The 72,089-nt window shown below is 34.1% G+C and overlaps 1 pseudogene across 1 annotated transcript; it reads left to right on the top strand.

The window, feature by feature from the left end:
- Positions 1–27,772: 27,772 nt before the first annotated feature.
- LOC308649349 (chromobox protein homolog 1-like) lies at positions 27,773–70,663 on the top strand (annotated as a pseudogene). The gene is made up of 2 exons: positions 27,773–27,923; positions 70,103–70,663. The product of its transcript is annotated as a chromobox protein homolog 1-like (transcript).
- The last annotated feature ends 1,426 nt before the right edge of the window (positions 70,664–72,089 follow it).

Genomic DNA, 72,089 nt, shown 5'->3' with positions numbered 1-72,089 from the left:
ACAAAGTAACTTAACAAAACAAAACACAATATGGTTGCCTGTCTATTTTTTGTTTTGTTTTGTTTTCATTGTTTCAACAACTGGCCTTTTGAAGAAAACATGCCAACAACAACAACAGCAAGGCTTGCCTATATAGACTTTATGGCCACAATAAACATCTTCCTCTGGTTTGATGCCATTTTAGAGTAGTCTTTACTGCAAAATTTGTTACCTAAGCTGCAAGCACCATGAAAATTGATTTTTCTTTTCCCCTTTGTCAAACAAACAAAAACATTGGTTTTCTTTATTCATTCTGAAAAACTCTTGAAAGCCAGCTACCACTCAACTTGTCTTCCTTAGTTTAATAGCAAAGCCCTATTGTCATTCAGTTTACAAAGTATTTTCTTGTTTCACATCTACCTAGTGTAATTAACCAAGTAGGTATTATTATTTTCAGTGTTCAAATAAAGACTTAACCAATAATTTCAGACTAAATTCAATGAATTCCTCTTGCCTATTCCCCAAACACACAGACACACACAAACACACACACACACACACACACACACAGTAATATGTGGCTTGACACCATCCATCAAAGTACAAATAAAATTCTAAGACTTTCCACTACACAAACCTGTTCAGAGAGCTCTTCATGGTTTAAACAATCTCTAGAAGGGTGGAAATCCTGTTAGAAGAAAGATAGCAGTCATTTTACCTTTTATCTTACTTTATTTGTTACTATGATCTATGTCATCTTCTAAGATTGCAGGTCCATGATGGTTCTGTGACTTGTACAACACTGAATGTGAGCTATTCTCTCCAGGTTTTTTCTGTGCTACAAGAACACCACTTAGTACTTGGTCAAAATGGCAGTTTGGGAGAAAATACCTAGCATTCTAAGCATTTGTACTAAACAATTATGAGACTGATTTATATTTTTGATGTTTTTAAATATACTGAGATGATTTTTTTTCTATCTCTGAAAAATAAAGAGTGCTGTCAATAAGCTTACTGTGCATTATGGAATTTTCCAGACAACTCAGATGAGATATGAATGTAGACATTGTTGTTTCCTTTATATATGATCTTAGGAGAAGATCTTATTTAGCTATTGAAAACTCTGGATACCTAAGAATGTTTCTTAGGTATCATTTTTCTCTCTCTTCTTTTAATAATAAAAAATGTCACATTACCAAAGCAATCTATTATATTCAGTTTGAAGAAGACCATGCATCAGGCAGATACATGGCAATCAGGAATAAGCCGAGAGCTTAGCGTTATTCTCTGTGGGAAAAGAGAGCTGAGTCCAGAAGGTCAGAGAGTCACACTATTTTGATACAGGGAATGGGGTTGATCTCAGATAGGGGGCAATAAAACAATGTGATGAAAAGCTTAGGTTTCAAAGTTAGATATGCCAGTTTTAATTTCCAAAATAAGCAATTTACAATCTGGGTGAGCATATGTGGATTTTTTAACTTCTGTAAGTGTCTGTGGCTGCACACACAGGTACATACACACATACACACACACATAACATTTTGAATGGACCATATAGTCACACAATTTAAAACTCAAAACGATATAAAAAGGTATAAAATTTAAAAAATTGCCATTACCAATACCCTCAATTGTGTCTTTTCATTTCATAAATCATATCCATTTCTGTAATATTTTGGACTTCCTAGAGTCAATTAAAGTGCAAATGCTTATTATTATTATTTTTTCTATCTTATACTAAAGTTAACAAGTCAATTGTGTAGATGTCAAAATTTCAAATTTTATTTACTTGGTCTTAGGAAATGTGACAGATTGTATCTTATTTTCAAAATGGACAGGTTTGTGACTAAGGTGGAAGTTATATTATAGACTTTAGAGGCTAGTCCATAAAAAGAGTTGTGATTTTCCTCTGGTTCTTGTGAGATGCTGCTCTTTAACTCAATTACCATGGTGAGGAAGTCCACACAATTGAGATAGAGGAGTCATAGTCTATGAACCACATTTCTATCTAGTATCCAGCTGACAGGGAGCACCCACTTGTCAGAGGTTTGAATAAGTTAAATTGAAAGTGCTACTTTAGCACCTAGTTGAGTGACTTCAATTGTTATGTGACCTGTCTTTGCAGAGACATGCCCAAACTGCAGATTTATTTAAAAAAAAAACAACATTGTTTCAAGTTATTCAGTTTTGATATAAGTTGTTAAAATGCTATTAAGTTGCAGTAGATTTATGGTTTATTTTGCCATTTTTCTATTGATAGAGACAAGTTATTTCTAAGAATTTGCTATTACAAACAATATGGCATACTTTATATAACTTTAATCCAAGCATACTTTATATAATATATGGGTGTATATATTTATAGGATAAAACTCCAGGAGCAGGATTTACGGCCAATAGATGAATGCCATTTTAAATATTTCAATGGATATTGCCGATTGTCTTCTTTAAAGAAGGTTTTTAAAAGGTTACAAAGTAAAATTTAGAAGTAGAATTGATTTATTGTGAGTGCTCTGATATTAAATGATATAATACACAGTGTAGCAGAAAAAACAGGGCCTTGATCAGTGAACACTCAGTATTGCTAGACAAAATGATTCACAACAAACTACCATTTAAATCATTTATTTTTTTAAAACTTGAATATTTGATGAGAAGACTTTGTTACTTAGAGTTTCACTTTATTTAATAATGGTAAAACTGAAAATGTTTTGAGGCATGTTTATTATATGTAATTTTAATCCTTTACATTATCTCTCTTCTACAAAAAAATATTATTTTCCAAAAAGAATTTGTCCTTTTGAAAAATTAACTTTCATTTTTAATGAATTGATCTTGTTTTCATGTATAGTAGTTTTAGTAAACTACTGTAATAGTGATGATTCTCCAAGGAGACAAAATCAATGTCCCAGGGAACTCCCATAAGGCTCAACTCTCAGAAATTCTACCATCTCCTAATAACACCACCAGGGGGACTAAGCCTTTAATACATGGGCCTTTAAGTGACATTTAACATCCAAAGCATAGCAATATACATCCAAAAGAATTGATGTCAGGATCTCAAAGTGATAGTTACACCCTTCTCCATATTCTTTGTAACATTATTCACAATAGTTGAGATATGGAAATGAAAAATAGAAAAAAGTAAAAGTAGTATATACATAAATGGAATATTATTCAACCTTACAAAGAGAGAAAACTACACCACCTGTGACAATGGAGATGAACCTAGAGGGTAGTGCGCTAAGTGAAGAAAATCAATCACAGAAGGGCAAACATTGCACAAGTTATCTAAAATATCAAACTCAGAAGCAGAGAATAGAATGGTGGCTACCAGGGACTGGGAAGAGGGATAAGTTGGGAACTTTTGTTCAATGGATGTAAAGTTTCATTTTTCAAGATGAAAAAGTTGTAGATATTTTCTGTACAACATAGATAACAATGTAGAATGGCTTATTTTAAACATATTTAAACAGTGTAATATAATTTATTTTAAAATATAGGACAAGAGATCTTACGTGTTTTTACCACAAACAAAACCACAGAAAGTCTGATTTTTGGAATTGAGGCTTACGTTTAGTACCTAAATAGTGGTGATGGTATTACAGATGTGTGCATGTCCAAACTCATCAAAATGCACACATTGAAGGGCTGGGGTGATGATAGCTCTGTGGTATAGTTCTTGCCTAGCACATATGAGGCCCTGGGTTAGATCCTCAGCACCACATACAAATGAATAAATAGAATAAAGGTATTAAAAAATCCTTCCTTTTAAAAAAAATGCACATATTGAATAGGTATAATTTTTGTACATCAATTATACTTCAACAAAACTTAAAGAAGCAAAGCAAACACATACATATAGACTTTGGTGAAAAAAAGGGTTCGGAGTTTCATAGCACGAATATATCATAGTTTAACACCTAAACTATTGGTGGATATTAGGTTGTTTCTATTTTTTCAGAATAATTATTTATGCTACAATGAATATCTTAAAATAAATGTTTGTGCTAACATAACAGAATTGCTGAAACTCTAATTCTAAAGATTGGGGCTGTGGTTGAAGGGTACATTTATTCTTTTATTTTATTTTTAGTGAATAACAAATTTAAATATGCTATATTTACAGAAGACAATAGAGATGCAACTCAGGTTTTAACCCAATTAATATATTTAGCAACATTTAAAGATTATTTTGTAAAATAGAGATGATTGCCTTGTTTTGATAAAGAAAATATAATATCATTTTCATGGAAATCTAGAAATATCTTAGAATTAATTTACTTAAAATGAGATTTATTTGAGGTTAATTAACAAGACTAGGTCTGAAAACAAAAAAATTGTAAACATGCAAATATTCACATATTTGACAACATTTAAGGGAATTTTTTCTTAGTTATTTTAGTTTTAGCCATATTTTTGATACTGCTTATATGAAAAATTTTTGTGGTAAGTTTATTCAGAATATTATAACAAACACTAATGTTTAAAGAAAGGCAATTAGGTGTATCCAAATACCAAGTAAATTATTTAACAATTTCAAACAAAAGAAAGGAAAACATTCTTATAATTTTCCAAAAGAGAACTTTCAGGAAATGTAGCCTACATAATATGGTACTTGAGTTAACAGAAAGTTTATAGTTTCACTCATTTAACTGGATGAAATAACAAGAATGTAAATTAAAAAAAATAATCAAACATTTCCAAGCTTTATTGGACTAGAGATTTTTCTTCATCAATTCAACATCAAGTAGTAAGATTCAAAATCATTACAAGAGAATTATCTATAAATCAGAAAGGAAAAATTGTTTTGGTATGTTCTAGACTCTCAGTTAGATACTTCCTACTATATCATATTTAATTTCTAGATTTGTATAAAGTAGCCAGTACTAACCTCCATTTTTAGATAAGAAAGAGAACCTCAAAGAAATTAGTTTATTTCCCAAAAGATATAGAATTTGTTAGTGGCAACATACTGGAAGCAAACCATTGGGATATTAATTCTCTTTTTAAAAGATAAATTTGAGGGGCTAGGGTTGTGGTTCAGTGGTAGCGCGCTTGCCAAGAATGCATGAGGCACTGGGTTCAATTCTCAGCACCACATACAAATAAATAAAATAAAGGTCCATCAACACTTTAAAATATTTTTAAAAATGATTTTTATTGATATAAAATATTTGTACTTATTTATAGAGCACTTTTTATAATTCAACATATGTATACTTTTGTCTTTTTTTTTTTTTTTTTGGTAACAGGAATTGAATTCAGTGCCCTTAAGCACTGAACTACATTCCCAGCTCTTTTTATTTTTTTACTTTTACAACAGGGTCTCGCTAGTTGCTTAGAGTTTTGTAAGCTATACCTCTAATGTTTTACATTTAAAGTCTTAATATTTGCTGATATGCCAATCTTTCTTCAGGGTTGGGTTTTGACAATGATACTGTATCAATATATTGATTTTAAAAAGAAAATAATTGTGTACAATGTGTCAAAATGCATTCTATTGTCATGTATAACTAATTAGAGCATATTTAAAAAAAAGAAAAAAATAAAAAAGGAAGTAAATTTTTCATGTCACAAGAATAGCTACCTAATCACGATATCAAAATGCCAAATTAATAATTATAAAATCAGTTAGAAATGATGTTGAGGTATATTTTATCTAGGTCAATAAAAGAAAAAGGAATTATGTTTGTTGTATAGTATATGTGTCCAACAGCAGTAAAATAACCCTGGAAAAATCTTATTTTAATACTCTAAAAGTTTATCACCATGACTATTATTATATCATGCCAATCAAAATATGTATATTGTTGGTTTCCTTCATATTGGTTATATTTAGAAATGTATTTTTTGAGGGTTCACCTCCAATTTTCTTTTATAAAAACTCAAGTATATTTAGAAGTTAACCTAATAACCATACTCGAATTTAACGAATTTAACAATTTAAGATTTTGGATCCTGTTTCATCTATTTCAATATTTTAACAAAATAGGTTAAAGCAAATTTTCATGTCATTTTATCAAATGCTTTGTTAGATTCAAGAGAAATCCTGAAGATAAGTTGTTTGGAGAAGTGATCAGAGCAGATTTCACAATGGATAAGAAAATCAGTTTAGAATGTTTCTAAGTAATATTTTTCTGATCCATTTACAATCATCTTCTATAGATAAGGTCTATACTAGTCAAGATGAAAACAAACAGCCCCCAAATCTCTGCAGACCAGAATTTTTTTTTCTTTTTAGTAGTTAATGAGGTGTTGGCATCAGACAGACTGTGCAATTACAAAGAGAAAGTGTAAAAAACACATAAGTGTGAGAGATGAATGCAGCAGAGGTTTTAATAGTTGAATGTAGAACAGCCTCACACCAAATTTTAATATTGAGATGGTATCTGGATGCAGAAAGCACCAAAGCACTTGCAACAAGAACCAAAGGTGTTATAAGAAAAGGAGCATGCTATCATGAGAAATGGACCAAAAGCAAAACCACAACTCTGACATAAATCCCTGTGGTGAGAGAAAAGATGGCAGCTAATTGAATGTAAAATATATCTTTTAGTATTGTGATAGATGATTTAGACCTATTCAGGCAATTAATTTTTTTTAAACCTCACTCTGGCACTCCTATGGATGTATCTGAACTCTGGATAAATTCAAAAACCAATCCACTTATTGTGCCACAATATTACAATTGGTGTCCTGGAGAAAGCTCTTACATAAATGATTCCTGATGAGATGATGCTTGGCTTAGGACTGTGGGTCTGCTAGTACCTCTTGCTTCAGAGTAGAGACAAAGGGGGAAGTTAAGTGGTACCACAGGAGGATCAATTCCAAACTTTTTCCCCTTCAGGAATTCTGTTCTGTAGTGGGTTTTTTTTTTTTTTTGTTTGTTTCCCCACCTCAAATTTCATCTATTGAGATTCTAATCCCCTGTGGGATTTATTTGCAGGTACAGTCTTTGGGAGATGATTAGGTCTTAAGGATGGAGCCCTTGAAAATGGAACTACTGCCCTTATAAGAAATGCCAGAGAACCCCTTTCTTCCCATGCCCTTATGAAAGAGATGACAGAGAACTCCTTTTTTTCTATTCTAACATATGAGGACACAGGTTGGAGACAGCTGTCTGTGAACCAGAAAACAAGTATTCCCCAGACACAAATCTGCCATTGCCTTGATTTTGGACTTCTCAAACTCCAGATCTGTGAAAAGTATTTTTTTTTTAATTTAAACCACCAAGTCTATGATATTTTGTCATAGAAATGTGTGATGTTAATATAGGTTGTTGGTTTGATTGAATCAAGAGATGCCTAGGAAATGCCCAGGGAGACTTATGCATGTGTCTATGAGGGTGTTTCCAGAGACCATAGGCATATGGGACACGTAACTCTGAAAAAGGGGAGACCTGTGTGAATGTGAGCAGCACAAACCAATAGGTTGAGGCCCAGATGGAACAAAAGCAAAAAAAGAGGAAGCCAAGGTAGATGCAAGCTCCACTCTTCCTGAATGTGTGTGTGTCTAATGCTGTTGCCATCACCTATGGACCTTGGACTCCAGTTTCTTCAGTCTTCCAACATAAACTCTCACCAGTGTTTCTCCAGGAAGTTTCGAGGCCTTCAGTCTCAGACTGGGATTACATAATTAGTTCCTCTTGTTCTGAGTCTCTGGCTTCTTGGGCCCAGCAGATACTGGTTCCTCTGGCTCTTCATTGTGTAGACAGCCATGTGGGACAGTCCAACTCCTGATCATGTAAGTCAATCTAATAAATCCCCTTGTAGCATCAAGCATATGTATATTTGTTAGTTTTCATCTTTTAGAGAATGCTGACTATTACACAGCCAGAACATAATAAAACACTTATCAAAGAAAAGAAAAGAAAAAAAAATGCAAACTTTTCCTGCCCTGTCAGTGAGCAGGTAAATATAAATGGCCATTAGTTTAGACATTTGCAGGTTCTCTTTGGTTGGAAAAAAGACAATTGTATCAATCTAGCAATCGTGAGGATTTAATGAGTTAAAAGAAGAGTGTCTGATTTCTGGTCAGCACTCAATATTTATATTGAAGAACTATCACTATAATTATTATTATCAGAGATGGGAAATATTAATGCAGACACTGTAACTCATTAAAGTATGAATATTCACTGTTATATGACAGGCATTATGCTATATGATTAAACTGCAGATATAAAAGATAAAGTTGCCACCCTTAAGTCAAATTTGGGGAGATAAATTAGGTTAACAAATAACTAAAATGATATATAATAAATATAAAAATACAAGTGCTAGGGTTTGTGAAAACAATGATGGAGACGGGGACTAATACACATATAGGAAAAAAAAATGAGTGGAAACTATGATCAGATCAGCTGCTTGAAAAGGTTTATTTTGTTTTTACTTTTTTTCCTGACAGTGAGAATGAATTGTTTAAGGCTATCTTGTCCTGGATTATTACAGGATTCTTTAAAATTAAAATTTATCTTCCCGATTTTAGTCAGAGTTGATTGAAAAGAATGGCAGAAATTATATGATTATATACCTATAGATTGTAGTGGCATTTTGAGATGACCTGACTGATAATAAGGATCCCGTAACTTCACACAGTCTTAAGTGTATTTTATTTTTCCTTTTGTTAAGAAAGTAGGGAAGCTTCCTTTCTGCTTTGCTTCTGTTTCAGCACAGTCCTGGCAGAGAGGACATTACACCTTCACCCCAAATGGTCAAAATGTTCAGGTGACTTGTACATATCTGTTTTCAGTTCTATTTTCTCTGCTTCATTTATCCTGATGATGAGTTCTGAGTTTCAGTTATGTCATTCTTTGTCTCTTTTCTGGTTAACTATAGCTATTTTCAGGCAAAATGTGTACAATAATTAAACCTACCATTTGTTCCATATGTACCAGCACAGGCTGTGATAAATGTTTTATGTACATTGGTGAATTTAATCCTCATGTTAATGCAATGATGTATATAAATGTGTAGCATTATTTTTCATTGAATTACCTTCAACATCTTTGTCAAAAATCAATTGCCCACCATAATAAGTTGCACTTTCATCCTACTGGGATAGCTATAAAAAGACCAATAAGTTTTGGTGAAGATGTGGAGAAATTTTTCTGTTTAGGAATGTAAAATAGTCTCATTTCTTTGGAAAACGGTTTGACAATTCCTCCAAAATTAAATGCAGATTTACCATATGATGCAGCAACTTCATGATTAAATATATACTCAGGAGAAATGAAAACAAATTTGATGTCAGCATCACAGACTTGTAAATGTATGTTCATAGCAGCATTATTTATAAATGGCCAAAAAGTGTAAACCATAGGTCTATCAGGTGCTCAAAGGACAAATATAATGTGATATATCCAAAGGTAGAATATTAATTTGGTACTATAAAGTTCTGATATATGTCACATAATGGATGAGCCTTGAAAACATTTTGTTAAGTGAAATAAGTCAGTCACAAAAGACAACATACTACAACTTCTCATTTATGTGAAAGGCACAAAATAAGAAAATCTATAGAGACAGAACAAATTAGTGGTTTCTTAATGTTCAGAGGGTTGGGGAGAAGTGGAGATTTTTTATTTAAAAGTACATACTTTTTTAAAAGGACAATAAAATGCCAGATGCCTGTGGTGGCATATGCCTATATATCCAGTGTCAGGGAGAGTGAGGCAGGAGGATTGCAGGTTCAAAGACAGCCTTAGCAATTTAGTGAGGCCCTAAACAATTTATTGAGAACCTGTCTCAAATAATTTTCAAAAAGGGCTGGGATTATTACTCACTGGTTAAGTGCCCTTGGGTTCAATCCTTGGCACCAAAACAAAAAAACAAAACCTAAAATTAATTGTAGTTATGGTTCCATTTTCTGTATATTTACTAAAAGCCATTGATTTATATATTCCAAATAATTGAATTTCATGTTGTGTGAATTACATCTCAATAAAATGTTATGTAAAAATAATGATCATATTGATGTGGATCTATCCCTGGCATTTTTATTCTGTCATATTGATCAATTTCTCTATCTTGATATCATTATTAAATTATTTTGTTTTCTTCAGCTTTAAACTATGTCTTGAAATCAGATAATGGAGTCCTCTCATTTTTTTCAAAATTGATTTTATTCTAGATACTTGGAGTTTCCATATAATTGCTATAACCAGTTTGAAAATTTTTACAAAAATATCCTTTAAGAGTTTGGAATGAGATTGGATTGAATTTATAGGTCAACAGGGGGATAACTGACAATTTAAAATTATAAATCTTCATATATAAGATAGATTTATTAATTATTTGTATTTCTGTTGATTTCTTCTAATAGTATTTTATAGATTCAGCATATAATTTATTTACATATTTTGTTGAATTTTTATCTGAGTATTTTATTTTAAATGGAAATTTAAAAATGTTTCAGATTTCATTGGCAGTGTACATAAAGCTAATTGAATTTTGTATATTGGTCTTATTCCCTGCAACTTCAATAAATCACTTATTAGTTATAGGAGTGAGAATAAAGAACACTAATTTTCTAACTCTGTTACTGTATTTTCTCTTCTTGCCTTATTATATTATCTAGGAATTCCAGTATAATATTGAATAGGGATATGCAGGAGGACATTCTTGCCTTGCTCCAAACTTAAGGGGAACAAATTATTCTTTCACTATTATAGGTGGATACCAATAACATTTTTTTTCTGCTGAAAATTTTCATCATGATTGGACATTAAATTTTTCCAAAAACCTTTGCTGCATCAATTGACCTAATTGCCTTTTTAGATTATTAATACAGAAGTTTAGATTGTTAGTTTTTAAATATTATACCAGTATATCCTTGGAATACATCCCTCTTGGGTTGTGACATATTATTATTTTTATATATTGTTGGATTTTACATGCTAATCTTATTGAGAATTTTTGAGTCTATATTCTTAAGGGAAGTTTGTCTATAGTATCCATGTCTTATAATATCCTTGTCTCATTTTGGTGTCCGGGTAATACAGATCTCATCTGATGAGTTTGGAAATGTCAACACTTATTTGGTGATTTTCTGGACAAGCACTGGAATTCAAGTGACCTTGCTTCATGATGGTAAAATAAGGATTGAGACACTGTGGAGATTGTCCTGTAACCCTTACCTTATTCATTGTATTACACACTTTACATGTGAATAGTGTCCTCACTTTCCTTTCATATATTTTATGCAAAATAAAAAAGAACTGTGGCCTATTATTTCAGTTGTGTTATCTGGAGATAGTGGAAGGGTAATAAGGGCAAGAACAAGAGCTAGAGCAAAAGGAAATAACATAAGAAAGAAAAAAAAAAGGAGAAAAGAATAAAAGAGATCAAGAGTTAGATCTCTGTGAATGGTCTTACATCCTTAGAAACAAGCATACTAGGGTATTGCTGGAGGAGGTGAATCATTGGGGGCATGCTTTGGGGGTTTATATTGTGTCTGTGGTGAGGGGAGTGTCCCCCTACCCCACCTTCCTGGTGTCCATGTCCTGAGCCACTTTTCTCCACCACAGTCTTTTGCCATGATATTCTGCCTCACATCAAGCCCCAAGGAATGGAGTTGTCCATTTATGGATTGAGACCTCTGAAACCAGAAACCCCCAAATAAACTTTTCTTCCTCTAATTGTTTTTGTTGCGTCTTTTGTCACAGCATCAAAAAAGCTGACTAAAACATGCCATCACACTCATCTTCAAATATTCTTCAATATAAATCATTGACCAATTGTTTAGACACTGCCTTTGAATAAGGATAGATTAATACTTCAGTTCATCTTTCCTGTAAAAAAACAACAAAGTATCCTCCATAAAAACCTTTCAGTTGGGAACATATTCTTTTACTGCTGTATTTCATGACTACTCTACGAAGCTAATATCGCAACTATTAATTTATTGCTGGCTCCACATCACCACATGCCATCTGTATTTCTGGTTATTTACTGTGTTCTAGGGAACTCCCAGTGTTTTCCCTGTATTTTTATTTCTGTTTCTGAGAAAACTCCCCATGTAGTCATAAGGACTAGTAAAGTTCACTATTGCTTTCTAGAGCAGTGAGAGTCAGATATCATATGACATATCATAATGCTATGCTGCACATTAAATGCTATGATTTGATACATTAGTAACACCTAGTCCAGATGGAGTGTTGAATAACACAGCTATTTGAGTCATGATCAAATATTAAGTTGCCATCGCAAGGTGATTTACAAATGCAGAAAAATTGTGGGCCAAATACAGAATAACCTCATTCTAAACCTATAATTAGGACTTTTCAGAGATTCCATCCACACTGTCCATGTCATTAGGTCTGTTGGATCACTAAGCCCAGAAGTTAGGGAAGCTAGACCAAATAGTATCATAAGCATCAGAATATTCTTCTCCTTGTTTTTCTTTAAAGGTAGAAGTCTACAGATTACCTAGTAAAATGATCAAAGACATTTACTTCCAATTGTTTTGAGATATGAGTAACACTTTATTTTAGAAAGGGCTATTGTGAATTGTGGGATTTCCTAACTTCTGGTTGATAATATCAATGTGATGTTCAATGGGGGTAAGAAGAAGTTTGTATTTATTAGACTGTAATTATAGGAGTCAGGAAAATCAAAATCGAGGTGAGATACGACATTGAGTTTATTGCTGTCACAGACATAAGAAGATGAGATGCTTTTGAGAACCCTTACCAAGTAGGATATAAAAGAATTTCCTAGGTTAATAACTGCCCCTAAGGGGACAGAGGCTTTGGTCTATTACTCTTCTTTTTTTTATTTTCTCAGCAAAAATTATAGCTCCAATTGGCATCATTACCTAATTATGATATTGATTTTTCATTTCAATATTTTACTGGTGAAAAGATATGTTAATTGCCACCTCTACCTCCTTTGAGTCTTTGGTAATTAAATAATCTATACAATATCTGTGGGGATGTAGTATTTTTTTTCATTTACATTGTCAATAATGCAGCTTAAGGTTAGCATTTTGAACATCCCTCTGGTGCTTTCCACAAAAACAGCCATCACTCAATTGGTTCAGGTACTAATGCAATGTAGACACATTAATATAGACACATTTAATAACAGTATTCTCACAGTGTTCACACTGTGAATTTTTGGTGTAGTAACTGCAGGAAAATTCTTTAGTCCTAACACATCTAATGTGTATAAGCCCCAATTCTAACCTGTGGTCCATGATGGCTTTTTGTTTTCTCTGGATATTAGAAATAACTTTTACCTTCCCATATATATTTTTACCTTCCATATATATTTTTATCTTTCCATAATTCTTAGTCACCTTGACAAGTAGATATAGTTTTCTCTGGAGAAAACTTATAAGAAGAGTCAAAGAATATATACTGAAGGGTTGTTCATCAAATAAACATGATGTCTTTTTCATTAGAGGGTCTTTAGGTTTGTGAACTCGTGAAAACTCTATGTGTCCCCACTACTGCATCTGAACTTAGGTTTCTGCCACTGAATCTAGAATTTTTTGAACTAAGTTTTGTCAGGTAACACTGTAATAGCATAGGTCATCTAGCCATTTACTTTATTCTTCTATTATTAGGACACCATGATTAATAACCAGAATTCCACTGTTCATTTTTGATTACCATTCCCCCTGTGGCCTTGCACAATCCTTCTGGTTCTTATGGTAGCTAATACTGTTTTCTGGTATCTACAAGTATGGAATTCTTTTTCTTTTTTCTTTTTTTTTTTTTTTGGTGTGGGGTACTATGGATTGAACTCAGGGTCACTTGGCCACTGAGCCACATTGCCAGCCCTACTTTGTATTTTTATTTATAGACAAGGTCTCACTGAGTTGCTGAGTGCCTTGCCATTGCTGAGGTTGACTTTGAAGTTGTGATCCTCAAGCCTCAGCCTCTGGAGCTGCTGGGTTTACAGGCATGAGCCACTGTACCTGGCTGGAATCCTATTATTTTAATTGAAATCAGGAAAATTATTCTGTGTACCCTACCATTAACAATATTATACCTACTCTGTTCCTCTAGAATATGTTTCTAAATGTCTTAGTGTGGTTAGTAGCCTATGTGTCCTCCAAGGGATTGTGTTTAGGAAATAACCCATAAGGTATATATAATGTATTTCTCTGAATCACTTTGCCCTCAGGCCAGGGCAGTTCTGGCATATCAAATGACTATGGGTATCATTGAGTCCAATTTTTTTTTATAATTTTTTAAAAAATATTTTACTTTTTAGTTATAGGTGGACAAAATATCTTCATTTTATTTTATTTTTTATTGGTTGTTCACAACATTACAAAGTTCTTGACATATCATATTTCATACATTAGATTGAAGTGGGTTATGAACCCCCAATTTTACCCCAAATGCAGATTGCAGAATCACGTCGGTTACACATCCACAATTTTACATAATGCCCTATTAGTAATTGTTGTATTCTGCTACCTTTCCTATCCCCTACTATCCCCCCTCCCCTCCCCTCCCAGTCAACAAATGGGCCAAGGACCTGAACAGACACTTCTCAGAGGAGGATATACAATCAATCAACAAGTACATGAAAAAATGCTCACCATCTCTAGCAGTCTGAGTCCAATTTTTAATTAACCAATTCAGTAGATCATTGACATTAGTCCAGGGACTTGTACCAACACATTAAATCCTGAATCCTAGGAGAGTGTACTCATAAATTTGGTCTAGTTTAATATTTTATCCTCCTTATTTTAATACCTTAAGAATACAATGCTTTACATTTCTCCAAAATCATACACTTCCAAATTGATGAGACCTTGCCAATCTGGTCTACTTATTTTGTCTTCAAAGAGTACACTTTTGGGAAGTGGTGGGTTCTAATTCTATTTATTGGCCTGGAGCTTGAAGTGGTAAAGGAGGCTCCTGAATTTTTAAGACTTTTAGAAACACATTCCCTAAGGGAAACTAGTGTATGATTTTCCTTCAAATGAGGAAGAAGGAGCTGCTTTCACTAGTGAGCACATTTATTTCTTTAGCATAAGAAGCATTGCAATTTAAATTGATGTTTCACCTCTGTAACTTTTCTCATTAATACCTGAACTTGATTCTAATTCATTAATGATTTGTTGTTACTGGTATTAGTATATTCCTTTTAAGCTAATGTAGTTTTTTAAATTTTATACTTGTGCCTTGAATTTTGAATTCATGATTTTGAATATAAACTTTCTTTGTGTACTTTCTAAACAGCAATCAGAACAGCCAACTCATTATCACCAGAGTGGCCAAATGCTACAGCCAATAAATTCAGAAATCATGATGCCAAAGTGTGCGACAGATTGCTGGTCCCAGAATTCCATTTTGATGGTTGTATTCTCAGGCTACTTCTGGCAACAATTACATTATTAGTTTGGAGCATATCAGGAAAGAAATGACATTCTCAAAGCGGTAGCTAGGATTAAATACAGGAACAATTTGATCAAATGATGCAAATTTTCATAAGATGAATAAGTTCTGGGGATCTAATGTGTGTCATGGGTGGGTGACAGGGGTGCTAAGATTGTGATAATCATTACACAGTGTGTGCACATATCAAATCATTGTATACCATAGATGTATACAATATTTTTTATCAATTAAATATTTTATTTTATTTTATTTAGAGATGTATTATATTTATTTTTACTTTTTAAATTAATTTATTTTTTATTTATTTATGATAGCAGAATGCATTACAATTCTTATTAAAGCACAATTTTTCATATCTCTGGATATATACACAGTATATTCACACCAATTAGTGTCTTCATATCTGTACTTTGGATAATAATGATCATCACATTCCACCATCATTAATAACCCCATGCCCCCTCCTTTCCCCTCCAACCCCTCTGCCCTATCTAGAGTCTGTCTATTCGTCCCATGCTCCTGCTCCCTATCCCACAATGAATCAGTCTCCTGATATCAAAGAAAACATTTGGTTTTTGGGGATTGGCTAACTTTCCTTAGCATTATCTTCTCTAACTCTGTCCATTTACCTGCAAACAAAACACAGGGACAAATTATAAAGGAATAAGAAAGTTAAGGAAATAAGGGACTTCCAAGAAAACAGGATCTAACAATAGCTGAAATACATTAGCAACCTTTAATTTGAAGAGCAAGTGTGGCAAGCAACTTGTCTTCACAGCACAGTATTCAGAGGAAACATATGGTCTTAGGTAAAGAAACTCTGGTATTGTAATACCTGTTACTGGGGGCATAGGGAACACATTATTTGACTTCACTGTGTCAAAAATGGGTGGTGAGGGGGCATCCCAAGAATAAACAATGCACCAACCAAGGTGATTCTGGTCCCAGAGAAATATGGAACTATCTGCAGATGTTTTCATTCATCACAGCTGGGGAATGAGGTGTTATCCACCCGAAGTTGGGGAGACCAGGGGTGAGGCTGAACACCCTCCAATGCACAGGATGGCTCCCTACCACAAACACATCTCCAGCCCCAAATGTCACTGGCACGGAGGTCAAGAAACCCTGGTCTACACATACCTCAACACCACAGCTCATAAAAGCTAAGATTTCATTGAGGATAAGACCAATTTTAGTTTCAGACATATTAAAATGTGAAAAATGTTAAATGTGCTTTTCAGACTTAATGAAGTACTGTAGTAGAGAAACAGATAAGAAAGGGAAAAAAAACAAGAAAAAACCAAAAACTATTTTAGAAAGATAAAAGAAATAGAGCAGGCCCTTGAGGAAGTTATTTTTTTGAATGGTACATTAAATTTAGTATGTTTTTTGACAGTTGCAGAAAATTTATTATTATACTTTCAAAACAATAGCAGGGGAAAAACCCATGAGTAGTAAAAAGTTAATTGTTTGATAAAATGAGGCAAACAAATTAATCCAGACTTTTTTTTTCTTTAGGCCAGTTTCCTGAAGTATATATCCTATAAATCTCTAGTTTAAGGTATAATGAATCTAGTCTTAATAAGAATGAAATCCCTCAAATGGAAATTTGGGCATGGAAGCATTTTCAGTAGAAAAGGAATGACTCTAAACAAGGCTAATGAGAAAATCTTGAAGGTGACTTTTCATATTTTTATGCATTAAAGATTCTTGATTGGCTTCATTTTTAAGTCAAGCTGAAAATAAGATTGGGATTCACCTATGATTTATCACATTAACCCCAGCTTTTCTTAATTTTACTATTCTTCTATCTGCATGGCACTTATACCAAAGCAAAAAAGAAAAAGAAAAATTATAAGAAGACTTATTTTTGCATAAGTATTATGTAAGGTTCTTATGTCTGTAAATATTAAGTAATTTTCACTTACTTACTGATCTTAAATTAATATAATTAATGTAAGATTTATTAAGAAGTTGGAGGGGGATCTAAATGGAAATTTAGTGATGGTTAACTCCATGCCTGCTGAAAAAATAGTCAAGACATTAACTTATAAAATTCTTCAGTTGTTAGAAGTGAGAGAAAATACAATTTAGAGATGAGGCACTCACACCATCAAATGCTGAACAGGAAAGATGCTTCCCTATCGGGAACAAATTGCATTTTCTTCAGAGCGAAACATAAAAGCACCATTAGGAGAAACTGTGTTGAAATCAAATAGTAATTTTAAAATATAAAAAACATAACCACATTTCATCATTAGTTTTCAAAATATAATTGCAATTTATCTTTTGAATTATTGTTATTGCTTTTTTTGTTACAAAGAAATTGAGGCATAGAAAAATTGACATGCAGTAACTGCTCTTGAGGTCATTTGGAGCCGGTGAATTTTTAAAAGGAATGCTAATCTTGATGCCTGATATAATAAGAGACCCTTCAGATGGAATCTGCCTCTTCTAGACTCTCTGCTCATGATATGTATTCTCCTTCCCTCTGTATACTCTCATTAGACTGTAGTTGTATAGAAATATGAGATACCATGGATAATTATCTCTTAATATAGTTTATAAGATATATAAAATTGTTCCTTCATACATAAGGCACAAAAATCAAGGGAATATGTAAAGAATATTAATTTTTGTAACGTAAACATTTCATATACAGAAAAAAATATTTTTTTAAGGGGAGAGAGAGAGAGAGAGAGAGAGAGAGAGAGAGAATTTTTTAATATTTATTTTTTAGTTCTCGGCAGACACAACATCTCCGCTTGCATGTGGCGCTGAGGATCGAACCCGGGCCGCTCACATACCAGGTGAGTGTGCCACTGCTTGAGCCACATCCCAAGCCCCAGAAAAAATATATTTAAGTTAAATTTTGATTTTAAGTGTTATCAGTCTATGTACTGATACTACAATTTATTTTATATCCATAAATTTTCAAAGGTTGTTAATATATGAAAATTTTAATCTAAAATGATACATTTTAGCTTTGTTTAACTTTTTTCTGTGCTTAATTCACTAAATTAAATACTGAAATTTCATGTCCTTAAAATTTACATAACATTTTTAGCAAATAAATTTTTTGAATCTGCAACATACTTGTTAATACAATGATCAAATAACTAGTTTATTAGAACATAAATCTACCTCAGGCACTATTCTACATAAGAATTCTAGTAAAAGTAATCCAGTTTTACTATATGGTTAATCTTTGGATTATTGCTATCTATGAGTCATCCTATAGTTAAAATTTCATATGAAAAAATGTAGGCCTGTAATCTATCAGATATCATGGAATATTTCTCTATCATCAGTAGAGATTATTCTTTTATAAATCTATATGATTTCATGTACATCTATTCAGGATTCTCTGTTTGTATCTATGATTTCCAAAATAAATGTGCACTTTATCTTGAGGATCCTAGAATATCCCTTGCTGCTCAGTTATATGAATATGTCTTCTATATTCAACATTTACAATAATTCATGATGCTGATTTTCATTTATGGGGTAGTCATCAACATTTGACATTTCTAATGAAAACCAGTCTTGAAAATATGAATTTCTTTGGGAGTAAAACTATTTAGTTGATTCATATCACATTTCCTTACTCTCTTAATTTCTAAAATTTGTCTTCTGAACATCTTCATGGATTATTGATCCTTAAAATTTCAAATGAGTAGGCTAAAGTTCTATCTCTCAGGAATGCACAGCATTTGTATTTATCTGAATTCTCATTCTGCGAATTTATGTCTAGGAACGTTTTGACATACAAGTATTCCTGTCAGAAGAACTACTTTCATAGTAGAATATTATATAATATCCCTCATTCATTAAACTCCTATGCTTTACCTCTTTGTAAGCTCAATTAATGCTTCCATGGTTATTATGCCTGCAAACAAGAAAGTAACCCAAACCTTCATATCCCTGTACAGCTTTTCATTACTCTTCTGAAGATAGAACCACCCATATCATCTCATACCTTACTTTATTTGTTCTCGTTACACTATTTTATGCTTTTCTAAGCACTTATTTTTAATTATCAGATAAAGTTTATGTTTAGTAGCGCCATTTTAAAAATGGATAGTTTCTATTCTGACATTTGTCTCTTTATATAAATCTGAAATATTTCTTAGATCTCCAGGATTCTTGGTGTTTAAAGGTATTTCAAAAATTTTCTTCTTCCAGAGTTCCTACAAAGAAACTAATCTAAGATTGTCTTAAAATAAATATTGATTGCAGATATTTTTCACATAAATTTTTCCCATCTATTATTCAAACTGTCAAACTAGTTAAAATTAGGATAAACATAAATTTGTTAGCTAAACAATTAAATCTTATTTTTTTCTAAATTAAGGTTTAATCAGTTAAATATAATTTGGATAATCTATTGAGTATTTGCTACTTTCATATTGAATGCTGGGGAAATGAAATGTGTGGCAGGATATCAAGCATCCTTTTAACTCTGTTGTAATGCTGCTATTAAAACCATTTTTTATTATGAAAAATTTCAAATGAACACAAGCATATACAAGAAAAATGCAATAAATCCTTCATGAACATATCATCCTCTTCAGTAATTATCAATCCATGTGCAAACTTGTTTCAATTATGTGTCCACATACCCAGGCCCACGGAATTGTTTTGCAGCTTATTTCAGACTCAGACGTAACATTTTTTCATGTTTAAATATTTCACAAGAAGCTTTTAAAAGATAAACTATTCTATAAGCACAATTATGATAACATTAACCATCTAGAAATAAATAATAATTTCTTAGAATAATTTAAAACCTGTCAATGTTCATATATTGTCTACATTTCTTTTTTTTCAATTTATTTTCCACCCTTGTGGCACCATTTGTCATGTTCTTCTTCTGCATTTTGCATGACCTGTACAGTAAGAGTTTTAAAATTTTATTTGGCAAAAATTGCCTTATCAGGGCCTGGGGCTGTAGCTCAATGGTAGAGTGCTTGCCTATTGGGTGAGGCACTGGGATTGATCCTCAGCACCACATAAAAATAAATAAATAAAATAAAGTTTAAAAATAATTGCCCTATCAGTGGCATGTACTTTCATTAGAAGGAACCTAATGTCTTCTTGTCCTTCATTTCATGATGTTAGAAACATTGATAATCATTCTTTATATTAATTACTTCAGGTTGGCAAAATAAGGATTTTCTAGATTTATGTTTTCTTTTTCCTTTCTGAAATAATGCTATGAAAATAGAACTATTTTCAACTATTTGATTTGTTTACTCCAAAGTTTTATCAGTAGAGAATAGGATAAGTGCTCAATTATTTCCCTGAGTAGACTCATTTTCAACGAAATTGGTTGCTTTCCTAGCATCCTTCTAAGGAGATCGTTAAATGTATTGTTACAATAGACTCATAAACTCATATTTAGTTTATTTCAATCCACTGAAGTTCTTATTCATATTGAGGTTCAAATAACTCCACCTTTAATCAATACTCCTCAATTTGACTCCTGAGTCCCTCTGATGGAGCAACAGAAGTTTTTGCATATTTATTATTTTCTATTATAAGAAATCCCAGAGGCCAGGTGTGGTGGCTCATGCTAGTAATTCCAGAAGCTCAGGTGGCTGAAGCAGGAGGATCATGAGTTCAAAGCCAGCCTCAGCAACAGCAAGGCACTAAGCAACCGATTGAGCCTGTGTCTCTAAATAAAATACAAAATAAGGCAGGGGATATGGCTTAGTGGTCTAATGCTCCTGAGTTCAATCCTCAGTACTTCCCCACCAAAAATAAAGAAAAAAAAAGGAAAAAAGAAATCCTAGACATACACACACACACACACACACACACACACACACACACACACTCATGTATATGGGGAAAGACATTAGCTATTTGCTATTATAATTTAGGCAGTAGGGTTTCTTATTATTCCTGAAATAATTATTTTTTTCTAGGTTTTTTAAAGTGGATAGCATAAGGAAAATGAACTTTTTGAAAAAAATTAAAAGTGTAGCACATGTTAATGTCATACTGACATTTCCAATTGGAATTTTGATTATCATTTTTACTCGAATTAAATAATTTTTATTTCTCGTAAACTGTAAATTTTGTTTTCTCATGATACATACAAAAATATTTGTCTTAACTTTTTATATAAATGTATTTTTGATATATATTATTTATAAATGTGTATGCATATATTATACATATATAATTTTGGTGATTCCCAATTCTGCAGAAATTATTAAATTAGGGCTTATTCTTCTGAAACTTCTTACCAGAAAGAAAGAAACACACAAATTGCTTAGAAGGGTATTGGTCTATGTAGAGCACTGAAACTTGATTGCCATCCTTGATCATATTATGGAAGTCATCATGACTTTGGACCACCAAGATGAAGAAGGCATAGCAAAGGCAGCTTTTAAGACTAGGTAGCTCATTACTATGATGTTATATTTGCTTCGTAAGTACAAAATTTTGATTTTACCAATGTTTTGTTAAAATTACTATTTTTTATATGTCATCTAGTGAAGTTTATGTTTCTTCACTGTCGAATCTATAAAGAGAATAAACCAACCCACAGGTAGAATGGAATATAACCCCTTTTGCATTCGGAAAAGAGTTAGGAAAGGTTGACCTTGGTGTCCATTGGAGAATTGTCAAGGAGCCATTAATATACACACCACTGTAATGAATTATATAATATTGAAAAAAACTTCTTCTGGATCAGAGATTGAAACAACTAAAATATTTCTTTAAATGTGATATTAAATATTATGGTGAAAAAAAACCTATAATTAAAAAAAGTGTGAACTAAACTTTTTTCCTGCAATTAATTCCCAATTCATAGCTTTATTTTTCAATGTGATATACATTAGAACTCACAAATCTAGGCAAGATGTTCCAATCAGGCATCCCAGGCCCATTAACTTGATGTTAAGAGATTTTTCTTTTTGGTTGGTTTTGAATTAGCAATTATACAACCAAAGAGAATGATTGCTGCTTAATCCTGGAGCCCATCATTATGAAATTAGCAATCTGTCTCACTGCTTTACTATTGAGCATTCTGTTTTATTTTCTGAGGGTGAAAATAAAAATCATGAATGTACTAGATGGTACTTTCTCATTTTTCACATTGTGTTTTCTATTTATGAGAAAAAACATTAAATGATTTGGTCAAACCTAACTCAGTTTTGACTTTCTGGTAATTAAACATTTAGTATTGAACTAAGAGTTTTTATTATTATGGTTCTATTATGCCTGACTATCTTCTCAAGGCTGCAGATAAACCTTTAGAGGGACTAGCAGGAATGCAGAAGTATAAACATAAAATGAATGGCTCTGTTGTTTTAATGACTTTTCTTTCAACATTACTTTCTCAAGTGAACTGAAGAAATAAGGTTACAAATTTTTCTTTGTAGAGAGATGGTTGCAACAGCTTGATAATTATATAGGTAAATGAATATATTTTGAAAAATTTATTTAGAAGGTTTGAGTAAGATATTATTTTCTTCCTAATAGTAAAACAGAAATAGTAATGTTTCAAAATTAATAAGTCATTCACATTACAAGCCCAGTATTAAGATCACCCTGAAAGTCCCCCTCCAAATGCTCTTCTGATATTTCAGATGTCATAATTTAAAATTAATTTTTAAAGTAATTACACAGAAGCTTTATGAGAATAAATAATAATGGCACACATAGAAATAGGAAGATTTTATATTAATAAAGGGTCAAATGTCTCTAAGTTGTCTCAAGATGGAGCTTTCATTTGGAATTTAAGACTGTAACCTGCAGTAGGACTCTCCTGGCTTGCATATTTAGCACCAATGGATGCTACCTATTTCTGAGACTGACTGACCTTGGGAAAATTAAACTCACTTAAATAAACATCCTGAATTTTTCATTGTTTCCCTTTGTTTATCCATTTTGATAGCATATGTTTATTAGCTTGATTTAATTATTCCACAGGTGTACATATGTTGAAATATCATGTTCTACCCATAAATGTATGTGTTATTATTTACTGCCTACTAAAATTTAAAATTAATAAGATAAAGAGCAAGGTAAAAAAAAAGAAAAGAAAAGAATATTGCTTCTATCCTGGGTATGTCAGTAACTTTTAGGACTTAAAAAATTATTCTGTAGTTGAGTGTGACTAATCCATTTTACCAGAAATGTGCAACTATTAAATATTTATTTTTAAATATAGTTCATCTTTTTATTCTTCCCTATTTGATAACTTTGGGAGTTTGGAAAAGAAAGTGTCTATAAATCTTTAAATAGAGGGTGAGATGTAAGAATATAGCTCAGTGGTAATTTGCCTAGCATGCCCAAAGCCCTGGGTTTGATTCCCCAGCACCACAGAGAGAGAGAGAGAGAGAGAGAGAGAGAGAGAGAGAGAGAGAGAGAGAGCGCAAGGGAGAAAGACTAAATTGATTATGTACATAGCCCCAAAACATTATGAAAAATATTTATACTCTAGTAAGATGATTGGAGATAAAGGTACAGCTAGGGAACTATGTGAAGGGTGTCAGTTTAGGGGTTTTGTAGAGCCAAGGAATGGAGTTTGAGCGAGAGTGGGGATAATTCAGTTCAATACTTGAATTTGGCTGAGTAGGGGCAGTGGAGCACATTAGGGCTATAGGAACAGAAACAGTTGAGTGAGTGCCAGAACAAATTTGGAAGAAGTCAAATAGACAAATGGAAAATTGTATCATTGATACAGTGATAATTTTGAGTCTCTTATTTTCAGGCTGGTAGAGTGGATAAAATAGCAGGGCAGGCATGTATATGATATATGTTTTTCCTTGTCCAGCACATTTAAACTATCTATGAAAGGTTGGCTTCAAGAACTAATATTCTCTAAGGAAGCAAATACCAGTGTTTGGAGTTGGAAGTGGGAACAGAAAATATCAAACTATCACCTTTCCTAGAAGTTTTCCCAGTCATCTGGAGACTATTGCTGCTCAGGTGGAAGCTAGATATTCTTTAAACAGAAGAGGACTTTGCATTTTACAATTAGAGATAAAAATTTACCACAGAAATAGAAAAATGAGAGTTAACATGGAGATAAATGAGTTTTTTTCCAAAGTGTAAATGTATTTGAGTCTTTCCCAGCTTAACAAGGAGAGTTAGAAATTTACCTGCATTTGACACAGAGTTATTGAGGAGGGCAGAGGAGAAGAAAGAGTTTGCAGAGAATTATGGCTTTGCAAATTGTTTTGTGCAGTTCTACTCATTTTCCTTGATCAGTGACATTTTCAAACTATGGTTAGCACACACATATGTAAGAACAAAGCTGTTAGACTTAAAGCAACTTTCAAACTAGTAGATACTTTTAAACATATTTAATCTATACAGAAGAGATATTGGACAGTATAAGAAGAAATCATAGAACTGTTTTTAATGAATGAGGAGTTGTTCTTTGAAATTACATTTTAATTCTTGAGGAAATTGCATTTTTCCTCTTGTCTATTGTTCAAGTAAATGTGATGCCTTTTCTTTTGTTATCTGATTTTCTATCACCCACTGAACTTTATGTCCACCAAGTCTATATTCTTTAACTCTCCTATGCCAAACAAGTAATTTTATCATATTAGAGCTTGTTATTGTATAGACCTTTGCACTCTAAATTTATGCAGTTCCTAGATTCTGATAACTCATGGTTGGATAGTTTGTTCACATATGTACAGATGCTCTGATACCTGAAACTATCTGCATTCCTAGTTTTAGATGAGGGTCAGTGAGAATTTAGATAATGAAAATTTACTTGAAACTTTATTTGAACTTATGTGTTTTTTTCCTAAGTAGATAATAAAAGTTCAGAGACCGAGCATTACTTGAAGTTGTGGGGAATTCTTAGTTTCTTTGTCAAAAATTTGTTAATATTTATAGTGCATTTGCCATGGTATTATTTCAAAACATTAAGTTTAGAGAAAACACACACTCTTAGCAAATAACAACTGAATTTCAAAAGCAAAAAAAATGTGTTTCATACTGTGTCTTACTGCATGTATTTAGTAAATGATTGGCCCTGCTCCACGTCAGAAGTTTAGCAGGATACTTTCTATGTAAAATCAGACAGTACTGATTACACCTTTGGTTAAGAGTCAATAAGGAATAAGCATTCTTTCCAGAGGTTCTGAATACCTAAAATATGGTGAGTCAATATTAGAATGTTAAATTATATTGTTTAGGTGCCACAGTCTGGCTGGGCACAATTCAGGAGCCACTTGTGAAAAGAAACGAACTTTATTTTTAGAACCACACGCCAAACAAAACAGCTCCTCAGGAAAAACCTTCAGAGCCCAACTGCCACCACCAGCTTCTCCCAAGCCTCTCTACCTCCTGCTCCTCCTGCTCTTGAGGCCAATTGGCTGGGTCATGTGGGAGGAGCCAAAAAAGTCCCCCAATGAGCAGCTCTGTGGCCTGAAAGGGCAGGGAAACAGCCCAATGAGCATCACCACAGAGGAGCCAATCAGCTGGCAGCTGGAAGTTTGCTGGGGCCCCTTCGTCTGTAGCTCTCAACATTTAGGAGGGTGAAGCATAATTTTACTTTGCAGAATTAAATGTCCTCTTAACATTTTTGGATGAACACTAAAGATATTTTCCAAATTCTCAGAGAAAAAAATAAAATAAGAAAAAATAGAAAAAGTATAAAATAGGAAGAAGAGAGATGTGTTCACATTTTTAAAATATTTTGTCAAATATTATGTTTCCTCTTCTTTCTTGCTGACAATCATTATGTTTCAAAGAGAGAGGGAGGGAGAGAGAGAGAGAGAGAGAGAGAGAGAGAGAGAGAGGAAGAGAGAGACAGAGGGGATGCAAGCAAGTGAGTGTGTGCCCAAGGGGTGGGGAGGGAGTGTTTGAGGAGGAAAGTTTGAACTTGAGACCTCACCAACAATTAAACAATTGAAATCAAGATTCTGGTGCCCATGGTGGATAGTATTTACTTTAGAAGAGTTTCAAATAAATACCTTTTCTTTTCTCTGTGTGCCATCGATTATATATGCACAAAACATTTCATGTACAACTTGCTTGTGAATACACATTCTCTAAGAGGAACTTTTGTTACTGCTTACACTGGTTTTGTAAATTTTGGGAATAAAGTTGAAGGATTTCCAAGATAGACATGTGACTATACAGATATGGTTGACATGTAATCTTTGAGAAATGTTAGAAGAAAGAACATGTACCTCCATCTCAAAAAAAAAAGCACTACACTCATTGGGAAACACTTTGAATTTAGTGTAAATATGGCAAAGGATTATCAGGGTAGGTTTGTGTTAATAATAATACAATTAAGTCAATATACACTCAATGAGTGTCCATTACATTTCCAGATAGTTCCTGCAATTAGAGAAATGGTTAATATCTGTTACCTTCTAAGAAACCCATAGTCAAAAAAAAGCACCCATACAATCACAGAGTTGTAATGAAAATAATTTGATTTATGATGAACTTAAAAAAACTTAATTTATCCTCCAGATGAAAACATAAAAATCATCTAAGGAAAAGTCTTCATATAACTAAGGCAAAAGCTAAGTTTTAATTTTACACCATTGTAGAATTTTTCAATAGTATCATTCTACATAGTCCAAACTCAGCACAATTTCAGAAAGAGCAAGATAAAAATGAAAAGTTTGTTGTTGCAGTTATTTTCACAGTTATTTCTATAAATGAATTTGTGCAATCTAAACTTACAATGCAAAGTAGCAAGAAACAAAACAGAAATAGGGAACATATCTCTGCTTCTTGATGACTTCCCTTGAGTTATTTTCATGGTACAAATCAATTAAATATACTTCTAAGTATTACATACCTGTAGGGCTATACTGAGCTAAATGAGGAATTCAATGACTATTTGGGGAGCTCTGTCTTATTTTTTTTTAATCATAGTTTTCTGAAAGACATCTTAGAAAAAAAATGCATACTGTGCTGAGCTGCTTACTTCTTATTAATGATTTTCTTCCCTAATCTTTTCAACCATGTGTGGGTCACATATTTATTCAGAAAAATTTTTATGAAAATGATTGGAAAGAAATCTTCAATGAGCTTACATTTCAGATATTTTTCTAAAATGAACACTGATCAAAGCCTTTAAAAATATGACAAATTTGGTAGTCTCTTAGACCTTGAATATTGATAATTTGAGTTTCTGTGGTGATTGCAAATGTAGAAGAGAGAAGCAGGTGTTTGAAACGTGTATACCTACATATGAAGACAACGTGATGGAGGGGAAAGAGCTACAGACTAAGCTAAACTGGGTTAGTAACTGTCACTGTTTGTTTGAGAAATTCTTTAACAATGTTAAACCTCATAAATAAAATGGGGGAATTTATCATTTTGGGTCTCAGTGGAAACAGAAGCCACGCCTGAATTAGGTACAGAACTGTGGTTAAGGCTCAGGGAATCAACAACAGACATGGACACATTCAGGACCTAAATACCATGGAAGCTGTTACAGGAGAAGACCTGAAGATGCAGGGTGGAAAATTGTGCCTGGAGCTTGGTGAGAATGGAAGCCATGGAGGAGAGGGACCCCAACAGGAGCTGAAGTCACACAAGGACACATTTGTTGCAAGAACTGTGTTGCAAGACAGTGAGGGAGCTGGGGAGGATCTTCCCCCTCCTCTGCCATCTGATTTCCTGATCATCCATACCCTTGGCTCAACTCAACTAGAAGCCAGGGTTTAAATGGGCTCAGGGGAGAGAATCTACAGAGCTCATATCCTTTGGTTCAAAAAAAAAAAAAAAAAAAAAGAAGAAAAGAAGGGTGAAGCATGAACATTGTGGCTTAAAGAAAATGGTTCTAGAGGTAAAGATTTTAGACCTGTTTGAATGTGGTGGACACAAAAGATATCCCCTACTAGGAGTACTTTGGTATCTAAATCTGACTCAAAGGAGGAAATTCTACAAACCTCCTGAGTTAAGCCTTGATCAGCAGCATTATATTACCTTCTCTGAGCCCTAGTTAACCTAATTTCTGCCCCTGTGCATCTGTCCCAAATTCATATGATGAAATCCTAACCCTCAGTACCAAAGAGTGTGAAATAGGGTCTTTAAAGAGGTAATTAAATTAAAATGAGGTTATTGAATGTTATTAGATATTATTCCTTATCTAATGTTTGTGCCATCTCCAAATTCACATGTTGAAACTTAATCACCAATATGATGCTCTTTGGAGGTGGACACTGTGGGGTATGATTAAGTCATGAAACAACTCTCATGAATGTGTTTGTACCCTTATATGTAAAGAGAACCCAGACAACTACTTGTCCTTTCTGCTATATGAGTACCTAGCTAGAAAGTGCTCCCTATGAACTAGAAAGTCCTCCAAATCTGCTGGTAACTTGATCTTGGATTTTTCAGTCTCTAATACTATGAAAAATAATTTTTGTTGTTTATAAGCTACCTAGTTTATTGTATTTTGTTATAGCATACTGAATGAACTAAATTGCCTATCATAGTAGTAGCATACATTCCACAAATTAGGTCATACCATTTGTCCACTTATTAATTCAACAATGTTTATTGACATACTCTATATATTAGGAATAAAATGTTAAATAAAGTAGATAAAGTCCCTGATTTCAGATGACTGATGTTATTAGTAAGAAGAACAAAGAGTTTCTCAGGCTAAAAAACACCTTTTTGGAGAAATGGCATCAAATAAGTACTTTCTTCTCCTTTTTTTGGGGGGGTGGTGGTGATGGGGGCAGTTCTTTAGTTTCTTATGTGTTTTCTTATCCTGATAAAGAAATCGAAAAAAATATTGCTTGTGTGTATTTAAATTTTGTTGGAAAAAATAAAGAAAATCTTCTAAATTTTATTAACTTTTCAGAGTGCATAAATTAGAATATATCAATAACATAAATATATGCAAAGTGGATATGCTGATTCATGCAGGCATAGAGGACCCAAAATTAGAAAACTTAAAATTTCCTAAATTTTCCATACTTACGATTAAACGATAATATTTTAGGAGCTTGAAGTAGTTTCTCCACTCTTTCCAAATACAGTAATTTTATAATCAGCAATATATTTCAATTGTTAATTTACCTGCATTTGAATAGTGATTTTCATAATGTGTGTGTGTGTGTGTATATATATATATATATATATATATATATATATATATATGATATTTATTGCCAATTATAATGTGTGTTTCATAAAAAAATGTAGCAACCTATTTACCCTTTCAAAAATTTATAAGCTGTGTTCTAGTTGAGGCTAAGGGGCAAAAAATAAACAAACATAGAGTTTCCTATTATCAAAGACAACCGAGTCATTTGAGCAGTCCTTATGAACTACTTAATCAAATAGCTACAACTCTGAGATATCAATCAATTGCAAACTTTTATGTGAAAGTTTACATTATATACATGGACATAAAAACCAAAGCATCCTCAAATCATTAAGAATCTCATGTAAGGTGAGCTAGGGAGAGTTTATTTTCCTGAATTCTTATTGGAATTGCTCTTGAATGATAATTACCAAAAATGCAGTCCATCACCAGGGCCCCTCCACTCCCCTGTCAGTGGAGAGGTCCATAGTCAGATGCCTGTCTTGCAACTTTTTATTTCCCCAAGTGTCCGGTCAGGCTTTGGGATTGTGATTTCCTATTAATCCTTGGTGTTGGCAAATGCCCTCACTTTCTGTTGTGCTCTGCTCTGGCCTGGGATTGTTGACCTCTGGGCCACAGGTGCAGCCCTGTTCTTTTGGTGAACATGGTCATCTGGAAACTGTGCTGCCTGCCAGGCAGCATGGTTTTTCCCTGCTGGCCCCTCAGGCATTGCTCTGCTGTTGCTGTTCATCTGGCTACCATAGCAGCTACTCCCATGTGGTACTGCAGACAAGAAGATTCCTGTTCCTGCTTCCTCTGCTTTAGCTGATACAGGGCTCCTCTTCCTCCATCTCCCCTCTGTGTGTTATTTATCACTCCCTATTTAAGGAGCTGCCAAAATCAATGAGAAAGTATCTTGTTCTTGCTCTGTGTCAGATTCTGAGAGTCAACACTCTTCTTGAAGTAGTGGTTTTCAGTGTCAAAGTGAGCATTTATACGTCAATCCTCTTTGCAGATACTGGCAGAAAGAACTGGTATTATTAGGTCTGGACTAAATTCATTTCTCCAACGTTATGTCCCCAGAGCCTCATCTGTTGGGGTGAAAAAAATAACAACTGACCAGACTCAGGGTGTCTCTCTGTAGGAACTCACATGTGAAAGCCAAATACTCAATGTCGATTTTTTTGGAGATATTATTCTTCTTATGACCATCATTTATATAATCCAAGGGCACCTATTTTCCATTCCTCCTAACCCACTCCATTTACTGTAGACTCACTTTTCCTCTTCACACCAACTTAAATGCAAATGAGGGCCCTTTATTTTCCTTTACAAGAAATCTGAAAACATAAATATATTGTTTTAATTATGTATGTTTTACATAACAGATTACCTATAGTGGCTTTGTCCATTGTCAACTTGTCAAAAATGAAACTCCCTTCCCCATGTGGATCTGGGGAGTTTTAGTTAAAATCCTTTACATGAGACTGAATGGGTCAAGTGAAGCAGCAGCCATGATAGAAGATTGAGTCAATTAGGTTCAGCTGTAGCTCATCTGTTGTTGCATAACCACTGCCTAATCATGTTGCAAAGAAGAAGCTGTGCAATTTCTCTGGATCTCCTCATTCAGCTCCATGACAAAGGGCATAGATTCTCCTCCATTCTACCCCATGTTGGAGAGGTAAAAAACAGAGAAACCAGGTTGTCCTCCAGGTTTCCATTTCATTCTAACAATTCTTTTTTGTTCATGCTTCTCCTTCTGCTTCTTCATCCCTGCCCACCACTCACTTTATATCTTTTTTGCTCTTATATCTATTTGTTCTTCTTAACTGCCTGCCCAGCTCACTCCAGATCCTGGTTCAGATGCAGAAGCAATAGGAATGTGTTGAAACCTTAATAAATTTTTACAAAACTAAAGAGCCAATACTTTCAACAAATCTATTTTTATGTTCTTTCTAATAGGTTTTCTTTTTGGATCAAACCCTCATCAATAAATAAATTGGTACCAGGAGTAGAAACTAACTTTAAGTGTGAATTATCTAAATTGGTTCTTGGCATACCTGAAATTGATTATCTAATTTGGTTAAACACTTTCCTGGTGATAAAGGTAAAACTGGTGTCCCATGGCATGCAATTGAAAAACTATATATATTCAAATCATCATCTTCAGACACTTGTAATTAAGTGCATATATGTAACTGATGTTTTAATTAGGGTATTTATTTAGAAGGAGGAGGATCTTGATGACTGGAAATTGGTTATGTAATCATATATTGATGAAGCTGATGACCCTGAACACATGTTTTTTCTTATTCTCTTTAACAGAGAAAGCAACCCTTGCTTCTGTTTGTAAGGAGGTTGGTCTCTCTTTGCTGAAGATGCTCTATTAACCTTTTCTGAGATAATCACAATTCAAGGAAACACTGATCCTCCTCATGACCACCCTAATGACTTCTCATTACTTTCAAATCTGTCCAGATCCAAGTCTCAACAAGAGTCACAAAGTTGTGATGAGTGAGAAAATATAATATAAAGTCACAATACGTCATGAGTGAAAAGTTATAAGTGAAGCACAAAATGTGATGAGTTAAAAATTGCATGCTCTATTCTAACTTAGTTCTATAGATTTCTGGGGAAAAAACGGAAATTATTCAAGGAATGTGGGAGCATGTTGAAGGAATCTAAAATCCAGTCAAATGTATTGAAAATTAAAGCAGTATTTCTAATTCGGCACATTATCTTTAAGATATGGGAATTGCTCCAACAGTTGATGTAGTTGCTAGTTTGAAGCTTGGACATGGTGGTCTCCAATAACAGAGGTAAAAAGACCAGACTTCCTTATTATACTGAATAGAAAAGTATCCAAAGGCTAGAGTCATTGTGATGGTAGAGTGGGTTAGAGCCTCATGTACTTTCCCTAAATAGATCCTCCAGAAAGAGTACATTCCTAAGTTTCTGAGAAATATATTCAAAGGAGAGCTCTGTGGTTGATATTCTCTGAAGGCAAGAAATGAGAAATGTGACTGGTGTACTTAGTTTCAGTAGGGATGATGGCATCCTAGAGTGGCAAGAGCCAAGTAGCCAAAGGGTAAAAAACAATTTAGCAATAAAAATTCTAATGGTAACAATTCTAAAGCAATAATTAGAGTGATCCTGCCAGCAAATGATTTGGCTTTGTTTGTTTATGGTGTCCTAGATGTAGAACAGGTGGACAGTTTACTAAACCCTCAAATTATTTATGTAAGCATACAGGCTCTAGATTTAGTGAACAGAAGTTATAGCCCCTCAACAAATTTTCAGACTTGAGTCAATTAACAGATTCAGAAATGTGTTACTTAAGGAGAGGCCAATTCTTCTTGTCAGTGCACATGCAAGAACTCGAGGCTCCAGGGGAACTGCCTACCACTTGGGCTATATGAGCCAACAGATCCAATGGTGCCAAAATTATTTGTAAGAGATAGGGATGTGGGGCTGGAGTTTTGGCTCAGCAGTAGAGCGTTCACCTAGCGCATGTGAGACCCTGGGTTCTATCCTCAGCACCACATGAGAGAGAGAGAGGGGGGGGTATGGATGTGCCCATGATACATCATCCTTATCCCACGCCCTGGGAGGTATTATTTATTTATTTGGTGGTGCTGGGGATTGAACCCAGGGCTTTGAGAAAGCTAGGCAAGCAGTCTATTAATTGAACTATATCCCCAGCCCCAGAAGTGTCCTTGATTGAAGAAGATGATGGTTCAGTACAAAAACCAAGCAGTAGCAGCACAATAGCAATTATAAGTTTTATAAAATGGTAAAAATAAATTCTAATTATATGATTTTTGGGTGCATAAAACAAATGTTTTACCTTACAAACTATTTTGTTTCTGAGATTTGCAAACATAATAATTATATGACGGACAATTGCAGTATTTTGTCCATATGATTGAACTGTGGCAAGAGAAAACAAAATGAAATCTTAATAGCCATTGCTGATAGCATCAATAATATAAATAATAATAATATATTATGAATAAAGTACATGGCACATGGCATGTATTATATTACTTCATTCTTGCATCAGAGCTTCAAGGTAATTATTATTTGTATTTTATGACTGAGGAAGTGAAAGATTAGAGAGACTGCACAGAGCTAGTTAAAGCCAGCATTGCAATCAAAGATGCTCTGATTCTAACACACCACAATTATATATGAGAAAGGTAGGTAATCTATCTCATTATTTGTTAATATGATTAATGTATTGAAATATGCGTGAATATTTCATAGAGAAAGGAATACATACATGAGTAATTCTATGATTTAATTATTTGTTAAATATGATTTAATTATTTGTTAAACACATTAAAGTAGGTACAAATGTTCTCTTCATAAAACATTTTCATGAGTAGTCAATTGTGGAATTATAATGATTTTGAAATTAGAATGTGTAAGTGATGATTTTTTTTTTCTTTATTCCAGTCCTTGTAACATGTATTTGTATATATGCCAAATAGAGCTGTTTAGGACCCCTGTGCTATTATGGATAAATGTGGTTCAAACTAAACAATTTTCTTTGTTTTTTATTTTTGTTACTCACATAATTCTTGGAAATTCATCTTATTTGTTGTATTTATCAATTGTTTTATTCCTTTGTATTGCTGAGTAGTATTTCATGATATAGATGTTTAAGCCTTTATCCATGAGCTTCCAGTTTGGGGCTATTATGGATAAACATGTCTTTATTACTCTGGTTTAAGCTCAGGAGTTCAATTGCAAGTTTTATGGTAACTGTGTTTAACTTATATTCAGAAATTGCCAGACTGTCCTCCAGAATGGCTCTAACTTTTTACTTTCTCTCCAGTGAGATGAGAGACTGTGTTTCTCTGTATCCTCGCTGGCATTTGGTATGGTCACAGTTTTTTACTTTGAACATTCTGATAGGTATGCTGTGATAACTGTTTATAGTTGCAGTTTTCATTTCTCTAAAGGCTAATGATTTGGAATGTTGTCTTATGAGTTGTCAATCCTATGTCCACTTTGGTGAGAAGTTTTCCCATTTTCTAAATGGGTGGCTTGGTTTTTACTGCTGCATTTTGATTGTTCTTTTTATATTCTAGATACTAATCTTTCTTTAGAATACATGATTTGTAAAACTTTTCTTCCATTCTGTAATTTATATTCTCATTCTCTTCATATGATCTTTCACAAAGTACATTTTCTATTTTGATGAGATACCTTTTATCATATTTTTTAATGAATTTTTCTTTTGGTATAGTCTAAAACCTCTTTGCTTAGTCCTAGAATCTAAAAATTTTCTTCTTTTTTTCTGAAAGTCTAAAAATTTAACTTTAATTTTTTAATGCCTGAGTTATTTTGAGTTAATTTTGTACAAGTTGTAAAATTTATGGTGCATTCAATTTGTTGTTGTTGTTGTCCCATTGATTTGTATTATTTTGATCTTTACGTTAATTGAATTTTGTTTTTATTTCCATTAAAATATTTTTTTTAGATTTTTCCATTGCTCACATTTTAGAATAAAGTTAATTTTTTTGCAATAATGGTGATTTAGAATGAATTTTATATACTTATCTCTTGATAATGCATTATACTTATTAGTAATATTTTTTTGGTGGGTTACTTAGAATTTTCTACACAAAAGATCACAGCACCTGCCAGTAAATAACATTGGACTTCTTATTTTTTAATTTGGTTGCCTTTTCTTTCATTTTTTTTCTCATTTTATACACACTAAATCCTCCAGTACAATTAAAAAAGAATGGTGTGATACATAAATTTACCTTTTCCTTGATCTTGTGAAGAAGGTCCTCAATATTTCACTATTGACAATAATAATTGCTATTGGTTTTTCATAATAGCCCTTTATCAGGTTAAAAAAGTTCTCAGCCAAATTTCTTGAGGGCACTTTTGTGTGTGTGTTTGTTTGTTCATATTATTACTTTTTTAACTCATGGTTAGGTGTTACATTTTGTCAAATGTTTTCTCTGTGTCTTTTGAGAAGATAAAGTAATTTTACTGTTTTCTATTAATATGCTATATTATGTAATCGATCTTCTGATTGTTAACATCTTGCATTCCTGGGATGTATTCTGCTTGATCGTTGTGATAATACTTTTTATGTAATTATTCAGTTTTACTAAGATTTTGTTGAGGATTTTTCTTCTTATATTCATTAAGGTTATTTGTCATTTTCTTTGTGATATTTGTCTGGTTTTGGTATACCAGTATGCCACTCTCATTGAATGAATTGGGAAGACTGCCTGTTCATTTTTATTGAAGGAGTTCATGGAGTGTTATGATTCCTTCTTTAAATGGTTGCTGGAGTGTGTCAGTGAAGCTAGGTGGGACTGAACAGTTTTTGGTGGAAAATTTTTGCTTACTAATTCATTTAATTTACTTGTTTTTGAGCATTTTAAGACTGTCTAAAAACTATGAATTGGCATCTCACTATGGTTTTAGTTCATATTTCTCTGGTGATTAATGTAAAAGATCAATTCATATTTGCCTTCATGTATCTTGTTAGAGAAGAGTGTGTGTTCATATATTTTCCCACTTATTTTTATGTTTCCTAATGTTATATTTTTTAGAGTTATTTATATATTCTAGATACAAGTACTTTGTCAGCAATATAATTTGCAAATATTCTTCTCAGAGTATAATTTGTCTTTCTCTGAACAGTTATCTTTCATAGAGTCTAAATTTTTAATTTTAAAATCCAGACTATCAATGTTTTAATGGATCATGCTTTTGGTATCATAACTAAAACTTTCCCTAGTCAAAGTCAAACAGTAATTCTCCTTTTTTTTTTGAAAGTTTTATAGTTTTAGTTGTTATATTAAGGTTTGTAATCTATTTCGAGTTAAATTTTGTACAAGGTGAGAGCTATATGTGAATATTTCTTCCCAGCCCTTTCTCTCCTTTCCTCCTTTTCCTCTTCCATTGGTATAACCAGTTCCTCCTGAAGATTTATTGACAAGTATATTCCTTCTCCACTGAATTGCCTTGTATGTTTGTTCAAATAAGTTGTCTATGCATGTATAAAGCAGTTTTTTTTTATTATATTGAAGTATATCTTTTTCAAGGATGCTATTGAAAACTGTATATTTTTAAATTTTGAGTTCCAGTTACTTACTGATAGCATGTAGAAATACAACTGACTTTTAAAATTAGATGTTGTAGTCCATAACCTTGCCTACTCATTTGTTACTTCTAGAAAATTCTTCGGGATTTTCTACTCAGCCATTTTTTTTTTTATGCAAAAAGACACTGTGCTCATTATTCCCTGAATCCCCATCTTTTTTTTTTTCTTTTCCTATTTCTTATCTGATTATGCTGGCTCAGACCTTCAGTATGGCATTAAGTAGAAGTAGTTAGAGAGGAAAGACTTGCTTTATTCCTGATCTTAAGAGGAAGAGATTCATTTTATCATTGATACATACAAGATTTTAACAGATACTTTTCATTAAAGAAGTGCTTGTTGACCTCTTTGCTATCCTCAACATAAAAGTTCTTTTGTTGGGAAGATATATAAGAAGAATCTGTGAGAAGTTTCTTGTATAACTGCTGCTCAACTCTTTCCTCAGGTTCTTGTTTTGTTTGAATCCAGAGGGGGTCTACCACTGACCTATATTCCCACCTTTTTATTAGTATTATTTTGAGACAGGGTCTTACTAAATTGCAGAGACTGGCATGATATTTGTGATTATCCTGCCTCAGCCTTCCAAGAAGCTGGAATTACAGGCGTGCACTACTGTGCCCAGTTCTTCCTCAGATCTGAACCATCATGACAATCCCTAGGAATTTTTTTGTTGTTGTTTATTCCTATGAGTACTTTGTGGAATTCATGTAAAATATGCCTACATGAGAGTGCAGATTCTGCCATGTCTATGTTCCCCCATTTTTGTGTTCCATGAGCTTTTCTTAGCTGAACTCCCCTTAGGATTATCTGGTGGCTTCTACCCCAGGTAATTTCTTGCCACTGTCCTTTTTTTTTCACATTTCTATCCAGTTGGTTTCTAGGTGACCTTATCTCTATAATGGTTTTGAGAATAAAAAGTTATACATTTGAGGTTAATCTGGTTGGTTCTTATTGTTGTAAAACACGAGAGGAACACATCTTCCAGCTTTCTACATCTCTGAACAGGAGCTAGCCATCCATAGATATTTATTACCTAGCATTGGTTGCTCTCCAAAGGAGGATTGATTCCATTACTTAGGATAATATATCATCAGTGGCCTTGCTGGTTTATGTATGACCTCTTATTTGTGGTGTTCATGGCTAGCATATGTCTTCTTTTGCTAATTTTGATGACCTCAGAAAAAAATTTAGCATCTCATTGTGGGAAAAGTTCCCTTAGAAAAGAGATGGATGAATTTGCATTAAGGAAAGAAAAGTTTTGAATGACTTTTAATTTAAAAAGGGGGGGGGGAAGCTGCATCCTGGTATAACTTAATTAAAAATTAAATTATAGTAATTTCTAAACCAGTGATGCATTCTGAAAGTGGGATTCTAGGACAGAAGCAGAGACAGCACTAGTAATTTGTTGTAAGTGCAAAGTCCTGGGCTCCACTCCATTTTTTGAATCTAATACTCTGGAGGTGAGACCTAGCAGTCTGCATTTTAACAAGTTCTCCAGCTGATTCCAGTGCACACAAGAGTTTAAAAACCACTGATATAAATCAATCCTACAACTAAAAAAGAAAAAAAACATAGAAATATTTAATGAAATGGCACAGCAACTGAAGAAACTTGCTTGTTAAATTAAGAGCATTTTCTCATCCGCTCTACCTCCATGAACAGACCTGATCAGTTTATGCTCTTTGTCTCAGGAAACACATCCCTGGGACCATCCAACCTGAGTATATAGAACAAAGTCAATTTCATTCCATGGTGTTCCAACTGCTAGCACACTTGTTCTCTGTCTAGAATTTAGAATTTTCACCCACTCTGACATTTTGTACCTATCTACTCTAGCACTGGGATTTCCTATATGATTTTCTGATCCCTTTCATTTGCTGACCTTTACTTGCCAACAAGTCCATTGGTTCTTTCTTTTAATTTTAGCAGAATATCACATCTCCTAAGTATTCTAAATAGATTAATACTGCGGTTTTCAAAATCTGTGAAGCAGTAGATAACTTCTTCAAATAAAACCTCCCAAGGATCTCAATCTATAAAACTCATAAAGGCAGAGCTATTGTTAAAGGAAATATCAGCTGCACATACTTTGCAGGGATAGCAAAAAGGTACCTTGGGTCTTTTTGTTGTTTTCTGTTTTGTGTGCTCATCCTGGATGTGTTGTGCAGAATTTGGGTGTTATGAAAGCCACCACATTGGTTGATCATTCAGAACTGGGAAAAACTTAATCCTGGAAAATCAGAAAATACCTGGACACTAGAATTTCCCAAGCCTAATGTTTTCACCCATTTTATTTTTCAGTAAAACTCATCAATTACATGTCCTTCCAGCTGTATACTCACTAAAGAAGATGTTAAAGAAAGGGTTATGAATTTATTTGGTCATAATCAATAAATACAAGGTCTGAGTTGAAAGTGTATTAATGCTCCCTACTTGTGTTCACTTCTTCAAGTATTAGGGTAAGGTGGCTCTTTCTCAGTTTTCTGTGTGAGAAATCTTAGAAGCAGGCCATTGGCATGATGACAACATAATGTTCTCCATATATCCAATCTTCATGGGCCACAAGAAGTTGAACTTCTAAAAAGTTCCAAGATAATAACCATCTGAAGTTCAATGCTCACAGATTTTAATTTCTATTTATTTTTCTAACACCCGCTGAGAAAAATAATTGTATCAGAGTGAGCCCTAAAGTTAAGGGAGAAATAAATAAATATGGCTAGGAAAATATGATGATACTTATAATAAGTCTATTTCCTTTTATTTAAATATGCAATAAAAAACATCTGCATAGTTCTCCCTGGAGCATTTTAGGTGAAAGCCACTGTTTTCTTTAGGGAAACTAAGGTGTATTTTATTACTGGGGTGTTCTTTTATTTTCCATCTGTAAAGGGAAATGTTTAGAAAACATGCATTTAAGAGATCATAACAAAGGACAGAATTACCTAAACAAAAGATGGGCTAGTCACTGAAATTTCATGAACCTTCAGCCACTCTAAAATAAATTTCTAATCAATTTACTCTAATTCACAACAATATTAATGTGTATTGGCTTCTTCCCTATTTTCTGGGGTGATTAACAAAGAAAGCCTTACTGATTATATTGCCTTTGATTATGTAAACAAATACACTTTTACAGTTTTTGAAAAATATGCCTACTTAAGTAATTACATTCATAGATCACATTTCATTTAAAATTATTCTCCAAATTGAAATCATATATCAAATTTCCCTTAGTATTGTGTGAGTCACCATTGTCCAAACATAATGTCTCATGTAAATATTTAAGAATCTCTATTTTTAGGATAGAGTTTATATAGTGCAAAGTGCTTATCATCTTACTTGATTCTTATAGAACAACTAACTGGTATGTTTTCTAAATGTTTAAATAATAATTGTAGAAGCTTTTTATAACATCTCTACAAGATATATGGTAACAACCATGTCTTAAAAGTCAGGAAAGCAGAAGTGAAATACCAAGTTAAGCCAAAGAATTGTTAATAGACTAAATGCAGGAATTGTGAAGGTCTCCATTCAGAACCACATCATCTTCATGAACTTAAAAAAAAAGAGAGAGAGAGAGGAGAGAAAATGAACATATTTGGTAGTAACGCTGAATTGAGCATCTTCATTCTCCTTTTGAAGTTGATGAATTAACTTACTTTCTCTGTAAAACTTGACACTTACTACATATCCAGATTTAACACACATAAGAACTTGATGTTGTAAGTCTATAAAGAAACACATCAAAGAGTTACTTTAGAAAATCCAAGGAAGCCTTATGTCGATATGGAGAGTTAAGGATACTAAAAACTCTCCTAGTTGTAAAATAAACATTTTAATGAAAAAATTTTTTTTTTCCATTTAGGGACAGAGTTAAATCAAAAACTATGTTAATCAGTGCTCTTTAAATTACTCTTTAAAATTTGCTTGGTGAGATTCATTATGAATGAGGCTGATTTGGCCTATAAAATACAAGCAAGTATTTTTAACAAATTGACACTTAAACAAAACAAAAAAAAGCAAAATTTGAATTGAGGTTTTTTGGGTTTTTTTGTATATCTTTCAAATTCCAGTTTTACACAGAATGAAGATCCTATTCCCACACTCAATTTCTTCTCCCATTTTCTTTACTTGATCCCTGTCATTTTCATTTCAAATCACCTGGACATTGCTTAGCTCAACATCAAAAGGAGCTCACGAGGAGACCAGAAAACACTATGAAGCACAAGCAAGACTGAATCAGCTTAAAAGTCCCAAGACAGGCAATAGGGTCATTTCCCAATGAATACAGAAAACACTGATAGGGAAATTGATACCTAGTAAGTAGCCTTCAGCTCAAGTATGATTAGAATTTTGCACATCGAACCATAAAAAATATATATGCTTCTTTCTCTTATAAAAAAAAACAATAAGAGACAACAAGTCATTGTACTTGAGTTGTATATTCATGGGCACCCATAAGATTTTGGAGGGAGATAGCTACATAGTAGACCTTGATTTCCACTGTTCCACATATGACCAGTAATTGTCTTATAATAATAATCTCACTACCATTAATAATAGATTGTGTTTAGTAAGTTCTAGCTATATGTCATATACCAGATAAGAACAACTACATAAATCACAAGAACAGTTAAATTAGAAATAAAAACTTTGAGCAACAAAAGCAAAAAACCTATTTTAAGGAATGAGGTTTTGAAGTCTGGACAGGAAGACTTTCTGTATCTAACAAATGTCACCTGAGAGAGGAAAGTTGGGATAAAATATCAACAAATACAGACATTAACAAATTTTGTTTTAGACACTAAAGCATAGTACATACTACAAGACTACCAATATTAGCACATCATCTTGTGGTCAGAAGGGTGACGGGATGATAAGAACCAGTGGATATTAGAACTATAGGTTTATACCATTGAATGTTATTTTTTAAATACTCAGCAAGTTATATTTCTCATTTTACAGAAGAGAGCTCAAAGCTAACTTCATAAGAGCCAGAATTGGAATGCAAACTTCACTGGGCCTCATTCCAAAGTCCAAGTTTAGCTTTTAGAATTATCTGCCTTTTGGACACCAATGAGAGCTGAGATGCTGCTATAGCCATTCTTGGATAATGTCTGGAGCCCAGTACTGGTGGAGATGGATTCTGGTAAGTATCCAAACTGACACCACAGTTACATGTATCCCATTAAAATGCCAACAGTTCATTTTTTCTTGTTGCTATATACTGGTTTTGGATCTTTGGATGAGATTTAGCCAAAAGATTAAAAAATAGCAGAGAGGAAATTCTGGAATCAGTATTTCTGAGTTGCTACAAAGTTGCGTGAAAACAGTGTATACTAATTGTCACCAAAGTACAACCTCCCTAATTGAGTATCACATTAATTGGCAATCCAGGGATATAAAAGTCCACCGTGTAAATAAGAAACATTCCAGTTTCTCAGGTCAAAAATCTTGGAATTATTTACAATTCTCTTTTTCTTATACCTTTTATTTAATATCTCAGGAAATCCTTTGACTCTACCTTCAAAATATTTCATCAAAAATGTAGCACTTCTCACCATCTTCATAGCTAACTGCCCTGTTCTAAGCCACCATCACCTCTCACCTGCTTCAATAGCCTCTTAACAGATAACCCTCTTCCATTTTTGTTCCCTAAGCTCTGTTCTTCGCACGACATCCAAATGATCCTTTTAACAACTGTTAGATTTTTTTTATTTCAAAACTTCTATTGGCATTCCAGCTAACTCAGGGTAATTATGTGACTTACAAGGACAGATATACCCCCATACCCTTAACTTTTTCCATTCTCATCTTGAATTACTCTCCTTTTTATCACTCTTGTCCCAGCTGTGATGTGAGTTCCTTAATCATTCTCCTGCCTTGGCATCTTAGTAAGAGCTGTTTCCTCTGCCTGAAATTCTCTTCCCCCAGATTCAACATCGTTCCCTCCCTCCCCTCCTTCCAGTCTATGTTTGAACATCACCTGTCCATACTCTCACCACCCTATTTAAAATTATAGCATCCCTTATTTAAAATCTGCCATAATGTGGTTGTTTCTTTGTTGTAAAATCTCAGGTCTCTGTAAAGATGTTTTCCGCAGCATTTGGAGAGAATTGTTTTTATAGTTTGTGCATTTTTAAGGGACTTTAAGAAAATCTATCTAACTACACTCCCTGTTCTGCTACTTTTTTGGGCTATGGTAAGTAAGCATCAACTTTGAAAATCAGCACCACAAGCGGATTTGTTTCTTATACAATTGGTGGAAACCATTCCTATGGAATACACTTACCTATCATTGGACAAATTTGTTTATATTCCAGAACATTTAGGTGAGGAAATAGAAATTAAGATTCTCAAAAATACAATATTGCTTTATGGGTTTGTTAAAAATCCTCTTGAATGAAAGGAACTTTTTCATTGTAAATAGGCCAAAATATCTGTTTGAGTATGCAAATTAAATAAAAGCCTGCCTGCCTCTTCTGGTTGTTTCCAGGAATGGAAGCTTTGCAAGGCAATACTTAGGGGAAGAGATAAAGTATTAACCAAATTAAGAGGATAAGTTGCTTTTATTTGATTGGACTATACTTTTATTTTATATTACAATAGATAAATATAATAAAATAAATATAAATAAAATAAATAATAAAATAGATAAATTTTATCTACGAGTACTTCCTAAACATACCTCAGCATGTAAGATAATTCCAATGATTTTAGGTTTGTGATTATATGGAAAGCTCTCTGTTTGGTTTTCTCTTTCATTGACTTAAATTATATTTACCTATATCTAAAGCCCTATATTTCAATAAATTTGCACAATAAATTTGTTTATCCAGTCACTTCGTCTCAAATTATGCTTTTACAATAAAGTATAATATACTAAACTCCATGCAACTATACAGATGCTTTGTCATGGCTATTAATGGGAATTGGTGGTCACTTGTATCATGGAAATACCAGATGAACCAACTGGATGCTCATGAGTGCAGTTAATAGATTTCCGTCAAGTCAATACAGCATGGTATTTCTTGATTTATCCGTGTCCCTCATCATGACTGTTGCTATCAGTTAGCTCTCTACCACTCATTAGCTTGACATAAGGGCTCAGTATGTTCCCTTTCCATGCGTCTTACCTTTCACCTCTTTGGGACTTTTTCCCTCAGGGATCTTCTTTGATTACAATCTCTTTAATCTTGCTCAATTCAATTTTAGGGAGGTTTGTTAGGATCCCCAAATTTGGGCATTGGAGCAAAGAAAAGGGATTTTTGGCAGTATCTAGAATGTATTATCTTATTTGTGACAGAACCTGCTTCTATTTCAAGTTAGAATTTCAGAATCAGTCTCTTTAGTAATGATTTGGTAGAAGAATTTTATTATGACCAATCAGTAATCCATAATTTTTTTGTCATGTTTTAAATTTACAAATTCCCTGAATACCAATAGAATCTTAATATGGCTGGTTCTGCAGATGGATATGTTTGGGAAATGCCAGTTTGAAATTACTTGGTTTATATCAGATTTTTGTTTTGTTTTACTAATATGCTTGATAAATCAGAAAAGGTAATATAATGCACAGTAATTTCTAGAATGGTTTGAACCAGAATCTATTTTTCAACTAATACAAAAATTCATTTGGCAAATGCTATTTTAGGGAATTCAGTAATATGTGTGTATGTGTGTGTATGTATCAAACTATATCTATATCTTTATTTATATATATATATATATATATATATATATATATATATATATATATATTTAAAAAAGTGCACTTAGTTTTCCATAATTCCTTCATTAGAGAATCAGATAAGCAGAGATCTGAGAAAAACTAGTTTTATCGTTAAGTGCATCTAGATGTCAACTATATTACAATTTGTCATCAAATAAGAGCAATATAAATAACTACCTGACAACAACCTGCTTTTTGATAAGATTTCCAATGTTAAACCAATTAAACTGAAGGAATAAGTAAGTATACACTGGTTCCTAATCATTCTGTTGTTCCTATCCTTTAAAAATTACCTCTTCAAGAACTTTTATAGTACTAATAAGAAAGAACTTTGAGTTGAAGATCAAAAAGCAACATTAAGCAAAAACTATAGCTTTCTTCAGCTGTGAAATTGGTCTAGTAGTTTCTGTGTCATCTTTTTAGTCATTAATAAATTCAAACACAACATCAACAAAGGTGCTTTTAATTATTTATTATTTTAAGTTGATGAAGAACTAAATCATTTTGCTGAACATTTGATTTGTAAACACTGTGTAGATTTTTTTGCTTCTATTAACAAAACAACTGAGAATCTAGATTTTCTTCATTATCTAGTAGTATATTAAACTAATACCATATTTAGCATATTTCCCTAAAGTAGCATTTCAAGGAAGTATGTCAAGGTTTTAATACTGAGCATGTGGAAGCATCTATATAATGAGTATAAGGTTAGGATCAGGAAAACAGGGAAGTGGATTACCATTCCTCTAATCTCTGTGGCAATGGGACAAATGAGATGATCAGAATTAGATAACATCTTTAAAAATTCAATTCTGTCCACATACCGCTCTGTCAAGGCCTCAAAGTCCCATAAAATGGCCTGAATACCTATCAAATTTCTCAGGGGATAGGGCTGCATCTAATATGCAGAGGAGTTAGAGAAATACCGAGTTACTTGTTAAACAAGGTATTACTTGACAATTTTAGTAGCTACAAAAGGAACATAACTCCCAAATCTCAAAGTGTCAGAAAAGTGCTAATGAGAATAGAAGCCTTTCTACTTTCCTATGCCATCTCCTGTTTTAGCAGCTACTCACACTGACTTTTATTTTTATCTCCATTTATATTCCTAAGTAAAATATGGCATGTAAAAAATCCAAAATTGATTTAATAGCACATGTTGAGAACTAGCAAAAGCTATGATATTGAAAACTATTAGCTTACCTTGCCCTGCTAACTAGTTATTTAATTATTTCATTTAAAAAGTTTTCAGTAAGATCTGAAAGTAAGCAACAACAACAAAAAAATCAAATAAATTTACCTAAATGAATCTTTACAACACAATAAGAAAACATTGACATAGTTAAGTAACATGGGTTTAATAATCATGATCATTGTTTCAGATTAAATCTCATGTCATATTTTAGACTATTATACAACTGTTAGTTCTCAACTCTCTCTTACCCCACCCTGCTGTATGTTCCAGATGTATAGACTCCATCAACAAGATCTTTGCCACACAACTTCAAACTCTGGCCAATCACTATCACAATTATGAATTTGTGAAGCAGCAGGGGAATGCCAGGGGAGATAGTTCAGACAAAGAGGAAGTGCCTTCTTTCTAGGACTTGCATTGACATTGTGTTCCTCCACCAGAATCTGGAAGCTCAGACCACAAACATCACAAACGTCACGACAAAACAAAAGGAAAATGACAAACTGATAACCTGAATGCCCAACTCAGAACATGAATAGGTGAACAAAAATTCCTATGGTAGCTTTGAAGAAGTTGCTTATGTCCTGGAGCTCAATGGTAGACGTGTTTGAGGACCAAGTTAAGGTCACACTACAGTATGATAACTTCAGGGTATAATTTCAGCACAAATTGTCAAAGGATACTTATGGGGAACAAATGGGAGCCTGAGATGTGAGAGAGAGGCAGATGAATATACCCAGGTTTAAGGTTTAAGAATGTTGAATTCCAGGAATTTTTACTGTGGATACAGCCTCTTCCCTGTTCACCCTGTCCCAGGGCCAGTCTTCTACCAGATAAAATGTCTTTCAGTGATTTCAGAATTCCTTCACAAATAGATAGTGTTTCTCTTCAGGACCTCATGGCTTCTGAGCCCACAGTAAGAATTATTAAGAGTTCAACACAGCCACATGGAGAAGTGTGGGGCTAGGTCTAGAAAGGGAGAGCTTATGGCTGAATTATAGGAGCACATACTGACTTAACTTTACTGCTTATAAGACTTATGCTGATGCCACCATTCATTGACTTTCACAATTATGAAATAAACCCTGAAGTGTGTTCCACTGCACAAAAGAAATGCAGATAGAATAGTGGAATTACTAGTGAGTGTCCACTTTAAAAGCCAGCTGGGAGACAACGCCCTGTTCAGCTGTGGTGCCATGTGATATAAAGTAATGATTGTCTTCAACCAGCAGTCCATATATTGTGTTGCTTTCTCCATAAATAGCAGGATATCCTATTTAAGGGATTTTTAAAAATTTTCTACACTTTGTGATTTGGGGTTTGGTTGGTTTGGAGAACCTAGTGTACAAGGAAGGAGTTGCTTCCACCGGCAACAATAGTTATTATTTTTCATTAGTATGGAAGTTGACATTACTTCTTGGCAATTTGTAGTTTTCCCTGCCACTGAACAACAGGCAGACAGAGGCTCATTGGCCAGGGAGGTTGACTTAAATTAATAAGGAGAAATTGGGTTGAATTTTTATAGTGGGTATAAGGGACTATATATAGAACTAGCTTACATATTCATTAGTATTTCTCTTAGGACTTCTTTAGGACTCTGTCAATGAAGAACTGCAGTGACCCAATAAAGATCAGCAAGTACTTAGCTCACACAGAAATAAAATATTTGGTCTCCGCAGATTGTCCAACTATGATAATGGTAAGCAGAGAATAAGGAGAACATGAAATAGGTGTGGGAGAATGAAGCTTTGCTTGTTATAGAAAGCTTTTTCAAAAATTGTAACCACCTACAAAAGGGAGGGAGCTATGTATATGGTAATTATCCCCACCCCACCAACACCACCATTTTTGTCCACTGCTGGTAAGGCCCTGCATATCCTCTGAATTGAGGGCACAGTTTTTATCTGGGCAAAGAATTAGGATGGATATTAAGGAACAAAAGAAATATATTTTATTCTGTTTCTCGATATCTGTTCGCTACCTTCTATGCCAAGTCCTTTGCCCTCAGATGCAGATTTTTCCAGATGGATCAATAGATTACCTTGCACTCTGGCTTCTGGTTGGGTTGGATTTGTGGAAATTATCAGTAGACCATAAGAGAGCTAGAAGAGTGAAGGATGTTTACTTCCTGTGTCCTTTCATGATAAGCCTGTGTTTGACAGGTAAGCTGCACTTACCTGCCCGAGACCATAGTTCCTGCCTAGCAGCACAGCACCATCCATGGCTACAGCTCTCCTCTGGGTGTGTGTGCAAATGCTCCCCTTCTTAACTCTTCTGAAATAGAAGAGTGATAGCTCTTTGCTGGCCTCAGAGAACTTCACCATCCTTGGTTGATTTTTCTAACCCTGCCTGCTGCTTTTGTACTTTGTCCCCTCATTCAACTTTTCCCAATTACCTTTACTTGAAAGGTCCATGTGTCTTTTTGGAAAAGCTTATAATTTCCATTTTACTTGTAAAATGCATTTTTATAAAGAACAATTTGCCTTCAGCTAATAATCTTGATGTTGAGAATTTCTACGCAGTTCTTTTAAACAATTGTAGATAATTAGAGCAATTTCAGTTAGGTCAGAGTAAGCTGATTATCAATGCTGGCAGGTAAGATGAACCTCCTTTGGCACAGATAGTTTACAACTTTAAGCGAACAGTTTCCTTCAGTAAACATTCATACCAACGTAGTTTTCTGTATCAAATATATTCTGGTTTAAGGTTACAAATCAGTAAGCCTTAAAACTAGTAAAACAAACAATTAAGCAATGAAGAATAATATCTCATTGTGCTGTTTTATCAAACAGGTGTGGAAATCCATCTTTATGTTAATACAGTAAGACAATAAAGTGCATACTTAATTCAAACCTTATGGTAGTAGGTATGGAAATATTTGTTCCCCTCTTCTCATCTCTGATGCCAGCTGCAATGACTGCCTAAAGGCTTGAATGCCCCTAGCCCACACAATCTCTTTTTTCCTTCCACTTTTTCATTAATTGCTGAGACCTGAAGCTTCTGTTTCGCTAAATTTTCTCAAAAAGACATAAATGAAAGAATATAGAACTTATAACTTTCTGTTCTAACAATCCCTATCTATCCATGGGCAAATTACTTTCCAGCTTGACTTTAATATAGTTATCTATAAAACATTTAGAATAATCTAATTTTCATAAAATTTAGGAAAGGAATATTTAGTAAGTGCAAAAGTACTTTGGGAAACATTATGCAAATACTTTATTAATAGTAGGAAAAAAAGTATGTTTTAGGGAAAGAAACCAAGATTAGTATCCTAGACCTTCTCCATATTACTATAATCTCTGTTTTTTATATTGGACATCTTACTTAGTTTCTCTCCATGAATCAGCCTTCTCAAACTTATTATTTATTCATAAAAAATAGGACAGATTACACCTTCCTTATAGAATTTAATATTGTAATAGTTACATGAGATTATGAATAAAAGCATTTAGTGTAGCTTTCTGTACACAGTAGATGCTTAAGTTGTAGTCCGTCTTCACTGGGCATGTATTTTTACCTTTCTTCATGCTATTTTTATTACACAGGACAAAGAAAACTTTCATTAGACACAGTTAAACAGACAAAGAAGACTCATTAAAAACTGTCACAATAGGAAAGGGAGATTGAACTCAATTTCACTAAAACAAAAGGCCAGATGCTTTTGAAATTCTGGGTTGAGCTGGTGGAAAGTTCTGAGGGACACTGGATAAAGGTGGTTGGTTAGTCAAAGGAATGTATGGCTATTTCTGAGTTTGTAAATGCTTCATTCTGTGATCAGGTCATCTGTGTTGGCTAATGATGCCCTCTGAAGTTAGGCTCTCAACATCTCACATAGACTGAGAGAGATAATATCCCTTTCTTCCTTCATGATTATTTTTCAAAGAGACAATTTTCAAGTCTTTGAGAAAGATATTCCTGGGTTTCAAAATTGTCAAGAGACTGGGAGAAGATTTATATGTACTTCAAAAGGGCAGAGAAAAAGAATTACACTTAAGAATTTTCTAAAGTAACTATTCCAGGAGAAGGCAGGTCAGAGGATCATCAAGAAGAAGGCTGTCTCAAGTTTAGTGAAGCTAAGGGAACATCAAGGCCCTCTTGGTCAGGAGGATGAAAGTTGTATATTCAAGGGCAATTTTTTTTTTCTAAAGTTGGCTTATATTAATTGTAAGCAGTGTTACTTTTAGGTAAATGTTTGTGAAATACTAAAGAAACAATTAGGCCCAACGAGGGTTTTACAAATAAGATTGTTCCAGAGAGGAAGAGAAAGGCATTTATTGAGAGGAAATAAGGTATGACAATTCAGAGGCACCTAGTATACACCTAGTCCCAAAGGAGTAGACCCCTTCTTTTCAGTTTCTGAGTCCTGACTGTTCTATGTCACACTCCCTGGACACTGACCCCACCACCTTCTAGTCCAGTTTGATCATGATGTCCTCACCGAACCATGAATGTGCCCAATTGTGGTAAAGTAAATATTGCCCTTCCTGTCACTTGTGCTCTTTTTACCAATTCACATGCATCTTTCCCATTTCCTTCTCTCGGCTTATTTTTTTATTTATTTCCTTCTCTCCATTTTATTTTCCCCTGAATCCTCTGCATAGTCCTTCTTCAGTCCCATTAAACATACTCAGATACTTCTGGACTTTCTCATACTTTCCTTAGTCTGTGAACATGCGTCAGGGCCTAACTCTTCAGAATAATAAGAGCTCTCCAGGTGCTTTGAGAATTCCTTTTCTCACGTCTTCCTTTACACAGGAAATGTCTCTTCACAAAACTCAAACTCCCTGGCAAATTTAGGTTAACTGTTCTCATACTCTAGAGCCTCATCAATCTGCCTGATTCATGATATTTATATATTCTATGATTTTTTTAGTAATTTTTTTAGTAATAGTAATTATGATTTTTGCCATAATTACTATTAATTGTTTACTAATCAAAGTTTTGTAAATGGCTACATTTCCTCTCTCTTCTTTTATTAGTTGTTTTTGAATATAAAATGTCCCCCAAAAGCTGATGTATTGAAGGCTTGATTCTTGGTGCAGCAGTGTTCAGAGGGGCAACATTTGAGAAGTGATTGGCTCATGAGAGTTCTGACCTCATCTATGAATTAATCCATCGATGTATCCATAACTTAGAGGGCTATTTGGAGGTGGTGGAAACTTTAGGAGGAGGAAGTCAGTCACTGGAAGCATTCCTGTAAAGGTATATTTTGTTCCCAAACTCCTCCCTCTTCTTCTATCTGCTTCCATGAGGTGAATAGTCTGATTTATATCATCCTCCCTGCCATGTTCTTCCTTACCACAGGCTTAAAGCTTTGAGCCAAATGATCATGCACTAAAACCTCTGAAACCATGAGCCAAAATAAATCTTTCCTTCATTGGGTTGATTTTCTTTAGTATTTAGTCATAGCTTGGAAAGCTGACTTACACACTGGGCCTTCTAAAAATGACTCAGGTTTTACTTCTGTACATAGTTGTTTCTCTCCACATTTATGAAACCAATTCCACTCTCAAATGTTCAGGTGCCAAATGCAAGTGAGATAGGTATAACTATGTTACCTGATGCCAACAAACAAGTGAGTGGATGTATAGAGAGTACAGATATGTTTGTCAGTTCATGTGAGTTGTTTTCAAAGAGAAAGAGAATTGTGTAATGGTTTTGTCTTATTGAAGTGAAAATCTCCTAAGGACAGAAGCAGATTATTCTTTGGCTATATCCCATTCAACGTGATATTAAAGACAAAGTGGGTGTTACACAGAAAATACTATTATTAACAGGCACTGTGAACTCCTTTGAATTAGAACTTAAAATATAAAGAGAATCTTTTTGTTTTTATTTTAAAGCATCCAGTCTATAATAAAAATTGTACATCCCATATATTTATGAATAAAGTGACAGTTTTCTGTGTCCAAATTACAGCCTATCAAAGATATGTGTCAATCACAAGCATAAATCATTGCAAACTATGAAATCAATTATGCTCATTTGCTAGTTAATATAACTCAAAATAGAATATATGTAACCCAGAAATAGAATATAAATATATCTATATTTACATAATGATATGATTAAGCTATTGAAAAAGAATCCCTGAAGTGAAATTCAGGGATTTTACTCTTTCTCCTCTCTCCTTCTTGCATACACATTACGCTCCCTTATTCCAAAGTAGAACCTTCCTATATATTAATTAATTTATTCTCTGAATATTTATGAGGCATTAAAATATACTAAATGCTTTTCTTACAAACTATTAAGGGCAGAATAGTGGTACTGGTAGATCTCCTTTAAGATGTTACCTACGACAGCCTGCTCCTCCATTCTTAACTAGTTCTAAATGTTATCCCAAACTAACAAAATTAAAGATTTGCAATGATCTGAGACTCTTACTGAATTAAGTCTTGAAGTGTATACACATGAACTTTTTTTTTAAAGAGAGAGATAACTTTTTTTAATATTTATTTTTCAGTTTTTGGTGGACACAATATCTTTATTTTATTTTTATGTGGTGCTGAGGATCGAACCCAGTGCCCTGTGCATACCAGGTGGGTACATTACCGCTTTAGCCACATCCCCAGCCCACATGAACTTTTGAACCCTGAGCAATGGGAAAAAATTTAAAGACAAAAGTCTAAATGTCTCTCTTCAGATACACATTCTCCTCTACCCTAGGGTTTGGATTTGGTCTGTCCTGCAAGGATCCAGATGTTAGAAGCTTGGTCCTCAGTTTGGAAGTAATGAAATAAAGTGACCTTTAAAAGGTGGAGCCTAGTGGGAGGAACTTAATCACTGAAGGTACTGCCCTTGGAAGGGAATGAGTTGTCTTGGAGTGGATTCTTGCAAGAGAAAGTTGTTATAAACTGTGAGCCTGACCACTGAGTTGCTCTGCTGCCTGTTCTGAGATATGATTCTTCTTCCCACATGCACTCTGCTATCTGCTACAGGGCTCTTACCAAAATCTGTTCTATGCTTATTTGGACTTTCAACTTCCAAATCTGTGAGTTAAAACTTCTTTTTATAAAATTAGCAGTCCCAGGCATCTTGTTGTAGTAAAGGAAAGCTGACTAATACACTAAGCTACTAGAAAATGAGTATATTCTTCATTACTGAGTTTTCTTGCTACCCAAAATATATGTTTAATAAAATGTGAAGCTTAACCAAAAATGAACATATGATCACGTAGCAGCATCTCAGATCTACTTTGGATAACCACAGTCAATTTAAATCAATACATAAAAGTTGGAAATCATGTGATAATTAATATCTAAATAGAAACTAATGGATTTAAATTATGAAAATGTTCACAGAGAGATGAAAGCAATTCTTTTTTCGAGTAAATATTAAGAGCATAGTTTCTTGAAGTAGACACATATGCTTAATATCTGAATTCTATCATAAATTAACTGGATGATCTTGGGTAAGCTACTTCTTAGTATCTCTGTCCTCACCTGAAAAATGTGAACAACAATGCCAGCTGCATAGGGTTATAAGGAATAAGAGTTGATCTATGAAAATACCTTACAGTATTGTTTGACAAATAGTAAGTCATTTGATTATTTGACTTCAGCAATGACTGAAGCTTGTCATACAGGTATGATACAGAATTTTTAGCTAGGTAAATACTATGTAGGAGGAAATTGAGCTGGCTTGTTAAAAATCTGTGGAATAGCTTCAGTGGGAGTAGAAATGCAAACTTAAAGATAACATATGAAGGTAAAAATTTTTACTTTAATCTGAAGAGAGTTAGGGTCATATACAGTAGTAATAGATAAATAAGATTTGAAGAGTCATTAAATAATATGCTACCTAACAGATACAAGAAAAAATTTCAACTGAAAGTTGTAGGATGTGCTAGTAGGTCCCTGTAGTAAGCCTAGGACAAATCACAAAAGTCTTGACGTTTTGAGGTTGCAAAAATGTAAACACAGATTTGTATCTACAAAAATTTGCTGAAGATACAGGAGGGCAGGTCTAGAGTTGTGGCTCAGTGGTACAGTGATAGCCTAGCACGTTCAAGGGCCAGCTTAACTGACTTTTAATAAAACTGTGCCTTGATCAAACACCATGGATTTACCTGGTCTGAATGTAGTAATCATGGCCTGCAGATATAAGTTAACCAGTATTGTAGCTCCGTGTTATATCCAGAAATCAAAATATTGCTGAAGGGAAGTAGTGTTGTTTTCTCTTTGCAATGTTTCTGTACATGGAGCACTTTTAATAGTGGAAACCTGGCTGGATCACTCATCTGTTCCCCAAATAGGGCTGAATTTGCTGAAGAAAGAACAGATCACAACATATTCATAGGGTTGGCAAAACATCTTTGAATTGTCAAAATTTGAAGGAAGATGTTTGTGTTGGTAGGAAGAGAAATAGAGTATCAATAATAAGGAAAATAGATGTCTATAAATTGAAAAGGAAAAAGCAAAGATAAACTTCACCTAAGTGTAAGTCATGATGAATATTGTTCCTCTTTCTTAAAATCATTATATCAGATGAATGCTATTGGCCTAATGCAACTGTGTTTTAGCAAGAATTTTATCAGTGTCTATTAAATTTGAAATTATGTGTAATATATACACATATATATGTACAATTATAGGTTTAGGCTTCAATATAGATTGAGTATGTGTGTGTGTGTAGAAGGAAATCATGTGATAATTAATATCTAAATATAAAGGTAATATCATAGAAGGGTATGAGGAATTATAGGCATGGATATGAGAGTATATAGAAATTGATATTCTGAACTTGAAGGATGTGGTTTTAATGATAAAAGATAAAGATATAGATATTTAAGGAAAACACACCAGAAAAAAGTTGATGAACATAATGTTGATAACTAAAGGATATTTTCAGTTGTGTGATATAGACTTTTGTTTTAGGATATATTATGTTTAATATTTTTATCATTAATTAGATAATGAAATACAAATACATTTTATAAAGTTTTTGGTGGTACAAATATGAAAAAGAACTAATAATATTTGATTGAAGGCCCCAAATTAGCACAATAGACTGGAGCATGGTCTATCTATCCACCTACCTATTATTACATCTATCTATAATATCAGTGATATAAATTGAGTTTTCCATTTAGTTCCTGGAAAATTAATTTTATTAGTCCACCATGGGAACTTTTTATTTTCACTTGAAAGAGACGTAAGAAATGTTTTAGTCATGACTGTTTTGGATTATAAGGAGCAGAAAGAAACTGAAGTTAGCATAAGTAAAATACTTAAATATATTTGATGAAACCTTGACTCTTTCATGGGAACCAAAGTCAGAGAGCTGACCCTTATAGCTAGAGCCATGAGTGGAACTAGTAACTAGAAAGTCATCAGAAACTGAGATAGTGCACCTTTTTCATCTCTCAATCTTTTCTCCCCATTTTGGATCCATTTTCTTTGCTTGCATGCTTTGTTCTGATTCTTCATGTACATATGGGGAAAAAAAGGATTCCTAAGAATTTTTTTTCCAACATTTTATTGTATTTATCAGTACATCTAGAAGATAAACTTTTCACTTCTTATGGCTAATTAATATTTTTTATTACAAAATAATAGTTCAGTTAAGGTTATATTTCACTTCCGTTGACTTCATAAGGTAACTAAATATATGTATTTTAAAATGCCTCCTATTGGTTTGGGGCTGAAGCTCAGTGGTAGAGCACTTGTCTGGCATTTGTGAGGCTCTGAGTTTTTTTTTATATGGCATTATGTAAAAATGTGAATATGTAACAGATGTGATTCTGCAATCTGTATTTGGGGTGAAAATGGGAGCTCAAAACACAATTTGAGTCAAATGTATGAAAGATGATATATCATGAGCTATGTAATGCTTTAAATAATCCTAAGAATTTCTTTAAATTTTACTTTTGTTAGTTTATCTAACCAGACACTACAAATCTCTCAAATTTAAGATAGAAAAGTAATAATTGGTTCATCTAGGAGTAGATAGATGCCCGCACTGGTACCACCAGCTATATTCAGGATGGTGGGAGAGGTGATGGAGTAGAAACATGGTGGTTGGAGTGAGTATTTCTTACAGAAAGATGTTTGCTATTAACTGAAAATACATAATATTGCCTTCCAAATCACGAAGCCAGTTGGTTATTTGGTGAATTTGAGCCAGAAGGGTATGTAGTACAAAAGGAACAGGAGCTGAGATTCTTTGTGTATTTTCCTCACTAATGAAAACTGCACTTGTAACCTTGTATTCTTTTAAGAGGGCTGACAAATAAAAAGGCACACTCAGTGACTCCAGACTAAGAATTATTCTTTAACAGTTTCCATTAAATTCCTGCATAAATGCATGATTTCAAGTTGTGTTTTATTAATGCATCAGAGTAAAATATATAAACAGTATAATTCAATTTCTGTATAAATTTGGTGAATATGTTGCTTAAAAAAGCAATTCCTTAAAGTTAAATTTTAAATGAAGAGTGTATACCAAGATATTTAACAAGAAAAATGTAAATACATTTCAATTTTCATGCTTTTTAATTTCAAATATTTTTGTCCTTAAGACTCAGAGGGTCCCATTGGTGAGGGGCATTTCATCTTTCTTTTTTATTTTTCGCAGGGTATAAACAAAAGTAAAAGGGATACATTATTTGCCTATAACTTTAATTATATTATTGTCTATATAGTTGAAGTATAATATGATATAATATTAGAAGCGACAATTATAGAAAAGTAACCCTTTTTATTTTTTAAAGAGTTTTTTTAACTTTATTTTACTTGTTTGTTTTTATGTGGTGCTAAAGAGTGAACCCAGTGCCTCACTGTGCTAGGTGAGCACTCTACCTCTGAGCTACAGCCCTAGTCCCAGTAACCTTTCTTTAAATGGAAGTTTGCATTAAAGAAGGCTTGTGTGTGTAAATAAAAATAAAAAAGAAAAAGAAGTATAAATTCCAGTATTTCACTAATATTACAGAGGTTCACTTGAGTACCACTAATGGGAAGCTAAGGGAACACTCTCATTGTCAATGTAAAATGGTCGTCCACCCTTGTTTTCCATGGTAAAGTTACAGTGTAAAAATAAGTAAAGCAAGAAAGCTGTTAGTAAGATTAGGAAGAATTAAGAAGAAGTTTCTTGATCTCCTGCCTCAATTGCTAAGTATTACACACCCCACACCATCTTAATAGTTTGTTAGAAAACTGATACTTTGTATTCTTTTGAATATTTAGAGAGTAGAGTAGGTTAAAATAAAAGTGTGTGCACATGGGCATGTTTACTGACACAGGTAAGTATTGATGATCAGATGTGTCATGTCAGGGAGGGCAAAAGGACAGAGAGAAAAGAATGAAAAATATACATAATTGTAGGAGACCAACCTTGCACATGACTGAGTCACACTCCCCGGCTGGGTGCTGAGGTGCTCAGTCACAGAAATGTGGCAGAGCTTTCCCCACCCTTCTTGGGTTTGAGGGTCGGTGTCTCATGCATGGGTGTGTCTTGCTACAGCCCCATGGGTGAAGCTATAGTCACCTGTTTCTTTGTAATATAACCCCTTGCCCTGTTTAGGATAGAATCTTCCATGGAAGTGCCTTGTGTGTGTCCCCTTCTCTTACTGTGCCCTTGGGTGTGGCCTACCCAGGTGTCAGTCAATCTGCTGACAGTGGACATCATGAAGATAGACTCACCCCCTGAAACCTGACCCCTTGCCTCATTTGAATAGCTTCTACTCAATAAAAGGTGTCAGCGAGTGCTCTCTCTCTCTTCCTTCAGACCCTTAAAGTCAGAAGAGCTGTCACAGCAACCCCAAAGAAAAAGGTATTTGTGTCTCTTGCGTGGTTATTTTCTGCAGCCTAATTAGCCCAGTTTATCTGGAGTGACCCCTGAGCCTTTTAGTCACAAGAACAGAAATCCAGCATATAATCCTGATTTTGTGAAAGGTTACTATTTCTGAGGTACAATTCCATATACCCTGCTCTTACAAGAATCCTTCTATAAAGACCACATTTCTTGTTGATTTATGTATCTATGTATAAGAGAAATGTATCTTATGTGAGACTATTAAGTTTGGCACAGACTCCCCAAAGGTCCTTCTCACTCTTCCCATTTGATCTTATTCCTCAAGATGCACCATCTCTTTGAAGACACCTACAATTTCTGTAAACAAAATAGTATCTCTCTCTTTTTTTCCCTCATCAGAACTTTGTACCAAATAAATTTAAGTGTGTGTGTGTGTGTGTGTGTGTGTGTGTGTGTGTGTGTGTGTGTCTTCCAAGGCCAAAAGGCTTCCAGTAGAATGACGGACAGTGTGCACATGATTGGCATTTCTATTATCACATGTCATCTCCAACTTTAGTAAATGTAAATTGTAAGGTAATTTTATAGAGAACTTAAGAAAACTTTTGAAGAGCAGAAACTCTCTGGAGAGTTTTCACCTTTATAGTAACAAACTGTTTTATTGTCTACTCTTAGAATAATATAATCACGGAGGTGTTCTTTCTCACTTTATCCATATTCCACTAGTAAGAAGAAAGTTGCAGGTCTCACTCATGTTCAAAGCAAGCTAATGAAAAGACTTTAACCCATTAAGTCCCAAAATTTTAATTATGCAATTATTTCAACAAAATTGACAATTTTAATGTGCCTGACTGAAATGAAAGGCTCAATCTGTTAAATTAAAATGTTAATTAATATTGTAACTATGTTATAATCATGTTCTTATATAATTACATATTATATACCATATTTAGTTCATATATAATTACATATTATATACTATACATAGTTCTGTGAGTATGTGATGAAATGGGTTAATGTGCCAACTGCTTTACTTCCAAGAAGTAGTATGGAAAAAGCAAATGTGAGTATTAGTATAAACTTATCCCCAAGGCTGTAAAACCAGACAATGCATAGTACCTCAAAATGTATACATCATCTTTCCATATGTGGCATAAGTCTGAGTTTTGAGCCTTTATATCTTCCTTCAGAAACTGTCCTTTCCAGCTTGCTGTTTGACTTCCTATTCTTCAACACATCTTAAGCTTGTTTCTGGTCTTAAACTTTTTCTTTTTGTGCCATGTCTCCTGCCTATACAGATCTTGGCTCTACTTTTTTAGATGAACATTAATAGATAGTTGTGATTCTCATTCTTTCCTGATAATTTCTGAATCTATGTTTTTACTTATTCTTGTCCTCTGAAATTCAGTATTGCAGGTCCAGTTCTCCTACAATGTCACCTGGTCTTGGCCAACTCAGGCTACCATTACCATAAGCTACCATAGACTGAGTACCTTAAACAACTGAAATTTATTGTCATGCAAGCCTGGAGATTAGAAATCCAACATCAAGGTACCAAAATGGTTTGATTCTGGTTAGGGCTGTGTTCTTGGCTTGCAGATGGGTGCCTTCTCTCTGCATCATCACATGGTAGGAAAAGGTAGACAGCAGGCTGTCTGGTGTCTCTTCATAATATGGCACTAATCCCATCATGAGGGTCCCACCATGTGACTTCATAGGAACATAATATTCCCCCAAGGCCCCACCTCCATATACCATCATATTTAGTGTTAGAGACTCAGTATAAATTTAGAAATGGGGACACCATTCATTATCAAATGTGTCTACCCTGTCATCCCTGAATTCATCTCACATTCAAAATGCATTATTTTTTTCCTATGACTCCTAAGAGTCTTTGCCTGTTTCAGAAATAATGTTAATATCTGAAGTCCAAAGTGTCACCTGAATATCATTTTAATCAGACCAGGCAAGACTTGAGGATTGATTCATTCATCTTGAGGCATAATTTCCTTGCTGTAAAACAGACAAGTTATTCTGGCTTTCAAACTCATGCTAAGACAGGCATAGCGTAGACATTCCTATTCCCAAAGGGATAAACTGGAAGAAAGAAAATGATGACAAGTTTCAGGAAAATCTAAAACCTAGGAAAGCAAATTTCATTAAATCTGAAGGCTCAAAAATAATCCTCTTTGGCTCAATCTCCTGACTCCCAAGCCCACTGAAGCAGCAGCGGCAGTCTGTTGAAACTGATGTAGTGGCCCTGACATCTGAATCCCCTTCAGAGTCTTTTTTTCTTCTTCTTATATGACAGCATACTTTATTAGACAAAGGGGAATAAAGAGAAGCGAGGGGGAATGAGAATAGGAAAGACAGTAGAATGAATTGGACTTGACTTTCTTTTTTTATGTTCATAGATGAATATATGACCAATGTTAGTCCACATCATGTACAACCACAAGAATGGGAAGTTACACTCCATGTATGTATAATATATCAAAATATAGTCTACTGTTATATATATATATATATATATATATATATATATATATATATATATAATTAAAAATTCTTAAGAAGAACAGCATACTTGTAACCAAATAGCTCTATCATCCTGTCAAATCTAAGCAGTATGATAGCCATCCTTCATTTTGTACCATCTCTATCACCTTCAATTAAAACTGCCAATGTTGTTACATATGTAATCTCACAAAGTCTCTAGCAAGTGATAATTCCATAATTTTTTTCTAAACATGTTTTCTAACTTTTGGGGATATGGATAGGCAGAAAATTTTTAAATCTTTAAGTGCCTTCCCGATTAACAAATTATTTTTCAGTTTGTCTCTCTCTCTCTTACCACATTTTACCATAAGGAGTCAGGAGTAACAGAGCTGCTTCTTCAATACTCGCTTATAAATCTCCTCAGTGAAGTATCCATTTTTCATCACAAGTTCTACCTTCCATAAAAAACTAAAACATATTTCAGTCAAGTTCTTTGCCACTTTATTGAAAGGTTAACTTTCCCTACATGTTCTAGTAATATTTTCTTCATTTCAATCCAAGACTAACAAAAATTGTTCTTAACAACCTTTATATCCTTCACATCCATATTTCTTGTATGTACTGTAAACTTTTCCAGCCTGTACCCATTACCTAGTTCCAAAGCCAATACCATGTGTTTAGATCAGTGTTGCACTACACTCTACATCTTGGTAGCAGAGTATGCATTAGGGCAGAGACACAGACCCAATAAGAATTGGGTAGATGATATATGATAGAGAGATAGATGATAGATAGATGATAGATAGATAGATAGATAGATAGATAGATAGATAGATAACCCTAGATACATAGATAGATAGATATCCCTAGATACATATATAGATAGAGATCTGAAGACCCCATATCCTTCAATAAAGGCAATATCTTTGGCATCCCTATCTTTAAATCTACCTATGTCTGTTTAGAGAGAAAGAGACAGACTGCTTTAGTATATGAAATTATCACATATGATTTGGAAAGCTGAGCTATCCAATGATCTGTAATCAGAAAACTAAAATCACAAGAAAGCCAATGTACAGTCCTAGCCTAGTTCAAAACCCAGGAAGACCAATATTTTAGCTCAAAAATTAAGGAAGAGGAAGTTCTTACCAAATCTTTTTGTTATAGTCCTTATTTTTTTCTAATTGATTGGATAAGATCCACTCATATTAGGGAGGACAATCTACTTTACTCAGTCTATCTATTCAAATGTCATCCCAAAACATCACCAAAATACCCAGAATAATATTTGACCAAATTTCAGGACATCCTATGGTCCAGTCAAGATAACACATGAAATTAATTACCACACACCAATTTGTCCTAAGAGGACAGGAAAAGTCTGGGCACTCGAAGATGATAGTCTCTATTGAAGTCTGATAAGAAAATCAAGTGCATGAATATCATGCATGCTTCACAGTTCACTTAGGATTACAGTGATATTTTTCACTCAGGTTTTTAATACTGGCCATCTGTTTCAGTTCTGGTCTTTCACTATTGTCACTCTCAGCCTCATCCCTCAGAAGTTCATTTTTGGCTTTTCCCTTCTTAGGGACCAATGGAAAGCCTGTGGTTCTCATCCAGCTTGGTCCATGTTGACTCTTCCTTGTCAGAACCTCTGCCTGTTATCCACTGGTTGCTGGTGACAATGTATAATGTCATCATGTGTAAGTACACTCTTTTTGGTCATTTGTGTCCTCCCAAAATGCATATTTGAAATCCTACCCCCAGGATGACAGCTTTAGTTGTTGGTGTTTGGGGGATAATTTGATGATGAGGTCTCCACCTTCATGAATGGAGCTAGTGCCCCCATAAAAAAGACCTGAGGGAACTGCTCTATGAGCCAGATTGTGGACCCTCACTGAATCTGCTGGTTTCTTGATCTTGCACTTCTTAGTCTCCATGTTGGTAAGAAATAAATTTCTGTTGTTTATAAACTACTTACTGTATATTTTGTTATAGCAACCATAATGGAACAAAGCACCTGTTTGCTTAAAGTGCAGTTAAAGAGTACTGCATTAATAAAAGAGATGGCTATTTTATATATCTTCCCAACATTATACAGCATCCATATATTTATGAATTTCCCCATAACTATATTAAAGTATTGTTTGTGTTCTAGAAAATGCAGATTCAGATGCATTGATTTTACTTCCTAAGGATTTTTTTTTATGGTGTAGATTATTTGCCGCCATTTCCAACATTACTTTAATTCAGTTCTTTAATATCATCGGACCCCCTCCAAAGCACCACCTCAGTTGGGTCATTATTTCAACATCTCATTCTCAGGTTTGAGTGATGAAAAATTCAGTTTTATCAAAGTACTGAGAATTAATCAGATTCCCTGGGATAGATTCAAGCCAACCAAGCTCAAGGGACTGATAGGTAAAATTGGAATTAATTTATTTTATTTTTATTTATTTTTTGGTGTGGTGCTGGGGATTGAACCCAGAGCTTTTTCATGCGAGGCAAGAGTTCTAGTACTGAGCTAAACCCCTTTGACCCTGGAATTAAAATTTACTAATTTATAGTAAAATATTTCTAGTATACTGAATGTCTGCATTTATTGGTTAGCAAATTTTCTCTCTGTGGAAAAGCTACATGGATAGTCAAATTAAATCTGAAGATTGCTTGATGATTGTAATATCAGAACAACAGGAAACAAACAATCCAGCAGTGTCCTTGGCAAAGATAATTAGGAACTTTCTCTTCTGCTCTGGTGTTGTATCTACCACAGAGGGCCAGACTTGTATATTTGAGAGTGTTTGTCACATGAATAATAATATGGCACAATGACCAATTCAGCCTCTCAGAAATGTGTTTTGTTATTTTACATAGTGCATATCCTCCTTTGCTCAGATTTTTTAAAGTTAGTGGAATAAGTTAGACTACAATATTTTTGAGTTAGTTGAATGAATTTCTTTATATCATAACCTCTCTCTTCTAAAGTGATGTATCAGTATAAATGAAGGGATGGAACATTTTAAAAGACAGTGGTGGGAATCTAGTGAAACAAAAATTTCTGCTTCCTTCTTGTTTTGCAGATGGTGTTATTTATAATTTACTTTGTTTTTATTTCCAGATTTATCTTAATTAACTGGATAGTTTTGGTTTATGTTCTGTAGCAACACATTATTCTTGATTAACCCTTCAAGGAAAGCAAATATACTTTGAAACTAAATGAACAGAATTCTATTTACAGGACAGGGAATTATCTACCTAATATTAAGGCTTCCTGATAAAATTTGATCCTGAATCCATCTAGAAAGAATCTAACCCTAAGAATAACAAAGATTAGTCAACAGAGAGTGAAGCCTTCATGCAAGATCGGTTCCTCCATTGTAATAAAAGTAGAGAAACTTACTTGGGGAGAGTTATTTAAAATGTTTAATTTTGTATAATTTTACTAAATAAAGTAAAACTCTCTGGAGAAAATACAAAAGGATCATCAGACCTAGAAGGTACAGGGAATTTGTATTTCAGTTAACCTATGTATTCAAAAATTCAACCATAATAGATACTTTTTTTTAACATAACAAGGAACTTGAACATAGAAAGAGAATGCATCATATTATCAATAGAAATCATTTTGCCCCTGACACACAAAGTAATATTTTAAAGAAAGTTGAAAAAATACGTTGGTTGAACAAGACATTAATTTTTAGTCACCTTAGTATCTCCATATACCTTCCTCTGGTCCTTACTTTGGCTTAGATCATGTTCATTAAAAATATAAAGAATAAAGTTAAGGCTTTTAGATAATGCATTAACAGGAAATTGTGGGAGAACTTTTCTTTTCAAACACTTAAAGGAATTCCACAAGCCCCTCAGACAACAGGTAATGAACAATATTCAAAGTCCTCAAACCATTTCCCGTTCTCTAAATTACATTTCAGATGCTCATTGTCTTGGTGATCAAAGTCAACTCTGTTCACATAATTTACTGTTGCCCAACACAGAGTCTGGAGTTCCCCTTGTCACTGTGTTATGCATATTCTAGATCACCTGTCAACCCTCTTTCCTGCCTTCTTGACTTGCTAACACAATGTTGTTAGAGCAGCTAGCTGCACTGTAATGAGCACTTTGCCTCTACTATGACAACTCCTGATATTCTGCATTCCTGCTGACTTTTGAGCTTCTTTGAATCTGGAGTCCCCTATTATCACTCCTGATTGGGCTGCTAAAATAATTAACTATTGTAGTACTGGCTTTTGCATTGCTATTGCAATCCTTCAGTAAGTGGAAGTTTGATAAGGTGTGCAGTTTACAACTGCTGTCTCCTAAACTGGTGCAAATTTTCTTTCCATTCACATCACTACTGCCCACCATGTGAAAATGCCTTTAGGTCTCTCGCCAAATCTTAGATATCTGAATAAAGAAACATAATTCATTCAACACCAACATCTACATTTTCCCTGTTTTACCATTAACTCCATGTCCTAGTTAGCTTTCATTGCTGTTACAAATTCCTTGAACAATGTGGATTAACAAACATTTACTTCTCACAATTTTGCAGGCTGTAAAGTACAAGATTAAGGTGCAAGACCATTTGAAGAGTTTTCTCTTCCTGTTTGCAGATGGCTGCCTTCTTGTATACCTTCAAATGTCTGAAAGAAATCATCTCATTTTTTTTTTTGTATAAGGACACTAATTCCACTCATGAGGTCTCCACTTTCATGACTTAATTACCTCCCAAAGTACCCATCCCCAAATACTTACTATTGGAGGTAGGAATTCAACATGGGAACTTCAGAGGAGTGGGGGACAACCATTCTGTTTAAAGCCCTACTCATCAGAACAAAAGGCAGTAAACATTTCTTATCAGGGGAGAAGTCACCCTTCCACAGAAGCTGTTAACAATGCAACAGCTCCAACAAAATAATCATAACCTAGTGTAGTTGGTACCTTCATGAAGGTTTAAGTACTTAGAGTGAATGCTTATAGGCATTTGTAACATGAATACTCATGAAGAAGTTTTAAGATGAGAGTTAAATGGGTTATGAAATATTTCAGGAACATGGTATATAACGAATGAAGGATTCAACAGAATACATGCATGAGCATGCTATCATGGAAGAATGGCACCTTGAAAAGCAGCTTTCCTTGATTTCAGCAGCTTCAAGTGCAAATCCATTGGCCTTTGATCTTGGTGTTCAAGAGTACAGAAATAATTATCATCTCCAATATGGAAAAGTTGGAGTACATACATCATAAGAGGCAATTGGCATGTAATTAAGCAGATAACTAACCAGACAGTATGTGTTTTGTTAATTGTCTGGGTGGGATTATGTGATGTGTTTACATCTAGGTGAAATCTACATTTTCTCCTTCACCTGCTAGTCACTGACTCATACAGACTGGAATAATTATAGTGTCCAAACTATAGCTGGATGTAAATTCAGTTAATGCTACATTCCTTATGCACTACTATGTACTATTTTAGACTGAAAACCCACAGCAATGCAGTTACTACTTCAATTTATTTTATTGATATCTGCTTAATTCTCCTTGAAACATTCAGAAGTAGTAACATGTTTGTGTAAACGTTTCTATCCTCAAATTATTAATAAATAATACTTGCATATTAAAATATTTTTCAAAGAGCAGTTAATGATAATTGTAGAGAAAGACATTTCACCTTCCATTATATTTTTTTTTCTTTTTTAGCACAAAGTATAAATTTATGTAAAAGTATGTGGCCCCAATTAATGAGGGTGATCAAAACTAAGCACCACAGAAAAAGTGAAAATAAAAATTACAATTGACAAGATCAGAACTTTTTATGGCAACGTGATGGTCCTAGGGTTTTTGTAGCCCAGAAGAAGGAATCCACCCATTTGCTGGCAATGGCTCCTATGCTCCAGGGGAAAATGTGGTTGCCAGGTGCTAACAGGATTCTCACCTGCCCTTCTCTGGCTCAGCCCAGTTTTCTCTGAAACCTTTGCAATGGGTTCAGTTATTGAAAGACTCTGGCTCTGCTACTCAGAAATGCTGGAATAGTATCCTCCACCTGGCAGAGGGTTTGTGTGACCTGGAATCTTCTCTATGCTCAGAGCTAAGTGCATTGAGCCTGGGATGTCTTTTATTCCTTAAAGAAAGAGGTAACATCATTTTTCTGTTATTTTCTCTTAATTCCTCTTACTGTCATTTTTCAGTTATTCAATTCTCCATCTCTAATTCCATAGTTGTAAGATGAACAGAAAAAAATAAATAGAATAAATATAATATTTACCTGGTGTAATTCAGCTTATTAGAACACACTTTTCCTTAAACAGTAAGATGCTGGGCTCAATTTTAGTTTATTCTTTGTCTTCAGAAACATAACCACACAGACTTCATACAGTGATAAGAACAAGGGGAAAATGATATGACTAATGGATAAGATTCTTAACACTTCCAATTTTCTTTCACTGTCTCCCTTCTTTTCTCTCTGCACTAGCTATCTGAGTACATGAGTTGCTGTATTTAATAATCACAATTTGGAGAAAATGGTGGTTGTGACATCATTTTTTAAAAAAACCTTGAACACATGAGTCATTTAAAAAATGAAAGGATAATTTGGGTGGTAGGAATACAAGCAGCTTGGAGATAGAGGAAAACTAAACAAACTGGCAAGGTGAAGCACCATTTACATCATTGACAAGATCATTTTGACTTTCTAAACTGGAATCTATATAGATTAGCCCTGTGTTAATTCATTCGAAAATTAATGTTGACTTGGGCACACTTAAAACAACCCACAAAGGATCAGTAATGACTGGACATGGGCCACATTGAGAAGTTCTATTTACAGGAATGCATTCAGTTCTTGGTATTGCTAGACAACAATTAATTTAATAGACAACTAAATTTATTCTGCACTACTACCCACCAGTCAGTATGATAAAGTTTTCAGTTGGTATACTCCATTCCAGAACTAATGATAAAAAAGAAAGAAAATCCCCAAACACACAATTACAGAAATATTAGAAAAATATGTTCCTCCATGACTTTCCATGTACTGTACCTTATTTTTTATTATAAATCCTATAAGCAACTCAGTTTTCATAGGGTAGTGTTTTAAAATACTAACATCCCTTATTGGGGTTTAGGGGTTATAGGACCTAATTACAAATTCTCATCCAAACTTCTGCTGAAATAACAATAAATTGCTAAATTACTGGAAACTGAGTCACCATAAAACTTTACAAGTAACAGACAGGAGGCAAAAAGTAAAAAATGGAAACAATGAAGAAATAAGATCATGTGGGCTGTGATGTTGAACCTACAGGCTCTTTAATAAATGGTGATGTTTTGGAAGAGCTGAATTGGCAAAAAATTACACAGACTAGTACTTCTTGTACTTTTTTCTCATTAAGTTAAATATTAAATATGGTGGAAAGATTATCAGGATTTTTTTAAAAAGGTTTCCTATTTTGATCCAAATATGACAAATCCCTGCAGTTCTAAGCAACATTCTATAGATTCTAAATTTTAATTAGTAAGCTCACATCAGACACCTGGAAATAGATATAGAAGGATTCCTTTGCAGAATCCAGGTATTCTTTATTACAAAGCATTAAAAAAATATTCCTTAACTAGTCCACCAGTCTTTACATGGTTTATAGACCAAACTAGATGTTGACTTGACACCATCACAGTTTAGTGAAGTCATCAGAATCTTAATGTTGGGCATCTTAATTGAAATGCAATAGCCAGATAATTAAGCAGAAATTAATATTAGCATTTTTATCATTTCAAATATGGTGTTATGATCATGACCCCAAACAGCTTTGCTTATTATCCATTCTCAGTATGATCCTTGGGCAAAGAGTATCAGCATCACCTTGAAAATTGTTACGAATGTAAATTCTCCTTCCCTATCCCACACCTGCCAACTCAGAAAATAATTTTAATAAAACTCCAGTGATTATGATGCATGCTGAAGTGTGGGAGCCTGCATTATTAGAGGTGGATAATAAATTAATGACACGTATGTGAAAGATAACTGCACAGCCTCTGAAGTTTTTCAACTAACACAATGAGCAAATTGAGGACTGCATCTCAGAGATTTAGTCTGAGGTACAAATGGCAAAGAGGTAATAAGAAGATAAACTGAAGAAAGAATAAGGCAATGAAGACTAAACAAGATTACTTTTGGTAGAAGGAAGAAAAGAAATGAAATTAAAAAAGAGTATTGATTTTCCTTTCTTCGTGTTTATATCCTGGAAGTTATCAGCTATATGTGAACCCCTCAAGTGAAGAGTCTTTTCATGACCCACAGACACCCTACATTGGAGACTAGAAGTGATCTTGAGATGAGACACATTTGAAAGTTTGGTTATCTGACTCTGAGACTTTGAGTGTGTTATATGGCAGAGCTAGGTAGCCTTTGGAATATGTGTTTACTATGGGTTAAGGCCTTGAAGAAATTTCCAAAAGAATTAAATGCCTCTCCTTAATTGAAACACAAGTATGACCCACAGGCTTGCAAGCCAGGCCAGGTTGTATTGAGCATTATTTGTTGCAGGTAAGGTAAAAGAGTTTTTGAACAAAGGGCCTTCCTAATAATGTTAATTGCCCATAAGTAAGCCACAAAGTTCTTGGCAAGTATGTTAAATGTTTGAGTTTGTTTTTTGTTTGTTTGTTTGTTTGTTTGTTTTTGCTGCTGTGACCAAAAAAACCTGAAAAGAACAACTGGAACATGTAATCAATATAAAATTATAAATAACATATTTTAAGTCCTTATTTTACATACTAAATTTTGGAGTTGATTTTTCACTGTATTACTTCTTACCTTGAACCAGCCGCCTGAGTTAGTGGTTTCCATATGAGACATCTCAGGTCTAACTACTATTGAGTGCTCAGTATTTATCCAGTATCAACTATGTTCTATGGTAGGTAGATAATAAGACAATGGTTCCTACTCTCAAGCTTCTCTTAACATTCTTAAAGAAAATGATTTTTCAGGTTTTATAAGCTATTCCCTTCAAAAAGAAATCAGGTAACAAATTGTTGTTTACTTTTTTTTTTTTTTTTTTTGGTGAGGGATTTCCCTCTTATTAGGAAAAGAGATGATTCCTGGACAATTAATGTGGTGTTGATTGATAAAAAATTAAATTAAATTAAATTAAAAAATGAAAGAAAAAGAAATAAAGAAAACCCAGAAGAATAAAACAAGAAAAAAAGACCACCTATGTGATAGATTTCTAATGTCTAAAGGTTAAAATGCTGCAGGTTTGAGAAAAACTTGCAGAAGAGATTATGCTACACAGTTGGTACTCGGTTAATGAAGTGTGAAGACCTCTTCAGCACAGAAAATTGAAGAAGTATTGGTGTTAAAAACATTCCTAGAAGCCTGACCAGAGGGATTCCTGCAGTGGTTAATTGCCAGGCTCCAGAGGAGAGTGAAACAGGTAGCTCAATTGGCTGCTAGAAAGATGGGCTACTGGATTCTTGCCTTCAGAAATAATGTAAAAATTCTTGTTTTTTTAAAATAGGAAATCATAACAGAAAAGAAAAAAAATAAATTAAATCCATGCAATTTCCCTGGGAATTTTTCAGTTCAGAAAGTTATTAATTCAGATATAGAAGTCAGGACCTTTAAATCTGATAATAAGCTCAGAACCAGGAGAGCATTGACTTTCCACCAACCTGTTAGTGGTGGTTGTGGTCTGATATCCAATCCAGCTCCACTTACAGATAGACATGCACTATCCTTAAGAAGCTGATTTCCATTCATGGATTTGTTAATTCAATGGGGTTGTCGAATGTCTGTTGGAAGTTAGGCACTGTGCTATGTCATGAGGGGTCACAAATAAAGATACATAAGTCTGAGAAAGAGATAATGGTGATTGCTTCTTTGGGGCTTTAAGGCTCAATGGTATCCTCAAAGCTATCACAGAAGTGAAGTAGGAGGTAAGTCTTGAAGCATAAAGGGAAGAATAAAACCTTGGTGGAATGAGCAATCCTGGCACAGGAAGGAGCTGCTCTTCCCAGCTTTTCTCTCCCTGCATTCCTTATCAGTAGGATGACTATGCATCCTGGTTTGCCTAGGACAATCCAATTTTACCTCTATCCTAATGGGAGTATCAAACTTACCATTTCTTTGACCTCATTTGACTAGTAAATTTGTGGTCACTCTATTTGTTGGGTACCTGGTGTTTTGTTGAAAGATAAACTTTTGAGAGAGTGTGAGGCTCTTTTGTTCAGCTGTGGGGAGGGCAGCTGACCAGGGCCTGCAGCATGCCACTTCAGCTAGTGGTTCCACCTTGGCCATCCTGCTTTTTGTTTTCCTGGGCACCACTCCCTCAGCTGGCCTGTTGCAATGTGAGCATGACACTGATTCCTCCTAAACTCTTGGGTGCTGCTCTGAGCAGCCTCACCCTTTATACCAGAAAGCTGGAGGGCAGTGTGTGTGTGTGTGGGGGGGACAGTAAAGAAAGTAGAGGAGGTACTAGAAGAAGAGGAAGAAGAATATGTGGTGGAAAAAAAATTCTTGTTGTCTAGTGGGTTGTAAGGGGCATAGTGGAGGGAATCTTAAAGTGGAAGAGTTTCTATTATGAGAACAAGCCCGTGAGAACGAGAAGAGGACCTGGACTGCCCAGACCTCATTGCTGAGTTTCTACAGTAACAGAAAACAGCCCTTGAGACAGACAAATCAGAGGGAGGCAAGCTTAAAACTGATTCTGATTCTGAGGATAAAGGAGATGTATCTGAAAAGCCCCGGGGCTTGGAGCCTGAGCAGATTATTGGAGCACCAGACTCCAGTGGAGAGCTCATGTTCGTGATGAAATGGAAAAACTGAAGAGGCTGACCTGGTTCTTGGCAAGAAAGCCAATGTCAGAGGCTCACATGTTGTCAAATACTTCTATAAGGAAAGGCTGATGTGGCATTCCTACCCCTTGGAGAATGGTAACAAAAAAGATGACAAGAATTAACTGTCCTGTCACCTCTGACTGTGGGGTTAAGTGGGGAGGGAAAAAGTTCTACTTGTCTTGACACCATAAAGGTGGCTTGAGAATATGTCCTTTGAAGAGACAGTCTGGTTTCTGTGCCCTGCAGAAATTCAAGTACTTTTAAGCTGATCCAAGCTGTATAGTTTGCACACCCATCTCAGGGTTGAAGGCAACCCATTCTGCACTTAATATTGAGAAAATAAAGAGACTTCTATGAAGGACAAATGTTTGCAGAATTGAGTGTGTGGGAAGGCAAAAAGATACTGTTGATCTTCAAATAATATCTCCACAACCCACAGCCGTCTGCATGTTTTCAGCATGCATGTGTGTAGTTTCGGTACTATTTGAGGTTTGAGGGATAGGGCAGGGAAGAAGGGAAATGAATAGGATCATTTTCATTAAAATTTGGGGCCTGAGTGGGAAAATGGTGAAATAATGGAAAGAACAAGTAATTTATGATTTGGTTCTACACCCAGAATATTTTACCTGCTCCAAAAAGAAAAGAAAAAAAAAAATGTCATTGGCACCATAGATGAGGACTGAGAGAGACTGTTTTTCAAAGCTGTGAATACCTGAAACCTATAAGTCAAGGTGTTCCCTGCCTGAATTAATGTTGTTCCCCCACAAACAACTAATCCAGTTCATAAGTTATCAAAGCTGCCATTTTGGAAATAGAAACTGACTGAAATGGGAAGGTCTCTAATTAGAGAATATAAATGGGCAGATCATTCTATCTTAGAGGTTCTAATTCTTGAAATTAGATAAAAAGACCCTTTCTTTTACAATTATAAATTTATCAATAAAATCAGCGTATCCATCTAAGTTACTGGCTAAAGTACTGGGGTGAGGGGGAGTATAAGAGATGGAAGATTAGGGAAAGACCAGGTAAATTTTTAGAGCCCTTGCTTTTTTAAGTTTGAACTCTGAGACCATTGGTGGAAGGGTTAAGTCACTGACAGCATAAGTTTCATTAAATCAATTTAAGGGTTGAGTGGTTTCAAAAGCCCTGGTCTCAGGAGAGTAGCTTTCATATTGGGTAGTGGTTCACTTTAAACACATTTTTTAAATTTTTTTTTTGTTTTGTTTTAAGGAAAAAAATCTTATGAGTTAACTGACACCCCAACGTGGTCTGAAATCCAAAAGTTCCTGATATTATCTAGACTTGTATCTGGAACTACATTGTAAAATCTTTCTAGGTATGTGTTAGGTTTCTTGAAATTTTTTTTTTATTATTTTATTGTTGGTTGTTCAAAACATTACATAGTTCTTAATATACCATATTTCACAGATTGATTCAAGTGGGTTATGAACTCCCATTTTTACCCCGTATACAGATTGCTGTGTCACATCAGTTACATTTCCATTGATTTACAAATTGCCTTTCTAGTGACTGATGTATTCTGCTGTC

Source organism: Spermophilus citellus (genome assembly GCF_964194105.1).
Source record: "Spermophilus citellus genome assembly, chromosome: 5".
In the NCBI taxonomy this organism is placed as follows: Eukaryota; Metazoa; Chordata; class Mammalia; order Rodentia; family Sciuridae; genus Spermophilus; species Spermophilus citellus.
Note: the sequence above shows the minus strand (reverse complement) of the source record. Positions and strands in the feature narration are given on the sequence as shown.